Genomic DNA, 72089 nt, shown 5'->3' on the forward strand with positions numbered 1-72089 from the left:
AATGCAGTGTTTAAAGCATGTTAAACAAATACATAGTTAAATCATTTGACAGACTCCATACTTGCATTTTTTCAAATGGTGTTAATTTCAGTGCTAATAAGTAGAGGGGGCTGTGCAATGGGCTGGGGTGATGATGGACTAAAGTCCAGGATAGAGTTCAGTCCCTTTGTATCACAGGTGCATTGTCCAAGGGGGCATAGGAAGGGGAGCAATGGCAGTTCAAGGTGGACAGGGTGACAGAGTGGGACACAAGGGTGACAATCAAGAAAGTCTTTTTTCCTGACTGGGTCTTTGCAATAGTCTCTGGGTTCTGCCTGGACTGTTTGCGGGGTGGTTTTCCTTCTGCAGGGCGATGGGTGCTGGTGGCCTGTTGGTCCTGTGGCGGGGCCTCCTGTCCACTAGCGTATGCAGAGGTGGAGGGCTGTTCATCGGTGTGGCTAGTGGCAAGGGCTCGCTATTGTGCCACTGCCTCCCTCATAGTGTTGGCCATGTCCGCCAGCAACCCTGCAATGGTGACCAGGGTGGTGTTGATGTCCTTCAAGTCCTCCCTGATCCCCATGTACTGCCCCTCCTGCCTGCAGCCACTGGTTCTCCATCATCTTGTCCAGTATCTGGCCCATCATCTCCTAGGAATGGTAGTATGCTCCCAGGATGTTGATGAGTTCCTCCTGGAGAGTTGGTTCCCTGGGCCTGTCCTTCCCCTGTCGCACAACAGTCCTCCCAGCTTCCCTGTTGTCCTGTGCCTCTGTCCCCTGAACCGTGTGCCAACAGCCCCTGACCCCAGATCCCTGATCGTCCTGTGTTTGTGGAGTGGCCTGGGGTCCCTGCAGTGGTGGACACAATGCTGATTGATGTGTTGTGGGGACAGAGGTATGGACCAGCTGGGTTGGTACTGTGCTGGTGTTTCCTGAGGGGGGAGGCTCTGTGGTGGTATGGGACTGTGCCGGGGTTACCGGCTGTCCGGAGATCCCTGATGTGCCAGGTTGGTCATCCAGAGCCAGGGGTCCAGAGCTGCTATCATCACTGTGGGCCTCTTCTGGGGGGGACTGGATGTTGCTGGCATCTCCACGCCAGTGACGTTGGCTGGGGGACCTGTGGGGATGTAAATGCAGTGTTATTGTTTCTGCGCGTGTCATCTTGTACATGGGTGTGTTGCCCTCTATGGTTGTTATTTCCCTGGCAGCTTTGCCTTGTGTGAGTAGTTATTTGGTAGGCTTGCTGTTTCCCTCTACTGTGCATGTTTTAGTGGTAGGTGTCCATGCAGATCTGTGAGTGGTGTCCATGCATTGGGGTTGCATACAGGGCTTGGTATTGGAATGAGTGGATTGTGATGGTGGGTTGTGTGGGAGGTGGTGCAGTGATGGGAGTGAGAGTAAGGGAGGGGTATGTGATGGCATGCAGGTAGGGGGGTGAAAATAGTAAAGAGTTGACTTACCAGAGTCCAGTCCTCCTCCTACTCCTGCCAGGCCCTCAGAATGCATTATTGCCAACACTTGCTCCTCCCATGTTGTTAGTTGTGGGGGAGTATGCGGGGGTCCACTGTCAGTCCACTGTACAGCTATTTGGTGTCTTGCTGTCACATAACGCACCTTCCCCCGTAGGTCATTCCACCTCTTCCTGATGTCATCCCTTGTTGTAGGGTGCTGTCCCACAGCGTTGACCCTGTCCATGATTCTCCGCCATAGCTCCATCTTCCTAGCAATGGATGTCTGCTGCACCTGTGATCCGAATAGCTTTGGCTCTACCCGGATGATTTCCTCCACCATGACCCTTCACTCCTCCTCTGAGAACCTGGGGTGCCATTGTGTACCATGGGTGTAGTATGAGTGGTGTGGGTGAGGGTGTGTGGGGTGATGTGTTGGGGTGTGTGATATAAGGTGTGTAGATGGTGTATAGGTTATGGTGGTGTGTGGCAGTGATCTTGTCTATGGTCTTGCTATCTCTCTTATGGCACTTGTTTTTAGTTGTAAAGGGTTGTGGGTGATGTGTGTGTGTTTTATACTGGTGTGGGTGTGTGGGTGTGGTATGTGTTATTTGAATTGTCCAATGTACTGTTGTTTTGTGTGTGTGTGTGTATTTTGAGTGCGGAGGTATGTAGCACCAATGGTTTACCACCATTAAATGTCCGCAGCGGTGATTCGTGGATCACAATTTTTGTGGGCGTAGTTCCATTGATGTAACGCTGTGGGTTTTGCTACCGCCAGTTTATCACTGACCTTTGGGCTGGCGGACTTGTGTGTGTGGCTGTATTTTGACAGATTGCTATGTGTGTGTCATAATATGGGTAGCGGTAATCCGCTGCGGAAGAGGTATGTTGGCGGCAGTCAGCATGGCAGTAAGTGGTACTTACCGCCAATGTCATAATGAGGGCCAATATCTTTAGTTAGAGTATTAAGATGTTCTTTAACTGCTGCTAAGGTGTTAGTCTGCATCCATTGTTGGCAGTTTACCCACACTGTACGTAGTAACTATACCAGAGTGTCTGGCCGGCTAATCTAAAACCCCCTGAGGAATTCAAAAAACGTGCCTGACACCCATGTGCATCTATTGGCCACAATAACCACCCACCAGGATGGGCAAATGAAGAATTATAGGTACCAGCCTGAACCATTGCATCTAATTCTTCTTCTGTGATATTTTTGAAGGACAGCCAATTGGTGAATTTTGCCAGTGTGGGGGTACTGGGAGCATTCATTTCTTTTATTTTTGCTAACTCTAGACAGGATGTCTGCTGAACTGTGTCATTTAAAAAGATCATTTGGATAGGAATAAGGAATGCTCTAAATAAAGCTTCCCTACCCTGAATTTGCCAATCTTGTGTTCCACATGCACTCTTTACATCAATAGTGTTCTTTCACTATTCGTATTCTTCAAATGCAAGTTGGGAAACAAAGAAATCTGAATAAATCCATTTTGTGTTTGTTAGCAAACTTTTCCCAATTTTAGAAGGTGGTAACTTGAAATAGTATGATTCTACATTCATAATGTCGTACCCAGAAAAATATGTCAATCTATCTAAATAATTCTTTGGGCTCTCCACAGGCAGAGTTGAACAGTGTTCCCACTGTGTGTAATTAAATCCTGATTGGTGTCTAGCTGTAAGGTACAGGTAGTCCCCAATTGTTATAACAGAGCATTTCCCCGTAATTATTATTATAATGGTACACATCATCATTTTCAAATACAGTGTAATCTTGCAATTCAGCTAGCATGGAATCAACTGTTTGAACATCCCAGTCATCAGAAACAACACCAGATGCAATTATATCAGTCATTCATATTTTGAAGATGTATGGAATTTGAATGACCTCAGTAGGCCCATATATATCAAATGGAACCTTATCCCACACAATCCCATCAGGAATAGTACTGCTGAAATGTTCACAAGGGACAAGTCTCTTCGGACCTTATGTGAGGAAAGCTATAATGTTAAAACTTCATACACTGGCTGAACAGAAGAGCGTTCAGGAAGGTAATGACCATTTATAAGGAGAAAGAAAACAGTCACGAAACCAATCCATAATAGAAAAGCAAGCAATGTCAAAAACATCCACAGATAATTCCATCAATAAACTAAATAGTTATCTTTAAACCATATGTACAGCTTACGTGTCTTAAAAACACTTTCAGGTGCAGGTGTGGATGAAGGCAGGGAAAAGTCATCAAGGTCAATGATATAACCAGAAATAGACTCTGCAAAGACAGGAGCCAGTGCATTACAGGTGGATGGAGCCACTTTGTGTGGAGGTTCATAGTAGACTATGTTGTCAGTTTGTGTGGAGTTGGAGTAAAACACAACCACATCTTGGACAGGTGTTGTCGTTGAAGTGGTAACAGGAATCAGCAAAAGCTCATTTACTGCCCTCCCCATGCTCGAGGATGCATGTGTAGAATCTTTGTACACACTTGTGTAGTCAGAAGCTTTGTTGTTTCTTCTTTAAAGAGGTATGTCCTGTTGGGTAGTGAGAGGGAACCGGGAACTACCCAAGGGGCCTTTGGGTCTACTGTGCAGGATCAGCAACATGATGTAGTTTGATGTTGTCAATTGAGACAAATCTGTTTGCTTTGGAACTAGGCAGCGGTCGTAGGATGACAGTTCTGGTACCTTGTATTCGTTGGACTTGGACCGGTGCTCTCTAGGATGGGCTGAATACCTTTTCCACAGTAATCTTCTCATGAACCAGATCCCCGACTTTAGGAATCCAGCCAGTAGAAGTTGTTAGCCATTCCCTTATTCCTATTGTGGCAGCACTTGTGGATGGATTATCATGAAACTGCTGAAGCTCCTTTAAGACAGTGAGACGTTCATTTATGTCAAAGGGTGTATCTGCTGCCACCAAAACAGGGCCATCTAGATCTAGGACACACATAGGTATCCCAAAGAGAACCTCATAAGGAGTGCGTCCTCCCAGATTGTTCAGTGCTCTCTGGACCCCATGTAGGTGATGAAGCCAGCTGCGGCCAGAACCTAATACTCTAGATGTTAAGGACTGCTTTAGATCTTGATTCCTTCTCTTCACAACAAAATTGCCCTCTGGATGGTAGGGTGAGGAGTAATGGACTTCAACACCCATTGTCCTCATGGTGTTCCTGAATGCCTTAGAGGCAAAGGCAGGGCCCTGGTCCGAATGGAATGCTGCAACTGAATATCTACCAATAAAGATAAGCAAGTCTTTTATAACAGCTCGAGCATCAGCTGATCATTGAGGCCATAGCCACAGGAATCTAGAACAAGAATCTTCAGTGACTAAGATGTATTTGTATGCACCATAAGTTTTAAGGGGACCACAATGGTCTACGTACACACATTCTAGTGGCCTCTTGGACTCTAAGGCCCATATTTATACTTTTTGACACAAACCAGCGCCGGCCGCCTAACACCATTCCTACGCCACATGTGGGCCCCTTATTTAAGGAATGACGTTAGCCGGCACTGCAGACTGGTCAGAGTAAAAAACAAATGACTCAAACCAGGTACAGGGGAAAATGGGGGTTGTACATAAAAAAAGGTGCAAGTCAGGTTTGAGGCAATAATCATGCCTCAAACCGGACTTGCGCCATTTTTTGACGCACAACCCCCATTGAAATGCCTCCTGTCTTAGCAAAGACACGAGTCATGCCCCCTTGCCCAATGGCCATGCCCAGGGGACTTCTGTCCCCTGGGCATGGACATTGGGCACAGTGGCCCAAATTATGCCCAAATTAGGCCCCCCTGTGCCACTTTAAAAAAATAAAATAAAATACTTACTCAACTTACCTGTACTTACCTGGGATGGGTCCCCCCATCCATGGGTGTCCTCCAGGGGTGGGCGAGGGTGGTAGGGGGTATCCATGGGGGCAGGGAAGGGCACCTCTGGACTCCTTCCATGGTCAGAGACCATGGAAGGGCGGCCACAGGTCCCTTAACGCCTGCCCTCACCCAGGCATTAAAAAACAGTGCACATCATGCTGTGCGCCATTTTTTAAGGCCCACCCCCTCCTGGGCATCAAAATGACGCTGGAGTATAAATAAGGTGCACAGGCCTTAAAGTCATTTTTTGGGCAGGAGTCTGCCCTAGACTGTTTCCCGCATCCCAAAAATGCCGCACCTGGAGGAATTTTGACATCCGCGCACTCGGGCGTCAAAGTTTAAATACGGTGCACGGCTTGCGCCGAATGTGTGTCAAATTTTTGGACGCACATTCAGCGCAAACAGAGTATAAATATGCCCCTAAGAGTGGTGTCTGTGGAGAGCATTTCATGTTTGAGCCCTTTATCTGCTGACAAATGTCACAACAAAGAACATATTGCTATGTTTGTTTGTATAGATCCGGCCACCAGGGACGTTTCTGTAAGATTGTTATTGTGGCCCCAACACCAGAATGTGTGGAGGCCACACCCTCATATGCTGCTTTGATCAGATCTAATCTCTGGTCTAAGTTGGAGATCACTCGATCTCCCTCCCAGGAAGTGTAGCATAGGCAACATTGTGTGCACTGATGTGGTATGAATATTTTGTAGGTATGCTCTTAGGAGAGGCTTGTCTTACTCTGAAGCTTTCACCACAGCCACAATTTCATTATTCAATCTCGTCTGGGAATACGTCACTGTAGCCACAGAAGCTGAAACTACTGCGCATTTGGCCGCTTCATCATCCAAAGTGTTGCCAATAATGTGTACTCCTACATGTTGGTGGCCCAATGCATGGACTACATGAGCAGTAGGAAGGTTAACATTAGGATCAGCAAACCTCCCCCATAGAGTTCTGTGTTTTATGGTGTTCCCCTTTGATTCTGTGAAGCTCTTCAATTGCCAATGATTAAGATAATCATTGTAAGGCTGGGCACAGTAGTACAAATTACAAACAATCAATGTGAGTTGTCCTGGATCAGTATGTTCCAGCTCTAAAATAAGGGCTTTAAGGTCAGCCAGGTGAGCTGTGCAGTCCCCCAGGGTCTCAGTTTAAGTGTTGTGAGGGTGGAATATGCCATCCTTCATCACTTTGCTCATGGCTGCCCAAGTGGCTGAGTATTGATGTTTAGTACCTACAGCTGGTTGTGCTGAATCATCAGTGTAAATGACAGTATGGAATAAGCGGCAAGATGTCTAGAGGTGTGCAGTATTCCTGTTCGTATTGGAGAAACTCTTGTGTCTGAAGTTTTGGATCAAAGATGTAATCAACATCGTTGGTAGTCAGGGAGGTTGCCTATTGTATCCAAAGTAGAGGTAATGCTTTAGAGTTAGGAACTCCAGCTTTGGTGACGGCCTCTAAGGTTGGCACCAGGTTAATGACTATAATGTTTTTCCCTTGGGCAAGTGGCATCTTCTTAATGACAGCCAATTATTCTGATGACCAAATGTATTTTGTTATCACAGGTATGTAAGTGTTTTGATTCTAGCATATCCTGTTGCAATCCTTCAAGGATGTGTTTTTGTTCAACCATTCAGTGTTGGCTAGAGAAACCAGAGCGTATTAATTCATGGAATAACTTGATACGTTGTGCATAATCAGGAATGCAAGTTCTGTCAAAATTGAAGAAACCAAGTAATGACTGCAGTTTCTTGATAATATTTGGTGGCTGGAGTTGAACACATTTTTCTAAAGAGTGCGGGCCAGGCTCTTGTCCTTGTTCAATAGCTCGTATCCCAGGAACAATACACTGAGAAATGCTATTTTAGTTTTCTTAAAACTAAATTTGTAACCAAGGGCTGTGAATCCTAGAACGATCTGATCAACCCTGGCAAGATGAATGCTGAGTTTGTCATCTGTTAGATAAATGTAATTCCACATAGGACAATGCCTCAGGATCAATATCATGCAATATTGATGTTACACGGGTTGAGAACATCCCTGGGCTATTCTTGTAGACTTGGGGCAAACAACAAAAGTGTTTTTGTGAGCCAAATGAGAATGCACTGATCGGTATTACATGGTAAGGAGAATCCTTATCCCAACCTACATGATTGCGGTATAGCGCAGGTGCTTGCTCTAAAGCCCAGTTAACAGTGTAGGCTTGTTTCACCGCTTCTTGAACAAGATTAGACAAAGAAGCCAAAATAACATCTTCTCCATGTGGGTGCTTAAGGATGTGCTTGTGTGACCAGTCCCTTTCTGCCAATAGGATGTAAAAACTAAGTTCATCCCAGAATATCACTCTGCGCTCGATGTCTCCCTCAATTTGGATATTTAAATCATAAACCCTGCCAGATGGGAGAACACACCCATCTGCAATCTCAACTGCAATAAAGTCACTAGTTGCTCTCGCATCCAGATGATCTTTAAGACTATGGTGACATATTGTGACTTCTGCAGCGCTGTCTAGCAGTGTCACCACCCACGTCTTGTCTTCAGTGGTGTTGTCAAGTTTACTGGCATTTTTAATTGACGGTGCTGCCACCTTTTTCTTTTCAAATTGTGGCTTTTGTTGTGGTGACTTGCCTTCTTTTTTGTCTGAAGACTGTGGTGAGTCTTTCTTCTGTTTCACATAGTCAGGACGTTGCTCTGACCAGCCCACTGTCTCACTACATCTATCTGGTACGTCCTGAAAGGAACAAGAGGTATGTGAATCAGTATATCTGTTGGACGCTTTGATATTCTCTCTATTTCTGAGATTATGGGCCTCATTATGACCCTGGCGGGCGGCGGAGGCCGCCCGCCAGGATCCCGCCCTCCAAATTACCGCGCCGCGGTCAAAAGACCGCGGCGGGTATTACGAGTTTTCCCCTGGGCTGGCGGGCGGTTCCAGTTAAACCGCCCGCCAGCCCAGGGGAAAACGACCTTCCCACGAGGATGCCGGCTCGTAATCGAGCCGGCGGAGTGGGAAGGTGCGACGGGTGCTACTGCACCCGTCGCGTATTTCACTGTCTGCAAGGCAGACAGTGAAATACATTTTGGGGCCCTCTTACGGGGGCCCCTGCCGTGCCCATGCCCTTGGCATAGGCAGGGGCCCCCAGGGGCCCCGCGACCCCCCCTACCGCCATCCTGTTCATGGCGGCTTTCCCGCCATGAACTGGATGGCGGTAGGGGGGGTCAGAATCCTCATGGCTGCGGAGCGCGCTCCGCAGCCATGGAGGATTCCAATGAGCAGCGGAAAGTCAGCGGGAGACCGCTGACTTTCCGCTTCTGACCGCGGCTGAACCGCCGCGGTCAGAATGCTCATTGGAGCACGGCCAGCCTGTCGGCGGTGCTCCCGTGGTCGGTGGCCCTGGCGGCCACCGGCCGCCAGGGTCAGAATGACCCTCTATATCTCCTTTCGGAGTTCTCCATGTGTGGCGAATCAATTAATCAATCAGGAATTTGTAAAGCGCACTACTCACCCGTGAGGGTCTCAAGGCAATGAGGTGAGGGGATGAGGGAGGTGCTGCTACTGCTCAAACAGCCAAGTCTTGAGAAGTCTCTTGAAGGTAAGGAGGTCTTTGGTCAGTCTCAGGTGGGTGGGAAGACTGTTCAATGTTTTGGCAGTGAGGTGCGAGAATGATCTGCCACCAGTTGTAGTTCTGCGAATGCATAGGACAGTTGTGAGGGCGAGGTCGGCAGAGCGGAGATGCCGGGTCGAGGTGTAGAAGGAGAGCCGTCTGTTGAGGTATTCTGGTCAGGTGTTGTGAAGTGCTTTTGTGAGCGTGGGTGAGGAGTTTGAAGGTGATTCTCTTCTTGACTGGGAGCCAGTGCAGGTCTCTCAGATGGCCTGTGATGTGGCAGTGGAGGGGGATGTCCAGGATGAAGTGTGCAGAGGTGTTCTGGATGCGTTGCAGCCTCTTCTGGAGTTTGGCCATGGTTCCTGCGTAGAGGGCATCACAGTAGTCCAGTTTGTTGCTTGCAAGGGCTTGGGTGATTGTTCTTCTGGTTCCTGGGGGATCCATTTGTAGATCTTTCGGAGCATGCGGAGGGTGTTGAAGCAGGAGTAGGAGATGGCGTTGACTTGCTGGGTCATGAATAATGAGGAGTCCAAGATGAATCCTAGGTTGCGTGCGTGGTCAGTGGGAGTCAGAGCGGCTCCGAGAGTGGCAGGCCACTAGGGGTCATCCCATGCAGAGTGGGTGGAGCAAAGATGAAGACTTCTGTCTTCTCGTAATTGAGTTTGAGGCAGCTGTTCTTCATCCATTGAACAATGGCCTTTATTCCTTCATGGAGGTTGGTTTTGGTGGAGTCCCTGTGGAGGGAGAGGATCAGCTAGGTGTAGTCGGCGTATGAGATGATGTTGAGGTTGTGGGATCGGGCGATGTTAGTGAGTGGGGCCATGTAGAGGTTAAAGAGGGTCGGGCTGAGGGACAAACCCTGGGGTAAGCTGCAGATGATTTTGTTGATCAGAATCTGCTCTCTGACTTTGTCTGTCTTTAATTTGCTTTTGTTTACCTCAGTGCTTTTTAGAACCCTCCTGTGCTTGTTTGATGCCTTCCTTAGGGAGGGTACCATGTATTTCAATATTTTTCCATTTGGCTTCCAAACGATCCGTCCTATACTGGTATAGGTATCGCAAAATATTTTTGGTAGCTGTTTCTCCTGTTCCAGGTGTGGAATCTCTCAGAGCTGATGGTGTATAGCCAATGCTACTGCTTCCCTTTTAATGTTACTGAGTATTATTGAAGAAACTGCATCTAAGTTATGCATTGATTTCATCCCCAAATCTAGGGCTGCGGTTGCCCCGTGCTCATTCTGAATTTGTTTTAAAACTTCCTGTAAATTGGCAAGTGTCTGGGTACCGTGTGTGGTAGTGTAAATCGCAGCGAAGGCTGTACCACATGTGACACAGTCATCCTTTGATGGAAACATCCCAAAGGGCAAGCACATTGTGAGTACTCTATGTTTTTCCTTTGTCGTCCCGTATAGGGAAACACAGCTTCCAGCTGATTCGTTTTCTGGGATATCCAGAACAGGATTTACTTTTGTTCCGTGGACACTTTGCTCATAATCAAATGCACTGCTTGTGGATTCATCCTAGTAGTGGCCAATTGATATCCAGCCGGTGCTGGTGGTGCTAGATGCACTGGTGTTGTGTTCAGAGTTCAGGGTACAAATTGAACAAGTCGTCTGTATAGTGTTACTAGCTCAATGTATACATTGCGTAGATCAGCTGCCTTCTATTTGTTGTACACCGGGGTGAGGTGTATATGTGGCAAACATTGGCCAGGTTGGTCCTTTATTACCTAAGGGACCTAGCCTCCCGGGTTTATTACGTGTGGTAGGGTGCCATTAAACTAGTTCTGATGTTCTTCATAAGTAATCAGTATTTCAAGATACTGGAATGCGTGGTAGGGTTGTGGTATGGTTGCAATTCTGTATGTGTGGAATGTGAATTTGCTAGGGTCTTCCATAGGAAAGCTGACCCACGAGTAGAATGCTTCTGTTAGGTAAACTTCATTAGCTTCTACAGGGAATGTAACATCCCTGCCCCATCTGACAAGCTATGGCTACTAGGTGGGGTGTTAATGTATGTCCGACATTCTGCGGAATGTCTATGGTGTTAGCAATACTGTGAGATGGATAAAGAGATGGTACACCAAAGGGGGAGAAAGTCCTTTTAAGAGCTCGAGCTTGAACAACTTACAGATTAGTTAGGTGCTACCTGTTCAGCTGATGAGGATCATCCCCAAGACCACAGACGTCTCCGTATAATGGCACTTAGTGTACGTGTGAAACAGATACTCAGGGCATCTGTATATTAGTGCCTAAACACCATCACGGGTGGTACCATGTCATAGTTGGTCTATTGCTCTAGGCAAGACTGCTGAGTCTTGGGCCCTTATTTATGCCAAAGTGGTGCAGCGCAATGCTGCTCCAAAAATTGCAGCACTGCGCATTGCCACTTTTGAAACACAGAATCATGCTGTATTTACAGGAATACAGCACACCCCTGTGTTTCCCCTACACTGGCGCTGAATGAAGCTTCCTGCCCCAACACAGACATCCTTGCATCATAATGCTAGAGTGTCTATGTTGAGGGGTTAGATTGTTTATGTGTCCCTTCCTGCACATAAACAATCTACATAAACAAATGATAGTGGTGATTTGGCACTTCTATGTGTGCTGCAAAATGCACCGTACATAGAAGTACCAAAGCAGCATTTTTGAATGACTGTTTATCGGCAGGAAGGGACACTTTCCTGCACATAAACAATCACTCATGGCATTTTGCTTCTTCTATGTGTGCTGCAGAATGCATACAATGTTTCAGTGAGAAGTGTGGACACGAGTTTCCGGTTTTCACTCCCAATTAACTCAGGTTTTTATTTGAAAACATTAAAGTCAGCTACTCTGTCTCATTTGTTTAAACATAGTTAACAAAACCGTTGCCTAGTACATCTGTGCACTATGATATCTTCTAAATAATTTGACTCGCAATTTCATGTCACAGTACTTCCATATGGTTTTCCATGCTGAATTGTTATAGTATCAGAAGCTAAGTCGGTTATAAACTTTTTTAGTTTTCACTTAATTAGGTTTCTAATGACCTGCAGTCCTTTTCAACATTGTGCTGTCTGGATTTTACTGAATCACCATTTCCCAAAGTTAAATAGAAGGCATATATGCATGCCCTTGTATCCATGCGTTAATCGCATAGAAAAAAACTGGATTCTAATGAAAAGTGCTGTGGCCGGCCGTTTCTTTTTTTAATTTTTCACTCCCTAATTGGCATGCGAGCTTTAATACCTCGCGCATGAAAATCTTGCATTTATTTATCGCACAACCTGGCTCTCAAATACATTAACTATAAAATGAAACGGGAAATTAGGACTGGTTATACTCGCATATAATCATAGAGGTATCGAATATTCAGGGACTTCGATCATCTACTTCGAGAACAAGACAATGAGGGCTTTTGGTGTCACGCATGAGAAAATGTTGCCACCTGACCTCATATTTCGCAAAAATAAAGGGATACCAGCGCCTCTGTTAACTTTCTGCAATGATTTTTAGTTCGACTGTCTAGAATAGCTTTTATTTGGTATTTCATCACCAGTTCCATTTGTGTGCCCCAAACACATTTAAAACTAAAGAATGTTAAAATCTAAATTATGCTCTATGAGTATGTAATGTGAGCTTTACATATAGAGAAAAACAGATTTCATAGAATTACCCTTTTGCCTATTAACAAACCTGCTGCTAAACAAGGTACTGTGGAACAGTGAAGGAAAATAACCGGTCCAATTTACAACGACTGGTCTATGAGTAGGTGCAACTTACTTTTGAAGTCTTCTTGGTCAATTCATTAACTTCAGGAAAAAAATAATATTCTTGACTAACCCCTTGCATTCAGGGGCAAGCAACGAGTAAGCCATGAAAAAATCTTTGTGAATCAGGTCCATTGACTATTTTTTTGTTTTGTTCATTAGATGGACATGACATATTAAGTATGCAGCATTTGCATCAGCAGCCACAGCTATTCCAAATTTTAACAGTTATCTGTGCCAAAATGGGTTCTGAAGATTTATATACCTTTTTCATCTGAGGAAAGGATACCACAACACATCCTCCCAAAAAGTGACGCATTGCTGAAGTTAGCCTTAAAAGTAGCACAGCTTAAGCAGTGTGTCAAAAACACATAGAGGCATCAGTTCTGACTGACGCAAGTAACCTTATGTTTGGGGACCAATGCAATAGAGTATGAAATGTTGGAAAACTCACCTTTTAAATTGATCCTGGATGTAGAGTATGTGACATATTGAGTGACACTGCCATGTGAGTGGATGCAAGTGAGTAGTGTAATGTAAAGTGGCTAATAATGTGTTACCTATCTTATGTGTGTACTTACCTGTTGTGCTTTGCAGTACGCTTGACTAGACTTGAGGACCTATTCCCATAAGGAGATGTGACAATCCTTGCTGTCTCTCCATAGTGTACACAGTGCCACACTGCATTGCTGCAGTGGATGTTGATATCTCAGGCGCCATGGTCCTGGGTTTGTCCAGGGGTACTACTACATTATTTTTACATGTGTAGGGGAACTACTGGTTAAGGGGATGTGATTTTATTAGTTATTACTGTGTATAAAGTGACTTCAGTTGATCAGATTCCTATTAAAAAGCCACTGACATTTGCTACACCAGGGTGACAGAGGTGGAGGAATTTTTACGCATTCCTGGCTAAAAGTGTTGCATCTCAAAGATGCGTCTCACATTGGAAAATTTGAAAATATCACAGCGTCAGCCCAAGTGAATTTTTACGAAGGAATGACTACCCTTCATACATTAAAAAGTGTGTGGCGCAGCAAGTTCCAGCACAGGCATTTTTAGTTTTTACGCAGTCAGTCAAAACGGACGGATTGGGCCCAATGTGCTGTTTTGTAAATATGGGCAACATGGAGCAGAGACTGCATCACTGATGCATCAATAAGATGACATAACAGCAGTACTAGCTCCTTGTATATATGCCCCCTAGATTTTTCACCTTTTCTTAACCCAGCTTTCGGACCTTTACAGTGTGTGAGTCACACTACTCAAGAGTCACTCATTGTATTTACACTAGAATTGCACTGCTTGAGTTTGAACCAGTGTCTGACATTTGAGATAAGACAGCTGCAATTCAGTTAGGATAAGAAGAACCTGGATGGTTACATGTGAACATTTGTGCACACGTATGTGTGGGCTACATGTGTGAGACTACCATCACGTATAGCTCAATAATTGCGCATTGGTAGATGGGTGCAGAAGGGATTCTGGAAGGACAGACGTTGATATGGGGTAGGCCCTATAATATCAGTGGACATTATTAGATAGCTTAGTAGGGTTTACTAGATTAACTATTGTTTCACTGTATTATTATAGACATAGGTGAAATCTGCGTGAAGTTGCAGTTTCACTCCACGTAGACCTACACAATCCAGTAAGGTGTCAAGCTGGATTGAAACATGCACACCTAGTTGGAAATGTGCAGGTCACAAGAACCTATATGCACATCTTACATGTCATCCAGAATTGTCATAGTTCTCTGGCACTGCAAAGAATCAGATTCCAGGCCTTTTGTCCCCATGCTGGGCCACATTAATTACTCTGCTCACCAGCAGGGGAAACAAAGGCCTCCAAACACAAAAGTAGTAATTGTGAGTGCTTGACTCCATTCCTGAGAAAGAAGAGGTGGAGAGGAAAATCTGCTGTGGGTTTCCCATGTGGGACCATGAAATAACAAAGGAGAAATAAGCACAAATTGAAATAGCACTATGGCATGAACATGCATGCAGCACAAGCAACTGTGTGAACCCACTTATATAACAATTAAAGTTCTGGCTATGAGTGGGCTAGAGGGCTTCCTCTGCCTACAAATTCAGTTGTTGTGGTGCCCCAAGGAGGGGCAGAGGCACTATCAATATTTTCTAAATGGGCTTAGGGGGCTGCAGGGAGTACAGCAGTCCTCAGGGAAGATAGTCAAATAATTACCAATATGTCTTCCAGGTCACAGGATACATGACCTGAGGATATGTTCTTTTGCAATTTTATACCACTTTCTGGCCTGGAGCTTTTGGCCTACAGCTCTGGAATGCAGGGACCCATTAGCGATAAGTTCTGTGCCTGCATTTTATGTGACCTGACATAGAAACTGAAAGAATCAGACACATGTCACACTGTTTTTCAATGCTTTGGTTGAACTATATTGCTAACTATGATTTTTGGTAAACATTGAATGCTATTATTAACAACAAGGATTTCAATTAAACATGGTTACTGATTTCAGTGATAGGGCTGTGAATTTTGACATGTGGTTATTGTTCATATAATGTGGTGACTCCTTGATAAAGCCCATAGGACTCCTTCTTAGTTTAATTTAGTGACCCCTTGAAAAAAACAATCCGTGTGTGTTATTTTGTGGTGATCCATCGACAAAGCCAAGAGGCCTGTTTTATTTAAATTGATGTCCCTTATATTGAGATGGTATACCTGGTACATGTGTGTGTGTGTGTGTGTGTGTGTGTGTGTGGTGAGGATGATATTGTGATTTTGAGTGTCATGATCCACTAGGGGTCAACTGTGATTTCCGAATGACGCCAAAGTGATTCCCATTTGCCAGAGGTATGGCTTTATAAATTAATGTGTAGTTTTAAGTGTGTGTGTAATAAAATTACATTTCATTTTTCAAAGGAAAAGCACTGACTTGACAGTGATTTATTGAGTGTTTTAATGCATGTCAGCCAATGAAGATTACTAGCCCTCACCATCTACCCTAAGTATGTTATTGAATCTTTTTGCTTTGCTACCTCGTAAGAGTCAAGTACTACAATGAGGTACTTGGGGCCAGATGTAGCAAGCAGTTTGCACATTGCAAACAGTGAATTTAGCTGTTTGTGACGTGCAAAAAGCATTTCGCAAGGCACAAACCTTGTTTTGCGATTCGGTAGCCTGGTTACCAAATCGCAAAACGGGTTTGCGAGTCGCAATTAGGAAGAGGTGTTCCCTTCCTAATTACGAGTCGTAGTGCAATGCAGGATTAGTTTGTGACCCCGAACGCGGTCACGAACAAATCACAATTTGCACCCTTTTAAATGGGGATAACCCATTCGCAAAAGGGAAGGGGTCCCCAGGGGCCCCTTTCCCCGTTGTGAATGGCACTGTAAACATTTTTTCGAGCTGGCAGTGGTCTTCTGGACCACTGCCAGCTCTGAAAAAATGAAACAAAAACATTTCATTTTTTGTGTTTATAATGCATCTCGTTTTCCTTTAAGGAAAACGGGCTGCATCACAAAAAAAAACCTGCTTTATTAGAAAGCAGTCACAGACATGGTGGGCTGCTGTCCTCAGCAGGCCACCATCACTGTGAGCTCCGCCATTTGCAAGGGGGTCGCAAATTGCGACCCACCTCATGATTATTCATGAAGTGGGCCTTTGCGACCCCCTTGTGAGTCGCATATGGTGGCAGGGACACCATCAAACATTCAGAATTGTGACTCGCAAATTGTGAGTTGTTCTGACTCGCAATTTGTGGATCGCAAGTCTGAATTTTGCTACATCTGGCCCTTGGTTCTCAGTGAGGAGACAATTGTCCATTTATCTCTTGCGCAGGCCTCAAATCCTGCACATAACACACCATTTCTTAAAATATCCCAACTTCCTAAAAAGGACTGAAATCCAAAAGCAATCAGAACCTAATAGTTGTCATCACAGTTGAAGTTCTCGCTCTCCTATCTTATCTTCATCTAATAACAATATTTATGTCAATAGGCAACATTTGTTTTGTTTCTGGTTGTGTCAAGATTCTGCAAAGCAGAATTGTATGAACTTAATATTTTTGGCTGGACATTGTTGAATTTAAGACGCAGATTATTCAAAATCAAAAGGCAAAATAAATGTTTGTATAGTGAATCCTTTAATGGGAAACAGGAAATAAAATCTGATGACAAATGTGTTAATTTATTTACTTGTATCACACCATTTATCAGAAATGTACATAGTAACAAGCCTTTACATAACAGGAAAGAGCAAAAAAATATTTATGAAGCTGTGATCAATAAACAAAAACTTTATGGAAACTTGACAATTGCTGGTGATGCTGGGACGGAACAACATCAAACACTGGGTTGCTCAGACTAAGAGATAATCATTAAAAAGTTGTTTGGCTTCTGCTTAATGTTGAGGTAGATTATGAATTTCTGAGGTTAGGAAGAAAGTCATTGGATTGGATAAGGCACATCATAGTGTAGGTGCAGGCAACAAATTGTGCTTTGTTTGTCAGTGGAAACAATATGTGGTACTGAGTGTGGGAAATAGGTGGTTGGTGGGATGACTAAAGGACAAATGGTAATATACTTGTCAACAATTATAAGATGTCAAGTGACAGTGTAATGATGTAGGAATGTCTCTAGGAAGATTAAACAGAATGTGGTTACAACGTTTATCACCTAGTCCAAGGGAGTTTACCTGGCAAATACAGAGAACAATCAGGAAACTATAACAATAGTCTACACTGCTGACAATTAGAAAGTTGACAAGAAAAAGGAACCAGGTTCCAGTGATCAACTTTTTGATGCTGAAGGCATGCTTGTGTTTCATAGAAGGGTTGACGAAGATGCTATGACTATTTGCTGATGGGGAACATTGCAAATGATCTATGAGAAATCAGATTAAGTCTGATTGAGAGGACAGTTTAGAAGAGTGAGGAAAGTATAGCACTTTTGTCTTGGTAGAATTTAGCATCAGAGACTATAATGCCATTCCTTGTCAAATGGTTGTGAGTCAGCCAAGTGCATTGTTATTTATTCATTTGTTTGTTTGTTTAATTATGCATTTTAGATGGTGCAGAAAGTACCCAAAGTTGCTAAAGTGTTTTACAATATGCAAGGTTATTTGGATAAGGTGCAAAATGGTCTTTAATTTGCTCTGGAGTGGAGGCACCTCATCAAGCAGATATGAAAGAAAGTCAAATCAAAGGGAAGATGACACATTGATATCCATGTTTGGGATGAGGGATGATATGATATTCAATGCAGTAATGTGGAGTGTGCTGATGTCAGTGTCTTGGTGTCATAAAACCAAGTTATCACTATTTTTGGTTGGTACGTGGCCATGGAGTACAAGAATTGCAAAGAGAAACGAATAGGAAAATGATTGGACCAGTCTACTGGCATGGGTTCATCCACTAAAAGCAAGTCATATTTGGAAATTATTAGGTCAGTGTAGGTCCTTTTATGTTTTGAAGAACAGATATGAATTTAAATGTTGGAAACAGAAGCATAGAGGTGGTAAGAGAAATCAAAGGAGGAGATGGGATCAGAAACTTCAAATGATTGTTGAGAAACACCAAGTGAAAGAATGCTGGGTACAGGCTTCTTGGAATTCAAGTAATTTTGAAGACGAGATAGAAAGTAATCCAAAGGTTGACTGACTCAGTTGTTTTGAGAGAGTGAATTTGGTAGATTGGAGTACAACAGTGTATAGTCTTGAAAGGAGCAGTACGTTCTATAACTATTAAGATGGGAGAGAGATGGTTATGGTGAGCAGGAGTGAAGCTTTGGAAAAATATTTCAATGCTGTTTCAGGGCAGTAGAAAGAGGAACAAAACCTGATTGCAAATTGTCAACTAGAGCACTGGAAGAAAGGTACAATGAAATATAATTTAAGGCTAATCTTCCTAACATTTTTTAAAAGAAGTGTTCTTCAAATACAGGGTGCATGTTTGCTGGGGACGAGAGATCAACATTTTGTTTTATTTTTTATAAGCTGTGATGATTTTCTGCTGATTTTTAACATTCCTATTATCACTAAAATATGGCTCATTGGAAACAAAGGTTAACAATAGTTGGAAATGTTGGAGCACTATGGCTCCCATTAATAAATTCATATTGCCCTCTGAAAAGGTTACTGTATTTTCCCACCAAGTGGCAATGCCAGGGTGAGGAGGGCATCTGTTGCTGAACCAGTTCCTTTTTGGACTTAGGACTCTGTCCACTTAACCCTTGCTACACTGTGGTTAAGTACTTGCGCTCTCCTTCTCAAACCTGTTAATACTGTTATATATCTGATCTGCACATTTTCTTGCAGGTCACTAGTATATAGTACAATCTACACAGGGCATACAAAGTACACGCTATTACTGAGCTACTGCACTCCTTGTGCCACCCACAAAAGTGACACTGTAAACCATGTCTCCTGGCTGGCCACTGAAGTTTGAGTGAGCCTTTATAAACTGCCATTTTGAACTTGCAAAATAAACCTTCCATTTTATTATTTATAAGCCATCCCTAAAGTAGGACTTAAAACCCCATGTGACAGGGTGAATGGTTTTTAAAAGTAGAACATGTGTATATAATGTTTTATGTGTCCTGGAAGTGAACTACTTCTAAAGTCGGTTTTCCCTGTGGCAAGGCTTGCTTCCCCAAAGGTTAACACTGGTTTACACTATTACATGTAATGAGTATTAAATTCAGTGTGGGAATAGCTAGAACATATTTAAAGGATCTTTTTTAATAGTAATTTAAAATCAAACTTAATAGTCAAGTCGGATTTTATATTACTATTTTGGATATTACACTTTTAGAAAGTTGTCATTTCCCTGCCTAAAACCAAAAGGCTTTCCTGACAGTATCCAGGGGCAACCTGATCCCTGATGGCTCTCTTGTGGTGAAATGTACATTGCTCCCAGACAGTGAACAAAGGGCTCTGGGTGTGCTTAGTGGGTCTCCTCCTTTGAGAAGATGACATAGGGGCTGTGCCCATCCCCTTTCTGAGTTTTAAAGGTGCATACCCTGTTACTGGCAGCCTGCCTTTTGGCTATAGGCGGCACAATTCCAATCCAGTGTAATGGAAGGATCAGACCAGAACTGGCTTACAGGTGTGCAAAAGATAACCTTCCATCCACTGGCTAGAACTGGGCATAAATGTGGACCAAACAGATCATTCCTAAGAACACTCAGTACCTATGAAGAATCATGAGGAATGTCCTGCTGTCTAAGAACCTGAAGGAATACCAGACTTGCTTGTCTTAAACCCAGAAACCCAGAAGTGACTCAATGAGTCAGTTGGTTGACCTCTTGTTTGAACTACAGGGACCCAACTGTCAGGAACCTAGGCATCACTGCTATTACTCCCTCTTGCATCATGTGTGCCATGGGATTCCCTTTTCCTGCCCATGTTGCTATCCTATGAGGCCCTTCTTTGTTGGATACCTGCTGAGTATCTATTGACAATATCCCCTGGGGCCTTGCCCCTTATTTTACAAATAATACCATTCCCTGGGCCCCTTTTGTCCTGGGACTCATTGAACTTCTTTGATACAATCCCCCAGAGCCTTGCCATTATCCTCATGCCAATATTAGGTCCTATGTATCCCCTAGGGCCATCCTTTGGATTGCCTGTCCTGCGTTTTCCTGGAAAACACATTCCACCCAAAATCTCTCGGGATTTCAGATGACACGTGCAATAGCAGCCATTTTTGTTTGAGCATGATATAAATACTGCCCCCAAACCATGAGACAGCACTTGGCTTCTTCCTGGCTAGAGAGAGATGACCTATCTCTTCCCTCTCCTGGAATCCAGAGCCCACAGAAGAATTTCCTCCTTACTAGAGTCCTTTGACTAACTCCAGCAGTGAACTCCCACTGCACCAGGACCCCGCTCTTTAGCACACAACTGCAGTCCAGCCCCACCGATAACTCCGTCACCACTTTTTCTCTCTAAAAGTTTCCAAGCCAGAAGGTACACTTCTCACCTGAATGAACCTGGTTTCCTGCATTTGCTCTGTGATCCATTGTTATCAGCCTTAGCTGTGACTTTGACCCAATCTGGCTCACCAGACAGAAGCAGGTAGTGCATTGTGCTTTCTGGCACAATTTAATTAGAAACTTAAAAAAATTAATATCCCCAGCCCTACTTAGATTTTTGTTGTTTTAGAAGCATTTTATTTATTAAAATATAATTTACTTTTCTAAAGTGGTTCGGACTTTTCCTTGTGCTATGTTTTCACATTACTGTTTGTGTACTACATATAAAGGTTACATTTTGCCTCTAAAGTTAAGCCTGAGTAATCTATGCCATGGCTACCAAGGGTCAGAGCATAGGTTTATTTAGTAACATTTGTGGTTCACCTTGACAAAGATTGTGATTATTATTTGAAGTGGGTTCTCACATCCTTCAGCTAATACTCCAAACTCTTATACCACCCTTTACTCCTTGGGTATTTTGAGTAGTTGGAAGTTACAGCTCCTGATACTGCAGAATTTGCTGCCAACCTGTGTTGTAACATTCATGTTGGCAGTTCACACGTATCTGTTCTAAATATTTTCATGTATCCTTATAAAGTGGCTGTGAGGGTTACTTCTTTCATTTCGGAACAATATAGTCTGGTATGACTCATTGGTAATCTTTGGCAAACCAGTAGAAGATACTTTCCATCCTGAAAAGGTGACCAGTTGTTTTTGGCACTTTTAATAATAAGTTAGAATATTATACTAGTTTAAGACACTTATTTAATATAATTCTAAATGATTAATAACTCTGAGATCTGCCAAAGGTAGAGAGAGCACATTCCCAGTAATTCAGCACCTGATCTCCCTGTGCATTGTAGTAAATGCAGTTTGCAGTGATTTTGAGTTACTTACAAGTGCAAAAACAATTTGCCATCATGGGGCCCCACCACTGCTTGCAGTTCTGTCGTCATTTTGGGTTCCTGTAAGGTGGGTTGCTTAAAATGCAGCTTGTAATATATCTGGCCATGTACTACTCCAAAGCATGAAGGTTCATCCCTTGGCCTGTCAACCAAATTAATTCTTGAGGAGCCTAATAATAGAGGAAGTAGAGAAAACAGAACCAGAAAGTCAGCATCAGTTATCCTGTTACATTGAGGTTTATGTAGTGTATAGTATTCTTTAATTACTCACAGGAAGAACACAGACTGCCATCTGTCTGGTGTGATCAGTGCCTTCATTTGTGGACAGGTGGTTAAGGTTATTGCTTGTCTTAGTCAGAAAGCAGAAGTTAGGCTGTGAGGGGTATCTGAAATGCTGCTTCTACAACAATGGACTGGGCCCTAATGCACTTGGGAAGACTGCTACTAAGATGCCAGAAGTATGCCTGCTCCGTCCTGAAATTGTTACTCTGCTCGAAGGACCTGTTGTGCATGACAAGCCATTTGGGATGCACCTGACTTTGGAGAAGTACTTGACATAAGGAGCTGAAAGTAGCCTGCTACACAGCCACAAAATGACGGACTACTTTCTGCTGATGAAAGACAAATGGCTTGACTCACATATCAAAGATGTCCAAGGCTGGCTGCTCATACACTGAACTGCAAAGATCTTCTACTGTGAATAAAAGTAATGCAGTTATCTGCATGTGCATGATGCACTTGGGGAGGGTGTGCTAACATGCAAGCAGTGTGTTCTCACTCCCTTGGAACTCATTTGTGGATTCAAATGTATGCCTACAGGTTACACTAGGATCGCTATGCTTGTTCAGTAACCAAATTCGTTTTCCTACCAAACAATTCTAGTTACAAATAATTGTTTTAGCATTTCTTCATATATCATACACAATGTCTGTCTCTTATTACTGTTATTACAAACAAGATAATAATTATCTGTATACTATATTGCTAGGGCACATTTCTATTTGTGATGTGTCCAAAAATGACCAAGTTACAGTGGGTGTAGTAGGCTTTTCCCCCATGTGTTGTGCCTTTCTGACAGATTGGATTATTAGTTTAAGTGGATGGTACACCTCTTCAAGTAATAAGGACACTGTTCCTTACTAGGTCCAAATTGGGGTCTCAATAATTTAAAGCTGTGCTCAACCATTGGTAATCATAGCATAGAGCAGTCAGGCTCAATTTAGGAGAAATGTGTAAAGGATTTATCAGTACCAAAACAGTTACAAAGTCGAAAGCAAAACCAAATAAAAAATCTCAATCTAATTTATTAAAATAGAAACAATTTCATAAACAAATAGACTCCAAAACAACAAAAATCTGATGTATGGAACCGGAAATATGATTTTTCAAAGCTATAGATGTTTCTAACACCAAAGTAGGTGTCTAGACTAGGACAAAGTCAAAAAGTTAAGACCTACCACGATGGAGCGCATGTCAGGCACAGGGACCAGGTTTACCCCAGTGGAAATTTGACCTTGTGACTTAGATATTATTTTGGAAAAAATTCCACATCAATGACGTCCTAGGCAGATCAGGGTGCCAGCTGGATCCTAGGAGGGGCTTACCAGTGGCTGGCTGAGTCACAGGTCCTTGGTGTGAGGCTTGGCTCAGGTGGGAAGTCAGATTCACTTGACAGTGAGAAAGCTCCAAGTGGGTCAAATGTAAAATCTGGGCTCAGGAAGGTAGGGTCATCAATGGGGTGCTGGTCAGATTTGGTCCCAGTGAAATCCTCTACATGCAGGTAGAACATGCCAGCAGTATGCTCGTACTGCCTTGAAATTGTTACCCATCCTAGAAGGACCTGTTGTGTATGACAAGCCATTTGAGATGCCAAAGACTTTGGAAAAGTACTTGACCTGAGGAGCTAAAAGTAGCCTGCTACACAGCCACAAAACTAAAGACTACTTTCTGCTGATGAAAGTCAAATGGCTTGACATACGTCAAAGAAGTCCAGGGCTGGCTGCTCCTATACTGAACTGCAAAGGCCTTCTACTGTAAATAAATATAACGCAATTATCTGCATGTGCATGATGCATTTGGGGAGGTTGTGCTAACATGCAAGCAGTGTGTTCTCACACCCTTGAAACTTGGAGACCCATGTAAGGATTCAAACATATGACCACAGGTTACACTAGGATCTCTATGCTTGCTCAATAACCAAATGAGTTTTCCTACCAAACAAATCTAGTTACAGATGAGTGTTTCACTAATTCTTTGTATATCATACACCATGACTGTCTCTTATTATTGTTATTACAAATGAGATAATAATTATAAGTATAGTATTTTGCTAGAGCAAATTTGTATTGGTGATGTGTCTAGCAAGAGCCAAGTTACAGTGGATGTACTGGGCTTTTTCTCCCATGTGTTTTGTCTTTGTGACAGATTGGATTATTGTTTAAGTGGATGGTAGACATCTTCAAGTAATAAGGACACTGTTTCTTACTAGGTCCAATTTGGTCTAAATAATTTAAACCTGTGCTCAACCATTGGTAACTGTAGCACAGAGCAGGCAGGCTTAATTTTCTGTACATTTCTGAAAGGTGAGGCCCTCCCAGCGGGGCAGACCACCCAATTGATTCAGACCAGCAGTTGAACATCGGCAATTGTGACCCTGCATCAATCGATGTTCAGGAATTTTTTTCCCAGTGTCCTGTTTTGCAAATTTGGAGGGGGAAAGATTAACATCAGCCAAGGGTCTGTGACTTGTTGGCACTACTTGGGGGTTAGAACTCAGTCTCCAGGAAAACCATCAGCAGGATTCAGGTGAAATGCAGTTGAAACTGGTTGACTGGGCTCTGTATAGATTTGGGCTTCTTGCAGCTTTTTTTGCTCCTGTAACTGAACAGAAGGCAACTAGACCTTGGGGTTCACTCTTCTGTCCTGTGTACAAGTGGGAAGAAGGTACAGCCCATTGGGGTTTCTTACCCCAGGTTCAACAGCAGGTAGAGTCCTTCTTCTGTCTTCCACAAGTCCAGAGGTGTTATGAAGAAGGTGCATGGGTGGGACATTTATGTCCAGTGCAAGAATGTGGGTGTGGAGGACCACTAGCCCCTCCTTAACGAATGAGGCAAAAGTTTTCAGAGATGGCTCTACCCTCACTTGCAGTACTCCATGTGTGTTACTCTGTAAACTATCCCTTATTGCCCCTCACTACCGAAAGCTAAAATGGCAGAGCCTTTCTTCCTTTGTGCAAAGCTCTAGGCACACCCCTGAAACGTGTTTAGGGAAATGGGAGAACTTCACCTGAAAACCTGTTCTGAAACAGGTTTTCCCCATTGGAATTGATGCCACTCTGGCTACATGGACAGGCGTAGGCTTAGGTGTGAGGTACATCTACCTGTGAAAGGAGGAGTTATTTGAAGTTTCTGCAGTTGGTGGACAAACCCTCCAGGCCATCATGTCAGGAAGAGGTCACACCTTGGCCCAACCATGGCCCTTTTTCTCCCTTTCCTGGGAGTCATTCACACCTCTTTGTAGGATACCAGCAGGCTTCCAGGTGACAACTGAGGATTGCCTTTGCAAAGGCTACTAGAGACTTTCTAAAAGTGTAATTTAAAATTGAACCTTATAATTAAACAAATGTTAAATTACTAATAACTTGAGGCCATGAGTCATGGTTCCAGGTACTCCCAAACTGAAGCTAGTCATTATTCATTATATGGTGCTATAATGTAACACAGTGCTTTTCTATGGCAGATTCGTGCCACAGTGAAAAATGACTTTGGAGAATTTTCACTGCTAGAATATGTAAAACACTAATACACATGTCCTATGTTTTGAATTCCATGCACCCTTCCATATGTCCATTCTTAACTGTTGCTTATAAGCATTAAAAATGAAGGTTTAGGCCTGGTAAACGGTTTATTCTGCCATGTCATTGAGGCCACATTTATAACTAGCAATAGACTGTGGAAAAAACAGTTTGCAGTAGTTCATGCATGCCCTAATGTATGACTTACTGCAGACAATTCCACCCTGCCCCCCTACCTAAATCCAACATTTCTTCCCCTGTGCAAAGCTCCTGTATCCTCTCTAAAAGTGTGACCAGAGAAATAAGCAACCCCATTTCTGGAGTCACACAAAACTGGTGCTAGAGGGGGTTGCACTCTCAATGACATTGGTACCTGGCTGAATAAGTGGGAAAAACAGGGCCCTGACCAGAAGTCAACTAACATTTATCTGTGATAGAGTAGACCTCTTTGGAGTTCATTATGTTCCTGGGGATACCCAGGCCACTCTGAGAATTGGAAATTTCTTACTTGATTCAAAGTTATTCTTCTTGATGTATGTTAGAAGGTTAGAGACAACCTGGGCATTCATATGAATGATGCCAGAGGAACAGAACATCTCCCCACTCCTAAGGCCTTGTACCAGCTCTGAGAGAAAGTTCACATCGCATCAAATGGGCCATTCAACTACTGAGTGGCAGTTGGCAGCTCATCGAAACAGGCTTCTAGAGACATTCTGCAGGAAAAAGGGTGATTTTTTAAAAGTCTCCTGTCTAAAGTATGTGTCAAAAATCCAATTTTACCAGTGAATTAGGCTTGTAGTACATAGTTTCAGTAGTCCAAGAATGTATGTTGTAGCTATTTCCCAGATAACATGGTTAGGTGTAATATTGTATCCTATTTCTTTCCTATGAAACAGCTAACCCTACTAGAGTAAACGTAGTTTTGGGCCTTCACTATAAGGACTTGTTTATCACTATCCTCTTACATATCCTACCTTTAAATACCATGCACTCTACTTTCTGCCTTGTGGGCATTAAGGCTTACTTAGGGGTAACTAATTAAAAGGAGATTCTAGGCCTGTCAAAATAGGTTCTTTTGACACGTCGAATTTGCAGTTTGAAAACTGTGCCACAATGAGTCCACTAGTGAAATTTATCTTACAGCCCGGGTAGACATTGTACCATATGCTAGGGACTTAAAGGTAAGTTAAACGTGGCAATCAGGAGTCTAGACAATGTCAACATGTTTTATGGGCTAGAGCACACGCAGTGAGGCCTGATTAACTAAATCCTAGTGTAGAGACAGCAAAAAAAACAAGAGCATCAATCCAAAAACAATGGAAATGAGCCTGTAAAAAGAGGTATTTTCCTACAGTTGTCAAGTAACTAACCCACATCTCTCAACACTTGTAGAGAAGCAGCAAACAAGGTAAAAATCAATGGGGAAAAACATTCTTCCCAGCTCTCATTCAAATTGCAAATTGTAAATTTAAAATCAAATGTTTAATTGTAAAATGTATTTAATTCTCAAAATGGTTAGAGTGAACACCTACATCCTGCAAACTCTTCACTTTCAAAGATTTATTTATTTTTTGTATGTATACTTTAATATATGTTAATGGGTCTGTTATGAAGCGTTCATTGAATATTTATCAAAAAATAATTTGATACAAAGCTGAACACTTTATATCCCAAAGAACATTATCTCATGTTGCTCTTGATGACATCTGGAGCAAGACTGATTTCGGACAGAGGATAGGTATGGCACTGAATGTACTAATACTGTCTATCTGTGACATTCAGCTACACCTAATTACTAATGTTTCTTGTTATCTATTAGATTTATGGACAAGGGAGAACATTTCTTTTCAAATAGGTTGATGCACTTTCCTTTTTCAGAATTGTTTCACTTGACCTGTAAAACCAAGCTGAGTTATGAGGCTGATTTAAAATATATGTTGTTCTCAGCAAAATCTTTATATATAAATCTCTAAATAGTGTTATTTGGTAGACGTCTGCACAGTGTGTAAATATCCTTCACTTGTTTTCAATAATTTTGTAGTTATTTATTTAGGTGTATTGTGAAAGTGTCACTTTTCGGTTAGTCCATCATTCACTTGTCATTTATCTCAGCATTGTGAATTTCTTACTTGATTCAAAGTTATTTTTATTGAAGTATGTTTGAAAGTTAGAGACAGCCTGGGCATTGGTATGAATGATGTACAATAATTAAGGCGTTATATCAAGTTGCATAGACCACTGTAGATGTAGAGGTAAGAATAGATCCAAGATATAAGCATTATCTAGCAGGCAGGAGGATTTCGAATGACTGCTATTTTTGTAGGAATTTTTGTATTCATTTGAAAAAAAATATGCCCAACAAAATCCAGACACTGTGGAAAAATAATGATGGCCTTTCATTTCTTGCAACTAATTGCAATAAAACAGATGAGTAAAAGGAAATTAACAGTGAAACATCATTCCGCTGTTCAAAATGATGGGGAGGTTTGTGTGCAGATAGAGGATACAGAAGTATTCCAATGTTCGAGACAAAAAAACAAGAGAAGAAATCAGAACTCAAACCTCCACCACTCCAAAACGTAAAGGAAACAGTATGACAGAATAATTTGCCCAAATTACATTTGTCACTGCACCATAAAGGACTTTGTACAAAGCTCCTAAATGATTAGTACTTAAGATATATAGTTCCATTTGGGAAAGATGCTGGTATTTTAATAATTATGGCCCTCATTCTGACCTTGGCGGGCGGCGGAGGCCGCCCGCCAAAGTCCCGCCGTCAGGTTACCGTTCCGCGGTCGAAAGACCGCGGCGGTAATTCTGACTTTCCCGCTGGGCTGGCGGGCGGTCTCGTTCAGACCGCCAGCCAGCCCAGCGGGAAAGAGGCTTCCACGATGAAGCCGGCTCGGAATCGAGCCGGCGGAGTGGAAGCTGTGCGACGGGTGCAGTTGCACCCGTCGCGTATTTCACTGTCTGCGCAGCAGACAGTGAAATACATGTAGGGGCCCTCTTACGGGGGCCCCTGCAATGCCCATGCCAGTGGCATGGGCACTGCAGGGGCCCCCAGGGGCCCCGCGACCCCCCCTACCGCCATCCGGATCTCGGCGGTCCGACCGCCGGGATCTGGATGGCGGTAGGGGGGGTCAGAATCCCCGCGGCGGTGCAGCAAGCTGCGCCGCCGCGGAGGATTCAATGGGGCCGCGGTACACTGGCGGGACCCCGCCAGTGGTGCCGGTCCGACCGCGGCTTTACCGCCGCGGTCGGAATCCCCAATGAAGCACCGCCGGCTTGTCGGCGGTGCTCCCGCGGTCCTCCGCCCTGGCGGTCAAAGACCGCCAGGGTCAGAATGAGGGCCTATATCTTTTGTGTGTGTTATGATGTATATGCCTCATAACGTACTTGTGGTCTTTAGGAACACGTTACTTTATCTCATGAAAACTGCTAAATGCCCCTTCATCTTTTGGGATTGTTTTTCTTTTTTTCTGTAAAACTCATAAATAAATTGTGCGGTGGGGGTCTTCTGCACTTTATCAAAGATTGCAACCACTGTTCCTCATTGTGTTATGAATTTCAAGGATTTATTTAAAATTATGGTTGAATTGGTAGCAGTGCTCTTTCAGGGTACAAGATTTACATGACTGCAGTCCACTGGGTGGGTTTTAGTTTGATTTCATTATATCCCTGATTCTCTTCTTTCGTCAGACCCCGTTTATTGTCATCACTTTCCAGCCCTTTTGTTTAAGAATCAGTTTAGAAATCTTGAGATTGGAGATACCATTTTGATTAATATCAGAAGAATTCCATTCCTTGCTATCCTTCCGAAATTCCCTAATCGATGCAAAGACATACTCTGTGTATTCAGGAATCAAGGGACTTCACTCATACAACATTTCCTACTCCACATAAAATGATGGAAATTGGGAAGGCTAAACAGGAATACTCGAGAAAGCATCACCATCTTCCCCAAACTGATATTGAAGTCATATCGCATTTTTCCTCCAAAATCTACTAAGCCAGTGACTGACTAATGACTGAGAATAACATAAGTAGGAGATGCAGGGGTATTATTTTTTGGCAATAAAGTGGGGTCCGCTCTAATCGTGCCTTGCTACAAATGAATATGTAAAGAGTCTGTGAGAATTTAACAGAAGACTTCACTTTTGCAACAGTGACTTCCATCTCTCGAAATTAAGTCAAATGGATTGTGCCAGAACTTCGGGCCAAGTTAGGCAGAAACAATATGAATCCACTGCACAAAATCAGCGTCATTTAGCCCCCAAACCTATGTAGGACCTAACATAAAATGAGAACTTATAAACCATTATTCATATATTCGCAAGTCTAAGACAGAGCACAGCTTTTCAGTGGGATGACATTTTCCTGTACCTCTCTCCAATGCAACATTCTGAATTTCATTATAATAGATGAAATTGGGAACTACTCCAATGTATTATGCCTTGTCTGTGTGACCAAGTATTGTACAATGTATTGAGGACTTCATCACAGAAATCAACCACTGGAATATCCTAAGGGGTCTCTACAGAATTTTAGTGCAAAGGTACTTTTAATAATGCATGGGGTTAAAGTTCTCTGCTTGGCAGCACATTGTGCGCAACTGCTGGCAAAAAAACAAGACAGTGCCAAATTATTTTAAGGGGCTTATTTATACCCTATTTGTGCTGAATTTGCATCATTCTTTTTTATGCTAGTTCAGTGCAAAACTAACTCCATATTTATATTTTGACGTTAGACCCGTCTAATGTCAAAATATTGTAGTTTGCACCATTTTTAGATGCGTGCACTTATCTTGTGTCAATGAGATGCAAGGTAGGCATTCCCATCTAACAAATGGTGCTAACACCATAGCCCCATAATTATCCATCCCTGCTAAAATCACGCACGGGTGGGAGTAGGGGCTAAATAATGGTGCAAAGCTTGCTTTGGACCCTTATTTAATCAATCAATCAATTTGTTGAGCGCGTTACTCACCCGGTAGTGTCTCAAGGCGCTGGGGTGGGGTGGGGAGGAGGGGTGCTACTGCTCAAAGAGCCAGGTCTTGAGGTGCTTTCTGAAGGACAGGAGGTCCTGGGTCTTGCGTAGGTTGGTGGGGAAGAAGTTCCAGGTTTTGCCGGCGAGGTGGGAGAGGACCTGCCGCCGGAGGTGCATGGGTCAGACCAGGTGTTAAGTGACCTGTGGACCCATTTCAATGGTTAAACACCATGAAATGGGTTCACAGATGCCCTCCTTAAGCCCAAGGAACACCCCCGCACCAGAGGGACACCGGAGGATGGGAGACCCCATCTCAGGTAAGTAGGGTAAGTATACGTAAGATTTAGGGGGTCATTCTGACCCCGGCGGGCGGCGGTTGCCGCCCGCCTGGCGAGAACCGCCATTTGGCCGCACCGTGGTCAAAAGACCGCTGGTGCCATTCTGACCTTCCCGCTGGGCCGGCGGGAAGGAGCCCTGCAACACAGAAGCCGGCTCCGAATGGAGCCGGCGGTGTTGCCGGGGTGCGACGGGTGCAGTTGCAGCCGTCGCGCTTTTCACTGTCTGCTAAGCAGACAGTGAAAAGCTTAATGGGGCCCTGTTAGGGGGCCCCTGCACTGCCCATGCTGTTTGCATGGGCAGTGCAGGGCCCCCAGGGGCCCCTAGACACCCGTTACCGCCAGCCTCTTCCTGGCGGTGACAACCGCCAGAAACAGGCTGGCGGTAAGGGGGTCAGAATCCCCATGGTGGCGCTGCTTGCAGCGCCGCCATGGCGGATTCGCCCAGCCGGGGGGAAACCGGCGGGAAACCGCCGGCCCCGGTTTTCTGACTGCGGCGGTGTTCCTTGGGCTTAAGGAGGGCATCTGTGAACCCATTTCATGGTGTTTAACCATTGAAATCTGTTTTGTAAGACAGGAGTCATGTGGTATGGAGGGTTTTGCATCAGAAAATGGTGCTAGGCTAGTTAGAGTCATCTATTTTGACTCTAACCAACCTAACGTCCTTTTCTGGTACAAAACCCCTTTCTCCCATACTGCCATCCCCACCCGGCTAATGTCATTTTTTTCTTTTTTACGCTAGCCCACCCTTTGCACCGGCTTGCACCATTCCATAAATTTGGTGCCCAGCTGGTGCTCAGGAATGACGCAAGCCGGTGCTAAACTGTTTGGTGCAAAACTGAGTTAGTGCAGTTTTGCACCAAAAAGAAAATAAATATGTCCCTAAGTACGGAGTGTTCCTGCCCTTTCCCTGTCACGCAGCACAGGGCAGCAAGGTGGTTTGCTGCACTGCGCTGCATCATATAATCACAAATATACCCCTGTTAGAAATTATGGCGGTCATTCTGACCCTGGCGGTCAAAGACCGCCAGGGCGGAGGACCGCGGGAGCACCGCCGACAGGCCGGCGGTGCTCCAATGGGGATTCCGACCGCGGCGGTAAAGCCGCGGTCGGACCGGCAGCACTGGCGGGCTCCCGCCAGTGTACCGCCGCCCCATTGAATCCTCCAAGGCGGCGCAGCTTGCTGCGCCGCCGAGGGGATTCCGACCCCCCCTACCGCCATCCAGATCCCGGCAGTCCGACCGCCGGGATCCGGATGGCGGTAGGGGGGGTCGCGGGGCCCCTGGGGGCCCCTGCAGTGCCCATGCCACTGGCATGGGCATTGCAGGGGCCCCCATAAGAGGGCCCCTAAATGTATTTCACTGTCTGCTGCGCAGACAGTGAAATACGCGACGGGTGCAACTGCACCCGTCGCACAGCTTCCACTCCGCCGGCTCGATTCCGAGCCGGCTTCATCGTGGAAGCCTCTTTCCCGCTGGGCTGGCGGGCGGCCTGAAGGCGACCGCCCGCCAGCCCAGCGGGAAAGTCAGAATTACCGCCGCGGTCTTTCGACCGCGGAACGGTAACCTGACGGCGGGACTTTGGCGAGCGGCCTCCGCCGCCCGCCAAGGTCAGAATGAGGGCCTATGTCTTTGGTTGGCAATCAGGTTAACCCCTGTCCAAGCAAGGACCCTCACTCTAGTCAGGGTAAGTCACACACAATCCAAATTATCCTGTGCCCACCCTCTGGTAGCTTGGCACTGAGCAGTCAGGCTTAACGTAGAAGCCAATGTGTAAAGTATTTGTGCAATAAATCATACAATAACACCATATAGCAGCACAAAAATACACCACACAGTATTTAGAAAAATATATAATATTTATCTCATAAGATGCAGGTCAAAAACGATTAAAATACAATAAGTATATGTTGAGATATCACTGATAAGTGATATAAGTGTCTTAAGTCTTTTAAAAGCAAACAAAGGGCCTGATTCTAACTTTGGAGGACGGTGTTAAACCGTCCCAAAAGTGGCGGATATACCACCTACCGTATTACGAGTCCATTATATCCTATGGAACTCGTAATACGGTAGGTGGTATATCCGCCACTTTTGGGACGGTTTAACACCGTCCTCCAAAGTTAGAATCAGGCCCAAAGTCTCTTTCAAGCACAAAGTACCCTGTTTGCGTGAAAAATCTCCGCAAAGAACCGCAGAGGAGGTGATGTGTGGAAACAAATGGGTGTGCATCGATTTCTTGGGCTGCAAACAGCGTTGCGTCATTTAGTTTTCACAAAGGGACGGCTGTGCGTTGATTTCCGGTGCTCGGTCGTGGATCCTCTTCGGGTTGTGGGGTTTTCAAACACCCCAGACACAATGCATGGATTTCCGGCACTGGCAGGACGAAGTCACAGGAGCTGCATCGATCCAGTGGGTGTTGCATCAAATTTTCTACTGCACGGCAGGCGCTGCATCGATTCTTCTCTGGAAGTTGGGCTATGTCATTCCAGCTCGGCTGTGCATCGAAGTTCCGGTTGCTATGCTGGCGCTTCGTTGATCTTCTCATTGCGAAGTCGGGGTGCGTCCTTCCGGTTTGGCATCCAGTGAAATATTCCCCACGGTGCAGGCTGTGCGTCGTTTCTGACAGGCTGTGCATCAAATTTTGCCACACAAGGAGTCCTCCTTGTAGAGATAAAGGGGGTGACCGCCGAGTTACCGCCGCGGAAAACCGCCAGCAGCCACACTGGCGGTCGGCGGGAAAGTGGAGACTGGTCAACCTCCACCGCCACGCCAGCAGAACACCGCCCACAGAATTACGACCCACATTTCTGTGTGGCGGTCTTCTGTTGGCGGTCTTCTGTTGGCGGTCACGTCCCTATGGCTCCCGTCGCCTCCCGGAGGACCAACGCAAGGTAAGTTGATCGTCCGTGAGGGGAGGGGGTGGGGGGGGTGTTGTGTGATGTGTGCGTGCATGGGGGTGTGTGTAGGGGGTGTGCATATGTGCATGTTGGGGGTGCGTGCATGTCGGGGTGCGTGTATGTGCATGTCGGGGTGGGGGGGGCAGGGGGTTTGTAACATCTCTGGGGGGTGGCAGGGGGTGGAGGGTGTGGGGGGGGGACTCGTGGGGGGTAGTGGGGGGTGGGGGAGACCCCTATCAGTGCCAGGGATGGAATTCCCTGGCCCCGATAGTGCCTACCGCCATGGTTCGCATGGCGGTTCCCGACCGCCAAAAACCGCGGCGGTAAGCAGGGTCATGATGCGGTTGGCGGTCTTGGGTCGACCGCCGGGCCGGAGTGCGCAAACTCCAGCCCGGCGGTCATGACCGCCGTGGCGGTCGGAGTGGGAAAGTGGCGGTCGATCGCGGCGGTGACCGCCGCGGTCAGAATGCCATTTTTTGGACCGCCGGTCTGTTCGCGGTCCGACCGCCGCCTGTCCGCCGACCGCCGGGGTTAGAATCACCCCCAAAGTCTTTTTGGTCCTGAGACTTCAGGGAACAGGAGTCAAGCTCTATCCAAGCCGTTGGAGGGCACTTCTTCCCCACAGCCAGAGGGCAGCAAGGCAGCAGGACAACAGCAAGGCAGCAGTCCTTCACAGAAAGCAGACAGGTGAGTCCTTTAAGCAGCCAGGCAGGTCTTCTTGGCAGGATGCAGGTTATGGTTCAGGTTCTCTTCTCCAGGAAGTGTCTGAGTTGGTAGGGGCAGATGCCCTGTTTAAATACCAAAATTTGCCTTTGAAGTGGGGGAGACTTCAATGGGTGACTTAGAAGTGCACATGGTCCCCTTTCAGTTCTATCCTGTCTGCCAGGGTTCCAGTAAGGGGTGTGGCAGTCATTTGTGTGAGGGCAGACTACTGTCCTCTGACATGCAAGTGTCAGGCCCTCCATCCTCCCAGCCCAGGAAGACCCATTAAAAATGCAGGTGTATGCAAGTGAGGCTGAGTATCCTGTGTTTGGGGTGTGTCTGAGTGAATGCACAAGGGAGCTGTCACTTATCCTAGCCAGATGTGGATTGTAAGGCACAGAAGGATTTAATTTAAGTGCAGAGAAATGCCCACTTTCTAAAAGTGCCATTTAAAAAAATAGTAATTTTAAATCCAACTTCACCAGTCAGCAGGATTTTGTATTACCATCTGGCCATACTAAATATGACCTTCCTACTCCTTTTAGATCAGAAGTTTCCACTCATACAATATATGAGGGTATCCCTAATGTTAGCCTATGAAAGGAGCAGGCCTCACAGCAGTGCAAAAATGAATTTAGGAGTTTTTCACTACCAGGACAAGTAAACTACATAAGTACATTTCCTGCCTTTTGTCTACACAGCACCCTGCCCTATGGGTTACCCAGGGCATTCCTTAGGGGTGACTTATGTGTAAAAAAAAGTGGAGTTTAAGGCTTGGCAGGTACTTTTAAATGCCAAGTCGAAGTGGCAGTGTAGCTGCACACACAGGCCTTGCAATTGCAGGCCTGAGGCATGGTTAAGGGACTACTTATGTGGGTGGCACAGTCAGTGCTGCAGGCCCACTAGTAATATTTAATCTACAGGCCCTGGAACATGTAGTGCACTTTACTGGGGACTTATAAGTATATTAAATAAACCAATTGGGTGTGAACCAATGTTACCATGTTTGAAGGGAGAGAGCATATGCACTTTAGGACTGGGTAGCAATGATAAAATGTGTGCAGGGTCCTACAACTGGCAAAAACAGTGTTCAAAAAGTGGAGGGAGGCAGGCAAAAAGTTAGGGGTGACCATACTGAGGCTGTCAGGTCGAACAGCCCCTATCAATGCAATATTGATAGAACTGTGCTCAATGTGCGGTGACAGGCATTTACAATATGTACGCAATTTGTTACCTGATTAGAACGAAAGATACTCAATTAATTATTAAAACCTACAGCATAATGCATCATGGAATTTTGTGCTTATTTAAAAACGATCTACTAATAGCTCTATACAACTATGCAAGTGTCCATCCATTCCTTTATGATCAGCAGCTGTAGCTGCTCCTTACGCAGCGGTGGTGGTCTTTGGGACCGGATGATACTCTGTGATATTTTATGTATGCTTTATATTATTTCTGCATTTTAAATATGTTATCTAACTTATCCATATTACATTTGAAATGATAAATCTGGTATTTTATAATTGTATCACAGCACTAGTTCCACTATCAAGTTTAATTAAAGGCAGCCAAATATAGCAGTTGAGAGTTTAAATATGATTATACAGAAACCAGTCAGTACATTCATCGCAATTCAAACATCAGATAGACATCACATAACAAAATTCCACTACTAAACTCCAATTGATCTAAAAAAAAACATGGAGAAACCCATATTTCTTCGATTTACAACATGTAATAGTTTCATAATCCACTCAGTTAATGTATGCGTTTCAACAGTTTTGCAATAGCAGTGTCAGAACTTATTTCCGATTTCGTGCATTATATGTATTTTGCTGAACTTTCTATATTTTTAAGGTAGGTAGATGTGGTCTTAAGAAAAGTAAATCTATCCTTGATGAAATATGCTTATATATATATATAATAAGAAAATAGAAAACATATTTGTTTTTTATATTCCGACATACAACAGTGTGAACAGGTGAAGGTACTATTGCATCTCAAGGTGTTTGCCTTTGGAACTGCATGGCCCAAAATCAAGAGTACCTATATTTTAGAAGACCCGTTTCTTCAAGTAATGCTTGCCGTGTACTTGACTTTAGGAGTTGTGCCCCACTTTTGGATGCAACCTTTAGCAGCACAAAGTGCTTATAGTATTTGGAATTAAAGTAACATAGCTAATCAACAACACTGTCAAAGCACCAGGCTATCAATGATACGTGATGGTGTATTAATAACTCACTCTTCAATTGTGAGACATATTATTGTATGGACTCCTCTCTTACAATAGATTTGATGGAATGGAGAAGTGTGGCACAATGGTTAGAGCAGCAGACCCTGATGCAGAGATCTGGCCTGGGACCAGGGTTTAATTCCCACCTCGGCGGGTCTTGGGCTCAATTCCCTTGGACCAGATAATTTTCACCTCGGTGCCTAATCTAATTAATGGGACCCACTCTGTAATTCTGGGTAATAGCTTGCTAAGTCTCCACAACAGCCCTGACAGCGCTTGGATGCCTGACTTCACCCTAGGGGTTGCCTAGGAGTGGGTGCCTCACAGGGAAAAGCCAGGAGGGGTTCCACAGCGGTATGCGTACAGTGCCGTCAGACCCCAACAGGTGAATAGTGTGCTATACAAGTGCGAAATTTACATTTACGTTTTACTCAACGTATAAGTCAAACATACATTTTGCTACTTTCAATCAGCTACCCTCTCATTAGGGCTTCTGCAACACTTTGTTGAAGACCTTGATTTCTGTGAACTAAACATTGTTGTTCACTATTCATTTTGAACAGGAACAACTGCAGAATGCAAAATGGAATGGGTGGGGTACATGTAAGTTGGCTTGAACTGTTCTAACGTGTAATCACATTAATTATACTATTTTAATGTTTCACCTTTTCAGTTTGATGTATTGTGCATTATTTAGATAAAGTTCCCTAATCAGGTTGTTAGAAACATTTAACAATTATGCCTGACATTTTCCGATCACACCTCTTCACAGTATATATAGAAGCCACCTGTTTCCCAAACTTCAAGTGGATCCTAGTCAATAGTAGGGAATATTGTAGGAAATTGGGTTTTTGGTTGAAGGGGTTGAAGCCACGATCCACAAGCACAAATCTTGTCAGGGTGAACAACAAAAGTCAATAAATTAACTTGTGCTCAACCCTCTGGTAGCTTAGCAAAGAACATTCAGGCTTATCCTAGAGGCAACGTGTAAAATATTAAAGCAGCATAGACAATAATAAAGTGCAAACACAGCACAAGAAAAATCCCAAACCAATTTAGACAAATTGAATGGAATGTAATAGATACATTTTAACCAGAAAGACACAAATTCAATCAGTACAAGCAAAAACATTGAGGCCCTCATTATGACTTCTGCAGTCTTTTATACAACCCGCCAAAGTCGCAGGTGGCTGAAGACAGCCAGTGTTTGCCTTCTTCGTACCACCATATTGCGAGTACTGAGGGATTTCTGCCACAATTTGGGTGGAAATCCACCAGTAGTCGTGCTGGCGGTCGAAGGCGCAGGGGCGGTTCCACCACTGGCCCCGCCCCACCAAAAAGACTCCACTAGCAGTATTACGAGCAGTAATACGGCCTGGAAGTGTCCTGATGGTGGGGCATGCCGGTGGAGGAAGCACCTGTTCCCTGCCAGACGACCTTTTTGCTGGACAAAGTAAGGTAAGTTGATCATCCGACAGGAGAGGGGGGGTGGTAGGGCGAGGGGTGTGGGGGTGCGTGTGTGAGTGGTTGTTGACTGCGTGTGTGAATGTAGGTGTGTATGGGTGTTTGTATGCAAGTGTGTATGAATGCATGTGTGCATCCGTATGTGTATGCATGTGTGTATGTTTGTATGAATGCATGTATGATTGTTAAAGTGAGTGCGTGTTTGAATGTCTGTGTGAATGCGTGTATGGATGCTTGTAAGAGAATGCGTGTATGGATGCCTGTAAGTAAATGTGTGTATTGATGCTTGTAAGTGAATGCATGTATGGATGCTTGTAAGTGAATGAGTTTTTGGATGCTTGTGAATGAATGCGTGTGAGTAAGTGTTGGTGAATTAGTGTGCGCCGGGTGCATGTGGGTGTCTCTGTGCATGTGCGTGTATGCGGGGAGTGGGCTTCTGTACTGGTAGGGGGAGTGGGCAATGTACTGGTAGGGGAGGGGTGCTGTACTGGTAGGGGACGATGTACTGGTGGGGAAGGAGCGTTGTTCTGGTAGTGGGGTGGGGGTTCTGGTATGGAACGGGGTGGACATGGGCTTGCAGGGGGTGGGGGAGTCATCTGCTGTGACAGGAAAGAAATTTCCTGTCACCGGTAGCCTTTCTGCAGGGTTTTCGTGGCAGTGCTACCGCCACAGAAACCCTGGTGGTAAGCCGACTCTTAATACCACTGGCGATCTTCATTGGACTGCCATGTCAGGGATACTAATCTCTGGCCCTGTGGGTCCAAACCACCCTTGAGGTAGGAATAGGTAAGTGGCGGTTTGGCACAGGCCAAACCGCCACACTCGTAATCTGGTGGGACCACCATCGCAAGTCTGGAGGTCAGTGGACCAACAGACTCATAATGAGGGCCTCAGTTTTAATGTTTGTAATGAAACTTACACCTAAAAACACAAAGCACCACTCACAGTCACCTGGTCGTCCTAGAATAGAGGAAAATCACAAGTTCAGGCTGAGCGAGGTGGAGTTCCGGTCAGATACAGATGAGAGTTTAGCTCTGCTGAAAAGTTCATTTTAATGTCCAAGTTGAAGATTTTGGTTTGTGGTGAAGGAGGCTTTAAGTACGAGTCTGAGCACTGTGGTCAGGCGGCAATTTAGTGCAAAGAGCAGGTCAGTCATCATGGACGGTCTTCACTTTAGCCCAAATTGCTAGTCAAGCATCACAGATGATATTTACAGCAGCTTTGCTTTGGGTATTGCCATAAGCTGTTAAAGCTGTAGCACACAGTACAGGCCTCCTGTTCCAGAGTGCTTGGGGGGTAGATAGCATCCGTGCCACATGTGTGCCGCCAGCCCTTACTCTACAGTTTCAGCTCTGCATTTCTTGTGGTAGCAGTCCCCGGTAAGAGAAACGGCCGTTACCCTTAAAACCACAAAAGAACCATGTTGATGAGAATAGGAGCCTTAGAGCTTGGCAGTTCATGTGTGAGGCTGGGGTTTTACCACCCCTCTATATTATACAAGAGATGTTGCCTGCTGATAATGTCTGGGCCCCTGAATGTGCTCCCTGCACCCTGTGAATCTCTTTTTGGGTGATATTTTCAACACAGGGGCAGCCATGATAGAGGGATAAAGTGATGATGGTGCCAGGAGCTTTCAAGATGTTTCATTCTTATGGACATTTCTGGTGCTATTATTACTAGGGCAATGTGATTATTGTGACCTGCTGCATTCATGATGATGTAGATTTATGATAACGTGTCTTTTTTTAGTAATGTTTTCCCGACTACAGCTTATGTTGTGGAATAACCAGTAACCTATATGTTTTATATGACTACTGCTGACTTTCACAGAGTATTAGTACTGTGTAATGTTCTGACAACTACTTGGGTAGCAGGGTATTACTGAATGTTGTGATTGGTCTCACAATGGTGTGTACAATACAGTTTATTTTTATATAACTTGGGGTTGTGTTTCCTTTGTGGTGGGGATAGTACATCACATGTGTTGTGTGTGTTGTGCAATTGCTTTCTACATTGCTTCTGGGATCGACATGCCTGCTCGTACCAGGCTACCAAGGGGGTGAGCAGGGGTTATCTGGGGTGTGTAACATCCTTGTTGCCCTGGCTAGAGTGGGTGGGTTCTGCCTGGCTTAGGTGCATACCGTAGCCAACCAGAAATACAATTTTTTACAGGGACTCACTCCAAGAGAGGCCAACAGGTTTCAGGCATGATGAGGTACAGGTTCAGGGAAGTCCAGTTGCAGCAGGCCAGTTGGACAATTGCAGGCAGGCCTCTGAAGCTAATTGTTCCCCTGTAGCACACACTGGTAGTCAGCCACTGACTCTTGGAGTAACTCTGGCAGTTCTTTGTATTGTATTGTATTGTATGCCATTTGTAAAGCGCATTCCGGCTGTAGCATTGAAGCGCTGAGGAAAACCGGTGAGTCGTAAGAGTACAAAGACAGAAAAGGATCCATGTCCATGGCCATTCCATGGTCACCACCTCTCTAATGGGAGAACAGCCAGGTTTTCAGCTTCTTTCTAATACAGAAGTATGACATTATCTGCCTAATAGCCTGAGGTAGGGCTTTTGAAAGTCTGGCTGCCCCCACCGAAAAGGCTTTATTCCCCCATCTCACCCTAAGACAGCGAGGCACCAAGATAAGCTGCTGAGATGAAGATCTAAGCAGCCAAACTGGCTGGTAGGGCTGCAAAACTGATCTAAGATAATCGCAGCTATCTTGATGCTGGGCCTTATAGGTTAAACAGAGAGTCTCAAACTGAATCCGTTTTTCCACCGGAAGCCAGTGGAGTTGTCTAAGGCTCCTACTAGCTGATGCGGAGCGTGGAAGGTCTAAGACTAAACGAGCTGCAACATTCTGAATAAGTTGTAGCCTATGGAGTGCGGACTTGCTAATGTTTAACATTAAGGCATTACAGTAACCCAATTTCGACATAACCAGCCCCAGGCCACCACAATTTTCAGGTCTCCCTGAAGAAAGGGAAACATTTTCTTAAGCATTCTTAATGCCCAGTAGCAACATTTAACCATCTGGTTAACTTGTTGCTCAAATGAGAGGGCTCTGTCAAATACAATGCCCAAGTTTCTGGCTGAGGAGCGTGGGGCTGGGCAGTCGCTACAGGACTCTGGCCACCATCGGGGGCTTCATAACTTAGGCCCTCATTACGACCCTGGCGGATGGGGGAGAAGTGGCGGTAATACTGCCAACAGGCCGGCGAAAAAAAAATGGAATTATGACCATGGCAGTTACCGCCATGGTCATCCGCCACTTCTCCATTCTGAACTCCAGGGCGGTGACGACCACTGGGCTGGAGACTTCGGTCTCCAGCCCGGCAGCCATCACCAGACCGCCGGCGGTATCAGGACCCTGCATACCGCCATGGATTTCGGGTGGTTTGGAACCGCCACGAAATCCATGCCGGTAGGCACTATCAGTGCCAGGGAATTCCTTCCCTGCCACTGATAGGGGTCTCCCCCACTCCCCTCCCCCACCCGAGTCCTCCCCCCACACCATCTACCTCCCTGCCACCCCCCAAAGGTGGCAGGACCCCCCTCACCACCCGCACCCCCAAAAGGCACACACACACACACACCCTCCCTACCCTCACCCCAAACATTCACATACACACACCCCCTCCCTACCCCAAACATGCACATACACACATCCCCTCCTCACCCCAACATGTACATACACACACCTCTACATTCCCGCACACATACAACCAGACATGCACACAGACTGACACACACTCATTTCCCATACACACAACACACCCTTGCATGCATACCCGCACTCACACACCTCCTCTACCTACTCACATGCACACCCCCATGCAAGCACTCAACACTCAACACCCCCCGCCCCCTCCCCTAATGGACAATCAACTTACCTTGTCCATTGATGCTCCGGGAGGGGACGAGATCCATGGAGGCTGCTCCGCCGCCAGCACCCCATCACCAGAACACCGCCACACCAAATCATGGGACGTGATTCGGTGGGCGGTGTTCTGATGACGGGGCATTGGAAGTGGAGCAGCCTCCACTTCCACACCGACCGCCAGTATGGCTGCTGGCGGCTCTCTGTCCAAAAAAGGACGGAGGGCTGCCAGCAGTCATAATATGCTGCGCGGAAAACCACCTGCACTGGCAGTCTTCAGCACGGCGGTACCTCAGCAAGGTCGAAATGAGGGCCTTGTAATCCACATACGGCACTATCTGAAAACTGAATGAGTGCACTAGTCTAGCCAGTGGTGCCAAGTAAAGATTAAACAGAGTTGAGATGAGTGAAGACCCTTGAGGTACCCCTCATGGTAGTTGAAATGGAAAGAGCACTGCAGTTTTCTCCCAGTAGGGCAGTCCTTCTTCTGAAACTTCCACAGGTACAGACGTGTTCTAGTGAGTGGGTCTAGAGTTTCAGTATATATATATATATCTGGTGCCAGCATTTTGTGTGGGGAGTGTACTTCCTGTCCTACCATCACATCTTCTGTAAAGTTCTTCCCCATCCCCTCTCAAGGCACCAAGCTGACTGGAGTGACAGGTGTCTTGGTGTCAGATCCCCTTGTTTGTGCAGGAGTGAATGGCCTGGTTAGGTAAGGTCATATCCATACACAGTCATTTTGCACCATGCTGTTTGGGTTTTGGGGTTATGACCAACAGCAATACCCATTGCACCAGTTCTTTCACAAATAAAGGGGAAAGATGGAAAGGCACTCTCCAGTGATGAAGGGCCACTGGTCGGACTGCATCATCAATATGGAGCTTTACTTGGACGCCTGTCTAGCACACTAACCCTTACAGCAGTTCCGGGAAAATATCAAGAATGTTGTTGGCATGGGACTGATGGAACTGCTTCACAAAGAACAGTAAGCCTAGATCCTCCAACGTGGAAAAGCCCAGGAGGTTGGTGGTACTGCCTTCTGTCATATGAAAATAGGCTTATGTTGTTTTGTCTCCATGGGCAACCATGACTTCAATGACACCCTTCAATAGGATTGGGTCTGAGCCTCCATAAGTATCTATGTTGGCATTTGTTGGAAATATTTCTTGCTGGGGATCTAATTAAGGAACTGTCCTGAATCAATTAAATTTTCCAATGCTCCAGTATCAATGAGGTGGTGATCTTGATGTCACTGACATCTACTTGGCACATGGGAGGAGTCCTCTACCTCTGACTGTCTCTTCTTGTGAAGGATATGCTGAATACCTCCTTGTCATCCTCCTCTTCTTTACTGTTGGTTTGGGCACCGGTAGTCTGTGTGTAGTCGTCTTCTCCATCTTCCAGCAACAGCTATCTGATGTTCACTCTTCACCGTCCTTTGGTGGTCGAGCTCGCAAACGCACTGGAGCTACTGCAGACCCTTGCTAAGTGGTTTAAACATCGACATTTGAGGCACGGTTTCCCTTGCAATAAGTGGTGGTTCATTCCACAGTTTCCACACCACGTCTTGCTGGGCTTGGCACTGGTGGTCCTTAATGATCTCAATGGGCAACGTTGTATTGGTTCCATGTGCTCTTCTTTGACTTTCACCAAATGGGATGGTGGAAGAACATTTGAGCTGCAGGCAAGGTCGGACTCTATGTCCCTTGCTCGACTGTCAGCCAGTTCATGGAGTGGTCCAGGATTAGAATATTATCCAGTGTTATGCCAGACTCCCTCAGCATCAGTTTTCAGAGGTTGTAGGATTGACCCCCTTTAAACAGCTGCGCTCTGATTTCATATTGCTTGGCCAACCGTATATATTTACTCAGCAGGTTGTGTAGCTTTGCTAAGAACATGTCCACCGACTCCCCTTCTGCTTGACATACTTGATGAAGTTTGAATATTTCATTGCCTGGGTTAAATTGATGGTGAAAATGTCTGTTCAGAGCTGCTACTGCAACATCAAAATCATCAGCATCCACTTCTCTGAATATTCTTGAACAATTACTATAGTTCATCACCTCCCTTGTGTATCATCAGTGATCTTTTAACAGCTGCACTCGTTTTCGTGAGAGACACAAAAATAATGCTCAACTGCCCAGTCCACTGGCAACACCACAGCGCAGCCATCTTTGTGGGATCTGCTAGGTGGCAAGATTGTGGTATGGGTGTGCGCACAATGCTGTTGTGCTGGAGGTGCGGCTGTTTGAGGAGTCACAGACATGGTGACTACTCTCTTTTTTGCAAGAGCTTATGCTTGTTGTCTGCTGTGGAGGAGCCTGCTACACACTTCATGTGCTTATTAACAATGCTTTTTTCACCCCAGTCCCTCTCTTGTCAACTGGTTGATGTGTTCTCACTTCTCTTCTCACCAGGGGTGATGTTAGGAACTTACCATTGATCACCTTCTTGAGTCTGCACACACAGATAGATATTTTTAATGATGTATGACTTTGCCTGAAATTGTCAGTCCCTTCTCTCCATGATTGAGTTCTTAGCACCAAAGTAGGAGTTTGCTCTTTCAAACTTTCCCTTGACATTGGCTGCCAATGGCATGCCACATATCTATCAGCCAGGATAGGTGACTCGCCCTTGGGCCACAGGCCTACTGCCACGCTCGTACCTGGGGTCTTGTTGTGCACTTGTGCTCCGTTGTGTGCATGCCGCTGTGCTGCATTGCAAAGTGCAGCTGCACATGTCGCCAATTCTAATTGGCATACTGGAACACCCTTATAAATACCTAGTATAAGGTACCTAGGTACCCAGGCTATTGGGGTTCTAGGAGATCCCTACAGGACTGCCGCTGCAGCCTGAGTGAAATAATGCCCACGTTATTTCACAGCCATTTTACACTGCACTTAAGTAACTTATAAGTCACCTATATGTCTAACCCTCACATAGTGAAGGTTAGGTGCAAAGTTACTTAGTGTGAGGGCACCCTGGCACTAGCCAAGGTGCCCCCACATTGTTCAGGGGAATTTCCCTGGACTTTGTGAGTGCGGGGACACCATTACACACGTGCACTACATATAGGTCAATACCTATATGTAGCGTCCCATTGGTAACTCCGAACATGGCCATGTAACATGTCTAGGATCATGGAATTGTCACCCCAATACCATTCCGGTATTGGGGGGACAATTCCATGCATCCCCGGGGTTCTAGCATGGAACCTGGGTACAGCCAAACTAGCTCTCTGGGGTTTTCCAGGCAGCTGCAGCTGCGGCCGACCCTCAGACAGGTTTCTGCCCTCCGGGGTCTGGGCAGCGTAGTCCCAGGAAGGCAGAACAAAGAATTTCCTCTGAGAGAGGGTGTTACACCCTCTCCCTTTGGAAATAGGTGTGAAGGGCCTGGGAGGAGTAGCCTCTCCTGGCCTCTGGAAATTCTTTGAAGGGCACAGATGGTGCTCTCTCTGCATAAGCCAGTCTACACTGGTTCAGGGATCCCCCCAGCCCTGCTCTGGTGCGAAACTAGACAAAGGAAAGGGGAGTAACCACTCCCCTGACCAGCACCTCCAAGGGGAGGTGCCCAAAGCTCCTCCAGTGTGTCCCAGAACTCTGCCTTCTAGGATGCAGAGGTGTGAGGGCACAATGGACAGCTCTGAGTGGCCAGTTCCAGCAGTTGATGCCAGAGACCCCTCCTGATAGGTGCTTACCTTTCTCTGTAGCCAATCCTCCTCTGTGGGCTATTTAGGGTCTCTCCTGTGGACATCTCACCAAGAAACGAATGCAAAAGCTCACCAGAGTTCCTCTGCACTTCCCTCTTCTACTTCTGGCAAGGATCGACCGCTGACTGCTCCAGGAATCCTGCATAACTGCAACAAAGTAGCAAGAAGACTACCAACAACATTGTAGCGCCTCATCCTGCCGGCTTTATCAACTGTTTCCTGGTGGTGCATGCTCTGAGAGCTGTCTGTCTTCACCCTGCACTGGAAGCCAAGAAGAAATCTCCCATTGGTCGACAAAATCTTCCCCTGCTAACGCAGGCACCAAACTTCTGTATCACTGGTCATCTGGGTCCCCTCTCATCCTGACAAGCATGGTCCCTGGAACACAGGGGCTGGGTACAAGTGTCTTCGACAGTCTAGTGGCCCTTCTGTCCAAATTTGGTGGAGATAAGTCATCGCCTCCCCACGCCAGACAGTAATCCTGTGTACTGTGTGAACTGCAGCTGCTTGGGCTTCTGTGCACTTTTGCAAGACTTCCTTTGTGCACAGCCTAGCCCAGGTCCCCAGAACTCCGTCCTGCTTTGCCCAACTCGCTGAGTTGGACTCCAACATCGTGGGAACTTCCTTTGTGACTCTGAGTCGACTGCTGTCCTCAGATCTTCTAAGTACATGTTCAGGTACTTCTGTGTGTGCTGCCTGCTTTTGTGTGGGCTCTCCATGTTGCTGAGCACCCCCTCTTTCTCCTCCTCCAAAGGGGCGACCTCCTGGTCTTTCCTGTGCCCTAGCAGCACCCAAAATCCTTAACCAAGACCCTTGCAGCTAGCAAGGCTTGTTTGCGGTCTTTCTGTGTGGAAACAACTCTGCATCCTCCAGCACGCCGTGAGGCATCTTCAGGCCAAAAGAGAAATTCCTGCCACCTTCCGTTGTCACAGAATCTTTGGCTTCTTCCACCACGAGGCAGACCTTTTGCACCTTCATCCGGGGTTTAGTGGGCTCCTGCCCTCCCTGGATACTTGTGTGACTCTTGGACTTGGTCCCCTTCCTTTGCAGGTCCTCAGGTCCAGGAATCCATCTTCATTGTTTTGCAGTCAGTTGTTGTCCCTGCAGAATCCCCTATCTCGACTTTACTGTCTTTCTGGGGTAGTAGGGTAACTTTACTCCTACTTTTCAGGGTCCTGGGGTGGGGTATCTTGGACACCCTTAGTGTTTTCTTACACTCCCAGTGACCGTCTACACACTACACTAGGCCTGGGGTCCATCTGTGGTTCACATTCCACTTTTAGAGTATATGGTTTGTGTTGCCCCAGGCCTATTTCTCCCTATTTTATTCTATTGTGTTCTACATTGTTTGCACTACTTTTTTTACTGTTACTTACCTGATTTTGGTTTGTGTCTGTATATTTTGTGTATATTATTTACCTCCTAAGGGTGTGTATCCTCTGAGATACTTTTGGCATATTGTCACTAAAATAAAGTACCTTTATTTTTTGTAACTCTGAGTATTGTGTTTTCTTGTGATATAGTGCTATATGATATAAGTGGTATAGTAGGAGCTTTGCATGTGTCCTAGTTCAGCCTGAGCTGCTCTGCTATAGCTACCTCTATCAGCCTAGCTGCTAGAAAACCTCTATTCTACTAATAAGGGATAACTGGACCTGGCACAAGGTGTAAGTACCACATGGTACACACTATAAGCCAGGCTAGCCTCCAACATAGGTGGTGCAGCCGTGGGATAAGTATTTGTAACTGCTTTACCACTTTGTCATTGGTGCTGTTCATGAGAAAAACATATACCAAATATTTCAATACATACACATTTAACCAGAACAGTTTACTGTTCTGCTCTAAAACTTTCTACAAAGTTTCTGAAAAGTTCTGAAAACTTTTAAAAGTTTTCAAAAAGTTTGAAAAAGTTTTTTCTCTGTACTTTCAAAAGTTCGAAAACTTTTTCTCTCTCTGTCCTAAACCTTTTCTATCATGTCTGCAGTAGAGCTCACTCCCAAAATTGTTCAAGCAACCTATGAGAGTTTAAACTTTAAAAGTTTTAGGGATCTCTGCATAGAAAGAGGTTTAAGCATTGGTAAGAATCCTACCAAAGACTTTCTCTTCAACCTTCTCCTAGAAAATTACCAGAACCAGTCTCGCCCATACCAGGAACAGGAGGTAGGAGGGGAATGTACCCAGTCAGACTCGGAGGAGTTCCCTGAAGAGATTGGGAGGGGTTCTTACAAACACCTGCTACCTAGCAGGCCACCTAGTGACAAAGGTAGTGGAGGGGGGGGGGGTCACACATTAGTAGAGCACCTTTCACTCATAAGGGCCAGGTTACTAGGGTCCAGCCAGTTAGGAACAGGTCTCTCTCTGCCAATTCCCAAATTTCCTCTGTATCTCACTATTCCTAAGCCTCCCACCCTGAGGATAACTTAATGGAAAGGGAACTCAGAAAGCTGAGGTTGGAAGAGGCCAGGCTGAAGCTTAAACAGCAGCAGCTGACCTTAGACAGGGAATCTCTGGATGTAGAGAGGGAAAGGCAGAGATTGGGGTTAGTTCCCCATGGTGGCAGCAGCAGTGTTTTTGAAAGCAATCCTGATAGAAAGCAAGATTCCAGAAACCTGCATAAGATAGTCCCCCCTTACAAGGAGGGGGATGACATTAACAAATGGTTTGCTGCACTTGAGAGGGCCTGTATGGTACAGTTGGTCTCTCAAAGGCAGTGGGCTGCTATCTTGTGGCTATCTTTCACTGGTAAGGGTAGGGATAGGCTCCTTACTATCAGAGAAAGTGATGCTAATAATTACAAAGTTTTGAAAGATGCACTCTTGGATGGATTTGGGTTAACCACTGAACAATACAGGATTAAGTTCAGAGACACCAGAAAAGAGTCTTCTCAAGACTGGACAGACTTTGTAGGTTGCATGGCAGTAAGGTGACTGACTATGAAAGCCTGAATAATCTGATCCTGAGAGAGCATATGCTTTACAATTGTGTGTCTGATTTGTTGCACCAGTACTTGGTAGACTCAGATCTGTCCTCTCCCCAAGAATTGGGAAAGAAGGCAGACAAATGGGTCAGAACAAGGGTGAACAGAAAAGTTCATACAGGAGGTGACAAGCATGGCAAGAAGAAGAATGGTAAGTCTTCTGAAAAGGGTGGGGACAAAAATAAAAAACATTCTGAGTCTTCATCGGGCCCACAAAAATCCTCTGGGGGTAGTGAGTTCCAATCCTCTTCTAACAATCAGAAAACGCCTTGGTGTTATTTATGTAAAGTAAAAGGCCATTAGGCAAGTGATTCCACTTGTCCAAAGAAAAACACCAAACCTCCCATCACCAAAACACCAACTGCAACCTCTAGTGCCCCGAGGAATAGCAGTGGTGGTGGGAAGTCTACTACAAATAGCCAATCCAAGGGTGTAGCTGGGCTCACTATTGGCAGTGTAGTTGGGGTTGGTCTTGTTAGGGAGACCACAGAGGCTGTTTTAGTCTCTGATGGTGGCATTGACTTTGCCACCTTGGTTGCTTGTCCCCTTAATATGGGTAAGTACAAGCAACTACCCCTAATAAACGGTGTTGAGGTTGAGGCCTACAGGGACACAGGAGCCAGTGTAACTATGGTGATAGAGAAACTGGTTCAACCTGATCAACACCTACTTGGTCAGCAGTACCAAGTGCCTGATGCTCGTAATAACACACTTAGCCACCCCATTGCTGTTGTAAATCTCAACTGGGGGGGGGGGTTTACTGGTCCAAAAATGTTGTGGTAGCCACTGAATTACCTGTAGATTGCTTACTAGGCAAGGATTTGGAGACATCAGCTTGGGCTGAAGTGGAGTTGGAGGCTCAAGCAGCAATGCTTGGCATTCCTGGGCATATTTCTGCTTTAACAAGGGCTCAAGCAAAGAAGCAAAAAGGACAGGGAAACTTGGATCCTGGAACAATTGACCAAGTGCTCCCAAAATCTAGGGGTAGGAAGGGTAAATCCATCCGGAGGCAGCCCTTTTGCACCTTCATCTGGGGTTTAGTGGGCTCCTGCCCCCCTGGACACTTGCGTGACTCTTGGACTTGGTCCCCTTCCTTTACATGTCTTCAGGTCCAGGAATCCGTCTTCAGTGTTTTGCAGTCAGTTGTTGTCCCTGCAGAATCCCCTATCGTGACTTTACTGTCTTTCTGGGGTAGTAGGGTAACTTTATTCTTACTTTTCAGGGTCTTGGGTTGGGGTATCTTGGACACCCTTAGTGTTTTCTTACTCTCTCAGCGACACTCTACACACTACACTAGACCTGGGGTCCATTCGTGGTTCGCGTCCCACTTTTGGAGTATATGGTTTGTGTTGTCCCTATGCCTATTTCTCCCTATTGCATTCTATTGTGTTCAACATTGTTGGTACTACTTTTCTAACTGTTACTTACCTGATTTTGGCTTGTGTCTATATATTTTGTGTTTATTACTTACCTCCTAAGGGAGTATATCCTCTGAGATACTTTTGACATATTCTCACTAAAATAAAGTACCTTTATTTTTAGTAACTCTGAGTATTGTGTTTTCTTGTGATATAGTGCTATATGATATACGTGGTATAGTAGGAGCTTTGCATGTCTCCTAGTTCAGCCTAATCTTCTCTGCTATAGCTACCTCTATCAGCCTAAGCTGCTAGAACACCTCTATTCTACTAATAAGGGATAACTGGACCTGGCACACGGTGTAAGTACCACAAGGTACCCACTATAAGCCAGGCCAGGCTCCTACATATATGGGGGGTTTCTGTTCACCACCAATGGTGGGATTCTGTTCACCGTCGCCACGGCGTGAGACGGTGTTTACCGCCATGTTCATAATGACCCCCTGAGTGTCTATTGAAATGGTGTGGGAATCAGTAGTTATTGCCTATTTCTGCCTCTCTTCCTCATATTTTTCAATTCTTCCAGGTTGTTTTTTTCTTGGAGTGTTTCCCTTTGACTTTAAAGTTACAATGGGCAGCAATTAGAGCAGTTCATTCTCCTTGGGTGAATTTTGAGGATTCAATAGGGCTAATACAGAAATTGTTCAATGTTTTCAAATATTCACCCTAAGGTTTGCCCTTCCTGGTTTCTCTTAGTTTTGCAAGGTTTACAGTACCCACTTTTGAGCCTCTCCATTTCATTGACGTAAAAGCTCTCATTTTGAAGGGGCTTTTTTCTGGTGGTCATTACTTCAGCAAGAAGAGTGGGAACATTGGATGCTCTATCACACAGGACCTCATTACTGATGATTTTTTTGATAGATTTTTGAGACTAGGATCAAGTTTTATTCCCAAAGTAAACTCTTCCTTCCATTCTCAACAGAGAGTTATTCTGCCTATTTTTTGTCCAAATCCTCAGTCTTGAGTTCAGCCTTCATTCCCTGGATGTACGAAGAGCATTTCGGTTTAAATAGAGATCACATAGGATTCTTCTTTATTGGTTAATTTGGGCCTGCCAGGAAGGGTTGCAAACCAGCCACACAGACCCTGAGCAGGTGAATTCAATCTCTGATTTCTTTACTTTATTCTCAGTATGGTGTTCCCTCTCCTTTGGGGCTACAAGAAAGGTCAACCTGAGGTGTGTTAGCTTCTCTAGCTGGTGGTCAAGGAGCTTCCTTGTCTGAGATGTGTAAGGTGGTCACTTGAGCAATCCCCTCTACCTTTATGAAGTATTACAGGGTCTCTCAGGGTACTGCAATGGAGGATCTTTTTGTGTTCATCTTCATGGAAACAAAGAGAGTTGTTCTGAAATGTATTCAGTTGTCCTGCCTTTCTTTAGATTGGTGACATCTCATGATGTAAGGAATACAAGCTCTGAAGGGCTTGTTGACAAAACAGGAGGTGAGTGGGTGGGGTTTACGCTAGGGAATTGGTTTTGTGGGAGGCGAGAGAAGAACTCAGAATAATGCTGTTACTGGTAATTAAATGAATGCCTGTACATGTTTTCAAGCCTACGATTCTCTTTATTAGGACGTTGTGGCAATGTAGAGTATTTATATGTTGTCCTCAATAAAGGCATACTTTAGGAGGATGTGTTATTGAAAAGGTAATTAAAAATGTCTACATTATCTGTCAAGGTATATTTTGTTACAGTTTCATCCCTTGTGATTTACATTTACTTCAAACCCGAGTTACCATAATTTAAAATATGTTTTGACATGCAATTATGCAGCCTCAACCTGCATACGTGGGAAAGACTTGAACAAAGGGAAACTAAATCATAGAGCAGGCCAGTCCAAGGATTAAATGTGACATAATTTGTTTTCAATTGTTGAGACTGGGAGCAGCTCCAGAGATGTATTTGTTACAGGAAAAAATCATAAAAAGACCAATTTTCTTCAAAAATGTGGAAAGAGCTTTACAAATATTCTATTTTTTACTTAGAGACACTAATTTGTCAGGACCTTGTCTCAACAACCATAACAGTCAAGACTGATGATTGTGAAGACAGAGCGTTCAGTTTCTTAGTATTCGAGATTGCTAATGGTGATTACTGCGTTTAGGGATAACAATAACAGAATGAATGACAAAAAATTGACGTACTCCTTATTTTAAATAAATGCATTCACAACTAATTGTGAATGAATTCAAAAATAGTTCCCAGCGATTCGCAGGAGAAAAGTGAAACAGCTAAGTCTTTTTAACAGGTAAGTAGATTAAGACATTTCTTACAGCCTAAGGGTCTGATTTATGAAAAGTTAGCGCCGCCTTTATGTCATTTTTTGACGCAAAAGCGGCACAAACTTACAAAATATAACTATATTTTGCAAGTTTGCGCCGCTTTTGCGTCAAGAACATGACATTTCACAAATCAGGCACTAAGGGGCATATTTATACTCCGTTTGCGCCGAATTAGCGTCGGTTTTTTCGACGCTAATTGGGCGCAAAACTAACGCCATATTTATACTTTGGCGTTAGACGCGTCTAGCGCCAAAGTATGGGCAAATAGCGTCATTTTTTTGCGTGAACGCCTTCCTTGCGTTAATGAGATGCAAAGAAGGCATTCCCGTCTAAAAAAATGACGGCGACGCAAATGCGTCGTATTTATACTCCCGGGCAAAAATCACGCCCGGGAGTGGTCGGGTCAAAAAACCCCGCATTTGCGCCACTTTTTAACGCCTGGGTCAGGGTAGGCGTTAAGGGGCCTGTGGGCTCAAAATGAGCCCACAGGTGCCCTCCCCTGCCCCCAGGGACCCCCCCTGCCACCCTTGCCCACCCCAGGAGGACACCCAAGGATGGAGGGACCCATCCCAGGGACATTCAGGTAAGTTCAGGTAAGTATAATTTTTTTTTTTTATTTTTTTTTTTGGCATAGGGGGGCCTGATTTGTGCCCCCCTACATGCCACAATGCCCAATGACCATGCCCAGGGGACATAAGTCCCCTGGGCATGGCCATTGGGCAAGGGGGCATGACTCCTGTCTTTACTAAGACAGGAGTCATGTAAATGGCGTCTGGGCGTCGTTTAAAATGGCGCAAATCGGGTTAAGACGATTTTTTAGCGTCAACCTGACTTGCGCCATTTTTAAGACGCCCTAACGCCATTTTTCCCTACGCCGGCGCTGCCTGGTGTACGTGTTTTTTTTCCACGCACACCAGGCAGCGCCGGTCTGCTTGCGCCGGCTAACGCCATTCAATAAATACGGCGCCCGCATGGTGCTTCAGAATGGCGTTAGCCGGCGCCAAATTTTTTGACGCTAAACTGCGTTAGCGCAGTTTAGCGTCAAAAAGTATAAATACGGGCCTAAATGTGCACATGCTTCAAGAAAATTCTCTCCGCTTTCCATGCTGTGAAAGATTCAATTCTGGATAGGTGGGTTATTTTACATAAAGGAAGCACGTTTAATAGCTTTAATTGATGGAAAGGTTCGACCTGGCTTTTGGGTGGGGGTTGAGGGTTACATAAAGTCAACTGTTTTATAAGCCCTGGAAGGTGGGCAGTTGGACACATTGCTTGAGGTAAAATGAGGTTTGAAGTGAAATGATTATTTGCCACGTAGGGCTCTTCCAAGTAAAACGGCTTAAATCTTAGGCTAACAATACATAAAGTTTAGTGAGACAACGTGACAACTTTGAAAACATATATGATGAGGTAATGGATTCAAATATAACGTTTTGTCAGACACGTTTATGTATGCAATGCCAATGTTGAGATTGTTGATTTTTCCAAACTAAAGTTAGAAGAACAGAATTGATATCAACTTGTTATACTTTAAAATGCATGCTGCTGCTGGTTTTGTATGAGGTGCTTTTAAAATGCATGCTAACATTTTAAATATTATTGGTTAAATAGTTATTTCCTGTTTATGTTTTACATTTTACGTTTTGGTAGCTGTGTAAAATCTCTCTGCACATTTGCAGCTGACGTTCATAAGCATCACACAGTCCTATTTATTCAGTAAATGGATTTTTAATTCATCTCTTGTGCAAATTATTTTCTGCTTAACTAAAAAGAAAATAAACTATTAGTTTGGGGGCTATATGGGTCCTTCCCAAGTAAAAAGATCAAACTCTTGTCTGGTACAACACACAAATGCCGTATATTAACTTGGGCTCAACCCCTAGCAGCAGACAGACGTAACCTATGTAAATATGTGTAAATTATATAGCAGTATGAAACAATCAAAAAGTACAAAAATAAATAAGTTTCACAACCAATTTTAAACATAGGGAACTTTTTAACAAAGAGGCAAAATTATTAAAATCCAAGAAAGGGAAATTGAGATATGACTTGAAGAAGAAGTAAAGTGCCATTCAGAATCCACTTTTCTACAGGTGATGGTTGACCAGGACTTAGGGCCATTTTCAGTCTGAATGTGATGGAGTGAAGGTCAGATAGACGAAGTAGGCACAGTCAAAGCTTGTATCTTCTGACTTACTCTCTGACATGTAAATTCAAATCCTCCAGTAGGGCAAGGTTGAAAGCTGTTTCTGAAGAAATTCACTCAGAGTCAGATACACATTAGTGAAATTCAGTTGAAACCATTGTTTTCATGGAAAAATATAAATGTCATGCCTGCTGAAGTTGTCTTATAAGTTGGATATTTTCCACATCTTTACACACTCAAGATTTCTACCTCCAGGGTGGGTTACTACGTAACAAATGTGACGGATATTCATCCCCTGTATTACAATCCCATTAGAGCCAATGGAGATTGTAATATGGTGGGAGGAATATCTGTCACATAGTAACCCTCTGCCAAACTCTAAATAAGGCCCTTAGTCTGTTTTTTGGTGCTCAAAATCCTTCAGATGGGAAAGCCAGAAAACTATTTCTGTCAAAATCGTATCAAAATTGGAATACTTTGCTCTGAGTTTTAGATGACGCTCCAGAAGTCTTGGAAGTCTCAACTTTTTAGGCTTTATAGATCAGCTCCCAGATATTCAGGGACAGTAGTTACAGACCATGACTCAGTCCAGCAGGGTCCAGTCAAGGTTCAGTTGCTACTGGCCAGTTGGCCCTCCAGCAAAAGGCCTCTTGCAGCTTTTTGTTTCCGTGTGGCCACACAGAAGGTCAGGCAATTGAACCTTGGAGTCCAACTGACAGATCAAAGTACATGTGTGAGCCTGTAGATCCCCTTGGATCTCCACACAGGTTACAATTGGCAAGTTCGGTACTCTTCTGTCCATCATCAGGTCACAAAGGTCTTCTGAAGAGGTAGGAATGAGGTGCCAATTTTGTAGGATTCACAAGCCAGTGGGTGGGAGTTGCTCCTGAACACAGCATAACACATAGACACAAAGGGCCATATTTATACGTATTGACGCAAACTAGCGCCGGCGCTGGTTTGCGTAAATATTTTACCGCCGGCTATCACCATTCCTACGCACCAGGCGGGCACCTTATTTAAGGATTGACGTTAGCCGGCACTGCTCTAAGCAGGCATTAAAAGTGCAGAAAAAAATGACGCAGAGAAAACCCTAACAGGTTATGCCCCCATTGCATATATTATGCCGGGCACAGGCATAATATAGCACAAAGCAAAGCATGCATTGTCCCACTTTCTAAATTTGGTGCTGCGATTGAAGCATCCTTGTGGTGCATTAGTGTAAAAAAAGGATGCTAATGTGGCGCAAGTAGGCTCAAGGGGCTCTTAAATCTGCCCATAACTGTTTGCACATTGTTCAGTTCAACCACTAGATATGTAGGCTTCCCCCCAACTTGCCAGCCACTACGACACTCCCAAGCTGCAAGCCTGCTGGTATTAGTACATCACTCACCAACATCATTACATTAGCTCTTGTGTCCTGGGATTTAGTAAGCAAGTATCCATGTTATGAATTCAGAAACAGGTTCTGTCTCTACCTCTACATGCTGTACTTTGGGGCAATTTTTTGAGCCCCATAATGCACCGGAGAATCACTCTTTGTGCAACTCCAGATGCACACACCATTAAATCATGGCTACAAGGCCAGGCCTCTTGGAATGTGTCAAGACTAAACAAGTCACTGTGTTGCCTTACTCTGCACTTGAGTCACATTCTATGAACAAAGGGTATACTTGTGACACTTCTCCAGATTGATAAAACCACGTATACCTGTGAAAGCACAAACACATTTTGAGGAGAGACAAAGCGTTTTTTTACATATTGATTAGCTTCACTACTCATCTACATGAGGGGCAATATGTACCGTTAGGTAAGTACTGTATATATGCATTATTTGTAGACCGATCATTGGCCAACATGTCAGGTTTTGGCTTACTGTTGTGATGCATTTAGGATTTAGGAGTATATGGGGATGAGTGACAACAGTGACATTAGGCACACCAACTGCTGACATTTACACCACAGTTTAGGAGCATTAGCGTTTGGGAAAGGCATTTTTATATTTCCTTACCAGTGTCTAACATCCGCCCAGTGTGTAGTGCCTGACCAGATGTCACACCCATATATGTTGCAGAACACACTGTAAGCTGTTCTTTTCTGCATAATGTCACAGGGCCTTGTTGGAAAATGGGTTATTGGTAAGGGCAGGTAGGTACCTACGCCTTGCAACAAGCCACTAACCTCCACATAGGTCCAGTTAGGTCTCAGTAAATTAACCCCAGCTCAACCCTTGGTAGCTTGGCAACGAGCGTCAAGGCTTAACTTAGGAGACAGTGTGTAAAGCATTCAAATATCACAAAACAGTAATTAAATAAAACACAGGAAACAGTTTAAAAATCCAAAACCAATGAATAAAAATAGTTTATATTTTTATCTTTAAAATGACACCAAAACGAATAAAATCGGATAAAGGGAACCGGAGATATGAATTTTTAAAGAATTATTATTTTTCTAGCGCTTAGAAACAAAAAGCGCCAATCGGGTCATCTGGTTGCACCTCGACCGGGGCAAAGTCAAAGTTTCAGGCCAACCGCGATGGAGCCCTGCTCGGCTACAGGTCGCGGGAGGCCTCGGTTAAAAATTTACCTTCTGACTTAGTCTTTATTTTGAAGATTTTCTTCAGCGGGACGAACCTGCCAGTCCTATCCGACCTCCTGGAGCCCTTCTCCGGATACGCGATGCTGGATTCCTCGGTGGAGATTTTTACCTTCGGACGTAGTCGTTTTTTTGAGGTGAAAATCCTTCGACCGGGGTAAACCTGGATCTTGATCCGACGTCCATGGAGCCCTTCTCGGATACGATGGCTGGGAGGTCCCGGTCAACTTTTTACCTTCGGACTTAGTCTCTTTTTCGGAGATTTTTCTTTACCGGGACGAACCACCAAATCAGGCCGGGTCGCGGTTGAGGCAAGCCGGCTAGAATTTCCGCGGCGGGTCGGTCCCTCTATGGAGCTTTTTTACCAAAATTCTCAAATCTTCTCCAAACTTCTGGGGCTTCACCCAGATGTTCTTTTAAGGTTCTTTTGGGGTCCACAGCTCACCCCAAGGGTCCAGAAGTTCTGAGAGGGTCCTTGGGGGGTGCGGACTACCACTCCCAGAATGCACCTGGCGCAAACTCCTTTTTGGCCACTGGACAGTGGTCAGCTGGTCACTTTCTTCAGGAGTTGGTGCAGGGGACTCTGGATAGCAATTTTTCACCTGTAGCAAACAGGGAGTCCCTCCTTGAACCAGTTGAAGCCAGGCAAAGTTCTTCTTGTGGTGAAGCCCAAGTGTGCAGCTGGTGCAGTCCTTCTGAGTGCAGGTTCCAGGTGCAGGCCAGGGGTCCAGCAGGGCAGTCCTTCTTCTCCTTTAGTTCTTTTCTTGTTGAAATCTGGTGGGGATCTGAGGTGTGGGTGCAGGTCTGCCAGTTTTATCCTTGCTCCTGGGTGAAAAGCAGGGGGGTCCTGGTTCTCCAATCAGGTGCAGGGTCCTTCCCCCTGCGATGACCACTTCCTGGGAAGTGTGGCAAAAATCCATCCCAGAGGGCAACATTCTCTAAAAATCCAACATGCCTGAATCTGATTTTTGGAGGTTACATTTGGCTGAGCCCACCCACTGGTGTGGCTAAAAATCATAAACACACCCCTCTCCTGCCCTCTCCTAATCCAATTAAGGGGGCACCTAGTTGTCTGGGGTTGCAGGATGTGGGGGTGTTGCTGGTTGCTCCAAATGTCCTTCTCTGCCTTTGAAGACCAGTTTGGCAGCCCTCCCCCTTCCTGCCTCACCATCTGCTGAGGGGAGATTCTCTCCCACAAGCACATTCCTTTGTGTGAAGCCAGGCCACTTCACACCTCATCAAGGCAGCTTGGCTAAGCTGCTGCAGGCTGGCCAATCAGAGCACAGCAGCAAAAACAATGCAGGGCTGAAATTGGCAACTTTTTAGGTAAAGTCTAAAACTTTTTACCTGAACAAGTTATATTAAATCCCACAACTGGAAGTTGTGGGATTTATTACAACAATTAATTTGATACCAAATTCTTGGTATGCCACATTTAAGGTGACTTTAACATTTAAAATAAAGTCTCCCCATTCTAGCCTATGAAGGCCATTTACTTCAATGAGGGAAAATCGAATTTGGCTGTTTTTACCTCACCAGGGTTTATAAATCTATTTTTATAAAGTCCCTGCTTATAGTTACATGGCACCCAGCCCTAGGGGCACATAGGGCACACCTTAGGGGTGACTTATATGTAAAAATAAGGTAGTTTAAGACTTTGGAACTACTTTGAATTCCAAAGTCGAATTTGCATACAACTTTAATTTAAAAGCAGCCAGCAAGGCAGGCCTGCCTTTAAAATGACACTGGGCACCTCAGCAGTGCACCTATGGGTGCACTACCTATGCTGTGGTCCCTAAACCTACATGCCCTACCATATACTAGGGACTTATAGGTAGGTTAACTTAGCCAATTATAATTAGCCTAATTTGCATATTGATTTTACACAGAGCACAGGCCCTGGGACTGGTTAGCAGTACCCAGGGCACCATCAGAGTCAGGAAAACACCAGCATAAAGTGGAAAATGGGGGCAAAAAGTTAGGGGGCCTCTGCAATCAGCCCTGTTTTCTCACAGGCCTAAAATACAATTTGTGTGTTAACATACTCGTTGGCACATGTGATACACAACATTACCTAGTTCACTTCAAGTGTTTACCACAGTTCATGAACGCTGTGAAATGTAACTATGACTTAATATAGGAGATGATGTCCTCCCCCGGCCACATTTACGTACCAGTCTGTGCTGATGGTATGGGTCTTTGTGCTCCATGACATTGCCTCCCTGATGGTTCAGTGACCTGTGTTCCCGTATGTGACTGTGCTCTGGCTTTATGTTGTATGAAAAGGGAAAAGTCATCAAACACAACCAAGATATTGGCTTATGAGCAACCTTTCACAACACAATACTTTTGAATCTATATGCCAAAAGCAGTGGTACATGAATAAGGGGCTTTATTTATTACCATGCACCAGTGTTATGTGGATGAAGCAGCAGTGATGGGCCACTATTTCGGACTGAGGTACTGTAATTTGCAATTGCCATTACAAAGCATTCTCGTACTTGTAATGTTATGGACATTCGGAAACACATGAGGGTGAGAGACAACATACAGATTTCACTTACTTGGGGCACCATTCATGGTCACATTTTTAGAGTATCACAAACATTACTCATTTGGTGTCAATGTTAGCATCATTCCATTTTACCTGGCACCACATTGTGGGCATCAGTCACAGGCAGCCCATGGAGCAGGTGGGGGGCTATGTAGAGTACATCCGTCTCAAGTAGAGAGAGTTGGAGGTAGGTTCCAGTTTGTACACCAGGGAAAGCTCTAGCCACCTCTATCCTGGTGTACTTTTCCTTCACCTTCCTCTTCTCATCCTGCCACTTCTTCTTGATGTCATTAACAGTCCAGATGTCCTCACCCAATGCAGTGACCGCTGTGGCCAAGTGCTGGAATAAGACATCCTTCTCTGAGGAACTGCTGCTGTAGGGTGTGAGACTATGCAGTCTCTTGTAGTTCCTTACAACAAATTTCAGTATCATGGGGGTCTCCTACTCTGTGTAATTCTTGTCTTCCTGGAGGGCAGTATGGTGACAGGATTTGTAGCAAAGGAACAGTGTGATTGTGATGAAACCAGTGCCTTGCTGGTGTGCTGCTTTTATCTGGCTTCCGGGTCTGGGTTGCAGGTGGGATTAGTTATGTGCAGATGTATATGGTTATGATAATTCCTCCTCCGGGTCACATGTTGCGCCCCAGTGCGGATGCTCTGCCCTGACTGCAGATCATCCACCCCGAGTGCAGATCATGCACCCCGAGTGCAGACGTAAAGATACTTCTCATAACTTACCTTTGTCAATTCCAAACACTCGTAAACATACACTTTTGGCCTAGACTTAGGCCAGTGTACCAGTGTAAGTTTACCTTTATGAATTGGGTCCTTAAACTTTTGGTTTAAGGTTACCTTTGTGAATTGGGCCCCCAGTGTCCATCTGTCCATAAACCTTTATTTGGCAACTCACAGTTGAAGTATACTCTCTTGGGTATATGGGATTTGTATAGTGTGTGTAGGGCAGGGACTAACATGACTCTAACTCCCAGCAGACACGATTCTACAACTCCGAACACCAGACCACTAGTCACTTGTCCAAACACCCCTGTTTGGCAAATCACAAATGAACTTCACTCACCTGAGACTATGCCATTTGTCAAGTGTGTGAAGGAGAGAGAGTTACCTGACTACAACTACCATGAGGCACAATTTCTGTTACTACCAACATGCTACAATATGTCTGTTAGTGAACTCTCAATTAAAGTGCACTCACCTTGGGGGAGAACATTGGTCAAGTGTGTGTAGTAGAAAGAGTGACCTTACTGCAGCTCACGGGTGGCATTGTTTCAGCAACCCCAAACCCCAGAACAGTGTTAAATAGTTTAAATACTACTGGCAACTCAAAATTAAAGTTTACTCAATTGGGAGGATACCATTTGGAAAATATGGGAATTAGAGGAAGTGAAATGAGAACTGAGGCCAGGAAGGCCCTGTGTCTGTAAAACCAACCACCAGCCGAGTGTTCTCTTGTCCAAATACCATTGTTTGGTAACTCACCTGGTAGGACAACATTGGTGTAGTGTGTGTAGTACAGGGAGATACATGACTGTAACTTCATGGAGGCTCTGTTGCAGTCACTCCAACCACCAGTCCGGCGTACTCTTCTCAAAAGATTTCCGTTTGGTAATTCACACAAGAAGTTTATTCACCTGGGAGGATAATATTTGCATAGTGTGTGTACTAGAGTGTCATTACTGTAAATCTCAGCAGGCCCTGTACCTGAAACTCCAAACACCAGCACAGTGGTCACTTGCCCATATACCTCTCTGTGTCAACTCCCAAAGGAAGTATCCTCAACTGAGGGATAACATAGGAAAAGTGTGTGAACAGCATGGAAAAACCTGAATGCCACTCATAGTAGACACTGATTCAGCAACTCAAAACACCTGAACAGTGTTTGTTTGTCGAAAGACCCCTGTTGGCAAGTCCCAATGTATGTTTCCTGAGCTGGGTGGATACCATTTGTGTAGTGTGTGTTGTAGAGGGAGTGACATGACTGCTAAGGTGAGGATGGTCCATCACTGTTACTTCGCTCACCAGCCCAATGTCCTCAATTCCCAAGATTCCTGTTGGCTGACTCACAAATGAAGTGTATTCACCTGGAGGGATAACATTTGTGACATTTGTATAGTGTGTGCATTAAAGAGAGTGACATGACTCCAACTCTCAGCAGACTCTATTTCATTAACTCCATGTTAGAAATGGGGTCTCTGGTTGGCAGTTAGTTTGCACTCTGTCCAAGCAGTGAACCTCACTCTAGTCAGGGTAAGGGAGATACACATATAGAAAAACCCCTGCTCACCCCCTTGGTAACTTGGCACAAGCAGGCAGGCTTATCCCTGAGGCAGTGTGTAAAGTATTTGTACCAACACACACAATAACATAGTGAAAACACTACAAAATGGACATAACATGATTTTTAGAAAAATAGGCAATATTTATCTAAATTAAATCTTAAACAAGGCCAAAATGACAAAAACCCAACCTACACAAGCAAAGGTATGAATTTTAACTTTCAAAGATTTAACTTTAACATACAGCTTTGAAACACAAATGCTTCTATTTGGTGTTATCACGAGGTCTTGATGGAGTTGTTACCAAAAACCAATGCTAATAGCACCAGTCACAAAGTCGCATGGACCCCAAGGTACAGTTCCTTTTGAAAATGAGGAAATGACCTGGTGCACGGAGTCAGGGATTGAGAGGTCACTGAATCCAGTGCGGCATTGGCTCTGGGGCTGCAGAGCAGAGGAACGGAGGCATCGGTGCGAGGCGTCGGGTCCTTTCTGCAGAGCTGTGGAGATGAAGCAGCATTAATACAAAGCGTTGGTTCCTTACACTTCTGGCGGGGTCAATATCTGGCAGTCAGGATGCGGTGAGGCGACCTCACAGGGTCACACCACGAGTCTGTAGACGCAGTGGTGGAGTCAGGTGTTCATGTACATTGGTGACACAGCACTTTGGAACTCATGGAGTCGTGGACTTCAGCGAGGCTGCTGCGGCATCAGGCCTGTGGGTTCAGTCGTGGGTCATCAAACTCCATCAGGGACCACAGCTTCAGTTGCAGGTGTTGTCAAGGAGTCTAGCAGCGGCATCAGTCCGGTCGTCATCAGAAGACAGTGCACTTGTTTTTTCTTGGTTTTTCACCAGCTTCTCCTTTCAAGGGTTAAGGGAATGGATTAGGCACCACTTGGCAGGGTAGGAGTCTCAGCAAGAGATTCCAGGTGCTGGTAGAGGAAGTCTTTGATAGCCCTGAGACTTCAGAACAGTGGGATAGCTCAGTCCAAGCCCTTGGAGAAACTTCACAAGCAGGATACATAGCAAAGTCCAGTCTTCACCCCCTTTAAGGCAGAAGCAGCAACTGCAGAACAAACCAGCAAAGCACACGCAGGGCAATGGCAGTACTCCTCCTCCAGCTCTTCAGCTCTTCTCCTTGTCAGAGTTCCTCTTGATCGAGAGGTGTTCTAAAACTATGGGGTTTTGGGTCCACTACTTATACTCCTTTCTGCCTTTGAAGTAGGCAAACTTCAAGGGAAAGTTTCTGTTGTTCACAAGATCCTACTTTGCCCAGGCCTGGCCCCAGACACACACCAGGGGGTCGGAGACTGCATTGTCTGAGATCAGGCACAGCCCCTTCAGGTGTAAGTGTCAGCTCCTCCCTCCCCGCTCTAGCCCAAGGAGGCTCATCTGGATATGCAGGCTACACACCAGCTCCCTTTGTGTCACTGTCTAGAGGGAATTCACAAAGAGCCCAATTGTCATTCTGACCCAGACGTGGATTCCACCATCAGGCAGAGACACAGAATGGTTAAGCAAGAAAATTCCCCCTTTCTAAAAGTGGCATTTTCAAACTGACAATCTGAAAACCAACTTTACCAAAAGATGTATTTTTAAATTGTGAGATTAGAGACCCAAACTCCAGATTTCGATCTGCTCCCAATGGGAAACTGCACTTAGAAGATATTTAGAGGCAATTTCCATGTTAACCTATTAGAGAGATAGACCTTGCAATAGTGAAAACCGAATTTGGCAGTAATTGACTATCAGGGCATATAAACAACAGCAGTACATGCCCTACCTTTAACATACACTGCACCTAGCCCATGGGGCTACCTAGCACCTACCTTAGGGGTGACTTATATGTAGTAAAAGGGAAGGTTTGGGTCTGGCAATTGGGTACACTTGCCAGGTCAAATTGGTAGTTTAAAACTGTACACGCAGTGGCAGGTGTGGGCTATGTTAACAGGGTTACTCATGTGGATGACACAATCAGTGCTGCAGGCCCACTAGTAGCATTTGACTTACAGGCCCTGGGCACCTCTAATGCACTTTACTAGGGACTTACTAGTAAATCAGATATGTCAGTCATGGATAAACCAATCACCAATGCAATTTAGACATAAAGCACATGCACTTTAGCACTGGTTATCAGTGGTAAAGTGCCCAGAGTTCTAGAGTCAACAAATACTGGTCACAGAAATCGGAGGAGGGGTACTAAAAAGTTGGGGGATGACCCTGAAAAAAAGGCCAGGTCCAACACTCCAAACACCAGCACAGTGTGCCCTTGTCCAAAGACCCCGGTGTCCTACCTCTCCATTGAAGTCTACTCACCTTGGAGGATAATATGTGTATAAAGTGTGTAGTACAGGGAGTTATGTGACTGCAACTCCCAAGAGCCATTGTTTCACCTACTCAAAACACCAATCCAGTGTTCAGTTCTCCAAATACCCTTCTTTGGAAAATCACAAATGAAGTGTACTCACATGTGGGGCGGACATTTATCAAGTGTATCAAGTAGAGGGAGAGACATGACTGCTAATGCCAGGATGCTCTATCTCTCTAACTCCAAACACAGGCCCAGTGTTTTCATGCCCAAATACTCTAAAATGATATGTACATACCTGGGAGGATAACATTTGTCAAGTCTGTGTAGTATGCATAGTGACATCACTGCAACTCCCAGGAGACACTGTTTCTCCAACTCAAACCACCAGAACAGAGGCCACTTGTCCAAATACCCTTGCCTGCTAAACTCTCAATTGAAGTGTACTCATCTGGGAGGCAGATCATGCTCAACTCTGAGATGTGCCTGGCCACCTAGCTCCATCTTGACCCGCTAAACCAAGAGGAAACTATTGAGGGCACGAAGGACACCTTACTCAGTATGCAAAACAATGATTCCAAAGGCCTCAAAATGCATAACCAGAATGGTATTGTTAGCAGACACATTCCCACTGCATTGACCACATGATGACTCCAGTCACATATACAACAAACTCCCAGATCATGCCTGCATCAGCCAACTAGGCCTCAAAAATGCCAAAGACATATCATGCATAACCACTGTTTTGCCTGCACTGGTGGCAAAATGGCACTCTCAGGCCAACCTCCCAAGGGCTAATGACCTGCACATTTCAGCAGCTGCTTCAGTCAAAAATATCTGGAATGCTCAACAAATGTCACGTCAGTACAACCAATATCATGGGTATGTGCCACAATAGGGTTAACTGCAATTTAACTTTGTACAAGGCCTATGCTTAATATAACAATAAATTGTTGGACGTAGATGTAACAATTCAACTACTAACGTATGTTTCACATCAACAGTTCGAGCTGCCACTGGGCACACAGCGGCCACATAAGAGACTGCTACTACCCCACTGGATGAAGCCCTCAGTGAAGAAGACACTCCTGGATGTCAGGACGTAGAGAATGGTTTTGGCCCATCTGTGCCACCTGGTCAGAACCCAGCATTGAGTCTAGCTGTGCTACTCCTGGCCAGGACACCATAAGCCATGTCTTGGGGGTCTATCAGGAGTCCCAAGGTGTGATGAGCCAGGGAGTAACCAAACTACAGAAAATCAAGCAGCTACAGAGGGGCATGCTTTGGGACATGCGAGAATAGTGGGAGTCCCGCAATCCCAATATGGCCTATTTAATAGGGGGTGATGAGGGACATTCACACACTCCTGAGCAGGGCTTATCTAAACCAATCTACCTCTTTCTTTGGCTCATCAACACCAGGTCTATCTACATCGATGCCAGCCACTGGAATGGAGGCCCTGTCAATAGAAAAACCTACTGCAAACACCTCAGCATCTGTAGCAGCAGATTCCCCCACCACACAAATGGAGACAACCAATAAAGAATCCAGGAGGTGCAGATGACAAGACACTCAAGACTGCCAGGAAGTGACTTCTTCCTGAAGGAACTCCTTTGTGTGCCACACATTAACTCTGTTGACTGATCCTGAACCACCTACCAATTCCAAATGGAGGGAATACTCTAGACTTTAGACTCCCAGTGGTGTGGCATCTACTCAAATAATTTAATTCACCTTGACTGACACTTTCACTTTATTTCTTTATTTTTTTCTATGCATCAGCGTTGTGATAAATTCACCCATCACAAACTCACTGTCTGCTTGCTTAATTTCTACATTTTCCTATGTAGAGATGTAAAACTATGTGAACCATATGATGAGGACATGACTTGTTCAAGGAGGGATATGTTACAGGTACGCAGGTGCATATTTATACTCTGTTTGTGCTGGAATTGCATAATTTTTCTTTTTACGCAAATCTGGTACAAACTTAACTCCATATTTATATTTTGGCGCTAGACATGTCTAGCACCACATATTGGAGTTAAAAAAAAAAAATTCTGCAGAAAACTACTTTGCGTCAATGAGATGTAAAGTAGGTGTTCCCCGGCAAAAAATCACTCTAAGTCCCTAGTGCCTTATTTGTCCTCCTGTGAAAAAATCACGCACAGGAGGAGGGCCTTAAATAATAGCGCTAAGCCTGATTAGCACCATCATTTAACTCCTGGGTATGGGCAGGCGTTAGGGGACCTGTGGGCCTTTTTCCATGGTCAGAGACCATGGAAACATCTCACACAGGCCCTTCCCTGCCCCCAGGGACAACCCCACCCACCCGCACCCACACCTGGAGGACACCTAAGGATACAGGGACCCATCCCAGGTAAGTCCAGGTAAGTCTTTCAAATGTTTTTTCAAAGTGCCATGGGGGGACAAGGCCCCTGTCTTAACTGAGACAGGAGTCATGTCCATGGGTTTTTAACATAAACAAATGATGCCAATACTAGCGTCATCCTCTGAGGCTAAACCCGATGTTCCCCCTACGCCTCCCGCACCCGGCTAGCGTCCTTTTCTATGATGCTAGCCGGACCTTACCCCCGGCTAGCGTCATACCATCAATATGATGCCCGGCCTGCATCTTGGTATGGCGCTAGCCGGCAGTAAACATTTTGACACTGAACTGCATAAGCGCAGTTCAGTGTCAAAAAGTATAAATAAGGGCCACAGTGTGCTGCTCATGATTACAACAGTTCAACACAAACACATATGTACAAGTGTATGCTCACACAAAACATTTTGTTCCAATGTACAGTGCATAGGCTGTCCATATGTAGGGACCTTTTTGACACAATAATGTGTGACTCATACTGGGGGCCAGAGTACAGACCATGGAAATGAGGGCTTTGGCAGACATTGGTGGTCATTCTGACCCTGGCGGTCTTTGACCGCCAGGGCGGAGGACCGCGGGAGCACCGCCGACAGGCCGGCGGTGCTCCAATGGGGATTCCGACCGCGGCGGTAAAGCCGCGGTCGGACCGACACCACTGGCGGGGTCCCGCCAGTGTACCGCGGCCCCATTGAATCCTCCGCGGCGGCGCAGCTTGCTGCACCGCCGCGGGGATTCCGACCCCCCCTACCCATGGGCATTGCAGGGGCCCCCGTAAGAGGGCCCCTACATGTATTTCACTGTCTGCTGCGCAACTGCACCCGTCGCACAGCTTCCACTCCGCCGGCTCGATTCCGAGCCGGCTTCATCGTGGAAGCCTCTTTCCCGCTGGGCTGGCTGGCGGTCTGAAGGCGACCGCCCGCCAGCCCAGCGGGAAAGTCAGAATTACCGCCGCGGTCTTTCGACCGCGGAACGGTAACCTGACGGCGGGACTTTGTCGGGTGGCCTCCGCCGCCCGCCAAGGTCAGAATGAGGGCCATTGTCTTGTAGAATAGACAAACATTAAAGTAGATGATGTGACTAGCTTGAGCCTTATCACATACCACACCAAAGTAATCCAACATCACAGAATCAAAGATACAGAAGGCAGTACAACATTCCCTGATGACAGGCACATCATAATACAATGACCATGCATCTGGTGGTATGACACAAACATACGTCAGTGTTGTGGCACAGGCACTGAGGCTTACGATGGTGAAACATATCTACAGCTATATGCAGGTCATACAAGAATAGTGTTTAGGCAACGTGAAGAGTGAATGACTTGGTTGCAATCCATCACTACATATTTCATGGTCACATCATGACACATATGGTGCAAAAGGCTCAACACAGCACTCCAAGCCTGTCCAATGTACAATTCTGACCTTCTACCCAAACACTGTGCAAGCTGTCTTGGCACTGGTCTCATACACCCCACATCAGTGACCTACATTAGCTGGACCAATCCATGTCCACTTTGTATGTCAACACAACAACAGATACCTGCCAATGTCACAACTCTGAAATTTCTACATGAGGATATGGTGAAGGTATCTTTACAAAGACAAAACAAGGTATATAGGCTTGAAAACATACCTACTACCCAAATCACAATACAAGCAACTGGGAATGTAATTACATTGCAGGGAAATTGACTAAAAAAAAGCAACATCATCAAGGTGGGGGGGTGTGAAAGGGTAACTCTTCAAGCAGCCTTTGGCTGAATATTGCTGATTATCAGCTCCCTAGTTGTTGCTAAATGTCAGAGTCACCAGATCCTCGGGGTCTGTGCATGTTCCCAACACGTCCACCACTGAACAGCTCCAAGACTCTGATAGATAAATCACAGAGACTGAGAGAGTTCAAGAGGGGAAGAGGGGATTAGGAAGGGAACAGCTGGGAAGGAGACCTGTAGTAAGAAAAAGGTTAGAACACACAATATGAAAATTATATCTCCTGAAATCAATACTAGACTGTGATTCTAAGCCTAGTCACTCTGAAAACATGAACAATCTAAGAGTTAAGTTTAAAATGACTAAGTTTCAAGATGGCCGGATACCTGTAAGGGAATCAAGATGAATTAAACGAAAACTTTCTTATTCAAGTACTTTCCTTTACATGAGAATCAGAAAAAACATTCTGACTAAATTTTAAACCAGTCATATAAATCCTGTTTTGAGAATGTATACTAGGACCATACAATATTGCATCTAGAAACTCTATTCTGTTTCAACACAAATTGCGTATATTGCAGATATATATATATAGTAAACACCATAAAAGGATTGTGCACCTTGAATAACACAATATGGATTCAGGAAACAAATCACAAAACTTGTCAACTCGAATACTACATAATAAATATCTTAGAATAGTGGCATAAAACAAACAAAATGAAATAAACTTGAGGAGAGAATCGTGCGTCTTGCCGATTCGAGTGTCACCATGTAAAATACCAAGAAATGGTAGCACGCAATGAATATCAAAGTCAAATCATCATTAATCGAATCGCGCGTTTTGCCGATTCGTAAAACACAAAGTAAATGTCAAGAAATAACAGCTCACAATAAATAACAAGATCAAAGTACAATGAAACGAATTGCACTTCTTTTGCCGATTCTTAAGCCACCATGTAAATGTCAAGAAATGGTAGCGCGCAATGAACAACAAAGTTAAATCCTCATGAAACGAGTTGCGCGTCTTGCCAATTCGTAAAACATCATGTAAATGTCAAGAAATAGTAGCGCGCCATGGACAACAATGTTTAAACACCATAAAACAAATTGCGCGTCTTGCCGATTCTTAAGCCACCATGCCAATGTCAAGAAATGGTAGCACGCAATGAATAACAAAGTCAAACCTTTATGAAACAAATCGCGCGTCTTGCCTATTTGTAAACTACCATGTAAATGTCAAGAAATGGTAGCGCGCAAGTAATCTGTTACTCATTTAAGAATTAAACCAAGAATATGAAAATTCGCAATAAAAGTGTCGGAACAGTCCAACCACCGTCTTACCGCCTGGAACAATGATCACCAATGAAGGATGAAGGGCAGAAGACTGGAAAATATGCCGCCAGAACAGGAGCTCAGGAAGAAGCTGCTGCTCTGCACCGGGACCTCTGAATAGTGAGCACTGGGAGTTGGACTGGCTCTCTTTTATATAGTCTTGGCCCAGCCCAGAACCACGCCCAAGCATGTTGCAGGTAAAGTCTCTGGAAGGCCCTGGAAAGGGGCCACACCCTAACACACTCTGAAAACCTGCAGCAATACATTGCAAAGGAACAGTATTTGTAAGCATATTAAAAATAAGTTTTCAGGATTGAACTCTGCAATGCAAAAGGTTAAACCACAACATATCAGCACAATGCATAAATTACGTTGTTTTGAGAGTGCTGGGTTTTTGCATTTTTGTCGCCAATAGAGCGCATACTGCTGTGGTATTGACACTAAAATACTCAACTCCACACATTCTCACAACTACAGTTCATTGTACAGTCATAACATCACATGACATACTTACACTCATGAAAAGTAGCTGTTGATGAGATCTTCCCACAGGTCAGCTCTTTCCTCTTCTCCACTGTCATCCTCACTTGGCATTTCAGCGGTCTCACCTGGTGGCACTGCAGGCTCCCCCTCCTCTGGATTGTAGGGGATATTCCTCCACAGGGCGAGATTGCGGAGCATGCAGTATGCACAGTGATCTGACACACTTTCCCAGGTGAATAGAGGAGGGCTCCACAAGTCTGATTTAGACACCTATATCTGGCCTTCAGGAGCCCAAAATCCAGCTCCACTACCCACCATTTTCTTACATGGGCCTCATTGAAGCAGACTTTCCCTGGCGCAGTTGGATTCCTTAGTGATGTCAACAACCACAGAACGTTTGGATATGCTGAGTCTCCTGTTAAGGACTGGGACATATGTGCAACAACGAGTCACTCAGTTCATGATTGTAGCACCTAATTGCACACACACAAACAGGACAGATGTTCTTTGGGTGCAGCTACAGATCAAATCTTTCCCTTGGTAAGTGGGGAATGTCCATTGACATGCTTTGTGTGCCATCATGGTTGCCAACATTCCTTGTTCCTACAGGTCAGCATGTATCCTTTTCATTTTAGTAAAACATTTGGAAGCTGCAGTTTCATGCATGGTATATGTGTGTTGATGGGATGAAGTCTGTATTCTCTCCTATATATGTTCATGGCACCATTTATAAGTTATGTTATGTTATGTTATGTTACCTGGTTTTATATAGTGTGTATCTACCAAAACAGCATCGTGGCGCTCAATGCTTTAAATCTGTAACATCACAGAATCATATGTTGAAAGTTAAGTCTTAAATAACCATGTCTTCAGGGCCTTCTGAAAGCATAATTCCTGGTTTATTACTCGTATACCAATAGGTAGAGATTTCGACAATTTAGCTCCTTGATATAATAGAGATCTTCCACCCCATCTGGCTTTCTTCACTTTAGGGATCAATGCCAGATATCTCGAGGAGGATCTAAGTGACCTAATAGGAGAGTAAAAGGATGCTAATGAACTCAAAATCTCTGGGCCCTGCTTGTACAGTGCTCTGTGCATATGGCATAGTGCTTTAAATTGTATGATTTTAGCTACAGGATGCAAGTGTAGGGAGGAAATTCCCGCTTTTATAGATTCATGCCTGGGGTCATTCAGTAGCAGACGTGCTGAAGCATTTTGTACTCTCTGCAGTATTTTGATCACATAATAGGGTGACCCAATAAACAAGGCATTCCCATAATTAATTCTAGAGCCAATCATTGATTGTAAAATTATTCTTTTAGCTGTAAAATGGAAAACACTCTCATTAGCATCCTAAGGAGGCCAAAGGAGTTAGAGGTAATTCTATTGGGATGGTGGGCCATAGAAAGATGAGGGTCTAACCAGACCCCAAGACATTTTAAAAGTTCTTTAGGAGGAGGTAGAGAACTCATGCCATCAATCTGTACTGGAATCAAGCTGGGCTTTGTTGTTTGCCCAAAGAAGGGGCGTACATTTCATGTTGTGCCACATACAGGAGTGTGTCACCATTCTTTATTGGCTGACACATACCCACATGCAATATATCATGTTATTTGGCATGTATACCTTGCAGTAACCATGAGGGATATTTCAGGTAGGCCTAGAGGTTTTAGCCACAATGTGCATTTCTATGCCATTGATATAGGATCATGTAGCAAAATGCTTTGCACATTTGAAATGGGTAAGGTTTTCAACCTGACTGTTGGTATGCATCATGGAGTGACTTGCAGTTATGTTGAAATTACGTGTTTGGGTACAAGCATTCATCCTTACACATCTGGGTTTGCATGGCCATAATGAAGACAATGATGTAGCTTCCAGTTGGGCAACACATTGATGGCCTTCAACAAGTACTTGCAAATCTCTGAGCCTCTCCAACATCCAAGGGACTAATGGCATCTAAGATGCACTCAGAGTATGTCATTGTAAAGGGTGACCTATATTAATGGTGATTTCGCTGGGGCTTGCTGATTCATTGTGTTATGGAGTATAGAGATATCTCTCCCTGAGATATTGCACAT

This window comes from Pleurodeles waltl, chromosome 5, assembly GCF_031143425.1.
Source record: "Pleurodeles waltl isolate 20211129_DDA chromosome 5, aPleWal1.hap1.20221129, whole genome shotgun sequence".
Lineage (NCBI taxonomy): Eukaryota > Metazoa > Chordata > Amphibia > Caudata > Salamandridae > Pleurodeles > Pleurodeles waltl.